General features: G+C 47.5%; 1 gene segment (V, D, J or C); it reads right to left on the reverse strand.

Annotated features, from left to right (window-relative positions):
* Positions 1-6,621: 6,621 nt before the first annotated feature.
* Positions 6,622-31,625, reverse strand: LOC140419581 (Ig heavy chain C region-like). The segment is given in 5 exon segments: positions 6,622-7,071; positions 8,776-9,084; positions 9,911-10,216; positions 10,413-10,709; positions 31,528-31,625. Coding segments are annotated over 5 exon segments (1,347 nt in total).
* Positions 31,626-72,089: the final 40,464 nt, after the last annotated feature.

The raw sequence follows: 72,089 nt of genomic DNA on the forward strand, positions 1-72,089 counted from the left end.
ACAATCTACGTACTGTGTTAGAAAAGCTTCCTGGACACACTGCACAAACACCACCCCATCCAAACTATTTGATCTAAAGAGTTTCCACTCAATGTTTGGGAAGTTGAAGTCACCCATGACTATTACCCTGTGACTTCTGCACCTTTCCAAAATCCGTTTTCCAATCTGTTCCTCCACATCTCTGCTACTATTGGGGGGCCTATAGAAAACTCCCAACAAGGTGACTGCTCCTTTCCTATTTCTGACTTCAACCTATACTGCCTCAGTAGGTAGATACTCCTCGAACTGCCTTTCTGCAGCTGTTATACTATCTCTAATTAACAATGCCACCCCCCACCTCTTTTACCACCCTCCCGCATCTTATTGAAACATCTATAACCAGGGACCTCCAACAACCATTTCTGCCCCTCTTCTATCCAAGTTTCCGTGATGGCCACCACATCGTAGTCCCAAGTACCGATCCATGCCTTAAGTTCACCCACCTTATTCCTGATGCTTCTTGCGTTGAAGTATACACACTTCAACATATCTCCGTGCCTGCAAGTACTCTCCTTTGTCAGTGTTCCCTTCCCCACTGCCTCACTACACGCTTTGGCGTCCTGAATATCGGCTAACTTAGTTGCTGGACTACGAATCCGGTTCCCATTCCCCTGCCAAATTAGTTTAAACCCTCCCGAAGAGTACTAGAAAACCTCCCTCCCAGGATATTGGTGCCCCTCTGGTTCAGATGCAACCCGTCCTGCTTGTACAGGTCCCACCTTCCCCAGAATGCGCTCCAATTATCCAAATACCTGAAGCCCTCCCTCTTAGGCCATTCCTGCAGCCACGTGTTCAACTGCACTCTCTCCCTATTCCTAGCCTCGCTATCACGTGGCACCGGCAACAAACCAGAGATGACAACTCTCTCTGGCCTGGCTTTTAACTTCCAGCCTAACACCCTAAACTTGTTTATTACCTCCACACCCCTTTTCCTACCTACGTCGTTGGTACCAATGTGCACCACGACTTCTGGCTGCTCCCCCTCCCCCTTAAGGATCCTGAAGACACGATCCGAGACATCCCTGGCCCTGGCAACCAGGAGGCAACATACCTTCCGGGAGTCTCGCTCGCGACCACAGAATCTCCTATCTATTCCCCTCACCATTGAATCTCCTATTACTATTGCTTTTCCATTCTCCCCCCCTTCCCTTCTGTGCCCCAGAGTCAGACTCAGTGCCAGAGACCTGGCCGCTAGGGCCTTCCCCCGGTAGGTCATCCCCCCCCCCCCCAACAGCATCCAAAATGGTATACTTGTTTTGAAGGGGAACGGCCACGAGGGATCCCTGCACTGTCTGCCTGTTTGTTTTCTTTCCCCTGACTGTAACCCAGCTACTCTTGTCCTATACCTTGGGCGTGGTTACCTCTCTGTAATTCATCTCTATAACCCCCTCTGCCTCCCGGATGATCCGAAAGTTCATCCAGCTCCAGTTCCCTAACACGGTCTCTAAGGAGCTGGAGTTGGGTGCACTTCCCGCAGGTATAGTCAGCGGGGACACTGGTGGTACCCCTCACCACCCACATCCTACAGGAGTAGCATGCAACTGGCCTAGCCTCCATCCCCTCTTACCTTACAGAATATAGCTGCCCTGTGGACCAACTGGATCTCCGCCCTCTGACTCTGCTCCCAGTCAGTTGCACTCTCTGTAAACTCCTGGCTCTTTTCTCGCTCTTTGCGGAAATGTAGGAAACAAAATGAAAGGAACACCTTACTCCCTCCTCACCCAACTCCCTCAGTCACCAAACTCTCACTATAGCACTCAAATGCACCAAATTCAGCACTCAGTGCAAACAAAGTCTGCACTGTCGGTGGATCACTTTTACACTGTGAATCTAGCCTCTGAAAACTGGCCTAATCCAATTAACTAAAGGTTAGTCCCGGATATGGAGAGATTTTCTGGTTAGAAGAGGTTGAGTTGTTTGGGCCTGTACTCATTGGAGTTGAGACGAATGAGAGGTGACCTTTTTGAGACATAAGCATTCTCAGGGGGGTTGACACGGTAGATGCTGAGAGGATGTTTCCTCTTGTGGGAGAGTCCAGGACCAGAGGGCATAATCTCAAAGTAACGGGTCTCAAATTTAAGACAGACATGAGGCAACATTTCTTCTCTCAGAGCGCAGTGAATCTGTGGAATTCTTTAGCTGTGCAATCATCCTGTCGCTGGAGTTTAACCATAAAAAGGCAAAGGTGAAGGTGTGTTTACCCGGATGGGCCGCTTGGTGGCGCAGTCGCTCTTTCACTGAGGGGCCTTGAGTTCAGACACATCCCAAACAGGACTGGTGAGAAATATATGTCTGGGAAAGGGGAGAAAACTGCGTAATCGGGGAAATGGAGCGGTGCCGATGGGCCTGAGAGAAAGGATTCAGGCAAGACTTATTTTCTTCATTTTTCATTCAATATTTATTAAAATTTCAGAGAAAATATTACACAAAAGTTTATTTTGAAGTTGACGAAAGGAAACATAACGATTGAGGGTCACAGTGAGAACAGAACACATGCCCTCTGAGCTGCCAAATGTATGTACAACTGTAACAGACACCAGAAAGAGAGAACAGGAGCTCAATGTAAAGGGAAGGCCAAAGTTATGAGTAAGGAACGAGATAAGTTACTTTATTTAGACATGATATTGAGGGAAATTATTAGCTACAGTTACATTACAGCCAAAATTATCTCGTACATTTCAAACTGGGAAACAGAAATACTGTCCATGATTGTCTCAGTTACAGATGCAGAATAATAAACTGAGAAGATTTTGCTGTTAGAGTCACCAAGAGGAGATATTGTATTTGTGTCACACAGAGATCATAATAAACAGCTGAGGAAAATCTACAGCGTCCAAAAGTCAACCGATCACTTGATCTGTAAAGGAGAGAGAAAATGATGATGAAGCAGATGTTTATGATCGGGGACATTGATGTGAGAGTTTTGAATCAATCAAACATTTAGAGATTTTTGAAACGGCTTCTGTCAGTTTGAAGTGTGAGTGGATTGAATCTTCTCACCTTCACCAGAGTGACTGCAGCGCTGTAGGAAATGCTCAGGAAGAACAGGGTGATGAATGTGGAAGCGGTTGTCCAGATGTTCCCGTTATCATCCTCATCGTCTTCAGTCCAGGTGTGGTCTGTGGTATCTACGAGGATAGAGCCGAATAAATATAATCAGATTGTTTATTAATCCACGATTTATTTTTAATATTCTCGTTTCATTTTCTCCCGCTGCTAATTCATTCTTTAATATATTTGTCATTGCATATCTACTGTTGCGTTCATGACTCTCAGAAATTGATGTCTTTCGCTTTTTTTTTCTAATTAAGGGGCAATTTAGCATGACCAATCCGCCAACCCTGCACATCTTTGGGTTGTCGGGGTGAGACCCACGGGTCATGGGGAGAATGTGAAAACTCCACTGGGGCAGGGACCCAGGAGCGGGATCAACCCCAGGTCCATGGTGGCGTGAGGCAGCAGCGCTAACCTCTATGCCACCGTGCCGCCATTGCCTGCCGTTTGTGTTTGTTCCTTAGATTTTGTGTCTGTGTCGATGCGAAATTCCGTGTTTTGATTTACTCCTCTGTTGTGTGTCCAGATGTCTGTGTAGGTTCACTGTGTGTTCATTGTGTCAATGAGTATTGGTCTGTGTATTTGTGTGTCAGTGCCTGTGTGTGAACTTTGTTTGTCTTCTGTCAATGTGTATATATGAGTGTTATATTGTATGTGTATGTGTTGAAATCTATGTTTATATATTATTGCCTGTGTTAATAAGTGTTTATATTTTCCTGTCTAGTAATATATGTGTTAATGTGTCTTTTTGCGTTCATCATGCATGCCAGTGTCTTAATGTTTGTGCCTGGATAAATGCGTGTGTGTGTGTGTGTGTGTGTCAATGCGTGTATTTCATCATAGAATCATCATCATATAATCCCTACAGTGGAGAACGAGGCCATTCGGCCTATTGAGTCTGCACCGACCCTCCGAAAGAACACCCTACCGACGTGCACGGTGCACGCCCTGCCCTATCCCCAGAACCTCGTAATACCACCTAACGTTTTGGGCGCGAAGGGGTGATATAGCGTGGCTAATCCACCTAACCTGCACATCTTTGGACTGTGGGAGGAAACTGGAGCACGCGGAGGAAACACGGACACGGGAGAATGTGGAAACTCAACACGGACAATCATCCGAGGCTGGAATTGAACCCGGGTTTATGGCGCTGTGAGGCAGCAGTGCTATTTATGCGTTGATGTTTGTTTATAACTATCTATTGCTGTGTATTGACGCCTCCATGTGTATTCATGTGTGTTTGTATGAGCGTGTGTACGAATCTGTGTGTGCCCATTAGTGTGTTAATGTGGATTATTGTCTCTGTTTTAATGGAAATATTTCTGTCATTGTGAAATTGTGCGATTGTGGGCGGCACGGTAGCACAGTGGTTAGCACTGTTGCTTCACAGCGCCAGAGTCACAGGTTCGATTCCTGACTTGTGCTGAGTTTGCATGTTCTCCCTGTGTCCGTGTGGGTTTCGTCCGGGTGCTCCGGTTTCTTCCCACAAGTCCCGAAAGATGTGCTTGTGAGGTAATTTGGACATTCTGAATTCTCCGTCTGTGTACCCGAACAGGCGCCAAGAGTGTGGCGACTAGGGTTTTTTCACAGTAACTTCTTGCAGTGTTAATATAAGCCAACTTGTGACAATAAACATTATTTTTACTATTATGTATATGTTATTGCTTACAGTTGTGTTTCATATTCTTGGGTCAGTCTGCGTGTATGGTTTTATATGTTTGTGTTTGCATATTTGTGTATCTATGTGGACATGTGGATGTATGTGCATGTTTGTGCATGCCGGCCTGTGTGTGTGGATTTGTGTGTGTGTGTACACGAGTGTCTCTGTGTACATAAACGTGTGCTTGTTTGTGTTTATGTGCATGTTTGTAAATTTTTGTTCGTTTATGTGTATATGTATGCATGTGTTTCTATGTGTACATATATGTGTGTGTTTGTGTCTATGTGTGCTCATGTATATGGTTGTGGGTGTGTGTACGTGTGCCTGTATGTTTAGTGTTTGTGTCTTTATCTGTCTGTGTATTTGTAGCAGCTGCCTGTAGCTTTGCCAGTTGTGGGTATTATTGATACCGATGTAGAATATGTTGAACTTTCTGCTTATAAATGTGTTTTCTGTGAGTTGCAAGCTGACATCATTGACCGAATGCAAAAATGCAAGGAGGTGCCTCAGGAGAGAACACTGAAAACCCAGGGAGAATCCAATCACCATCCGGATTTGGATTTTGGGAAATCAGTTGTTGCATATGGATAAGAGGAACAAGGGTGCTAAAAAAAAAATGTTGCGTGAATAGATAGTTTAAGAACATCTTTAGCATGATGGGCTTTTAAAATCTTCAACCAGTAAGCTACAAGCCGTCTTGTAATGTCAGTAACTGAGTCCTTAGTGTAGAGACACATCCACTCCCAAATTCCCTGCTTGGGGAGTAGGTGGATAGTGATTTAATAGTCTCTCCCTCTCTGGCCAGCTGAACAAATTCTCTTTGGGTTCCCCCTGCTGAGGAGGTGGAGATACAGTGAGTTCACTCATCACCTTCCTCCTCTTTTCGTCGGGAAAGTGGAGGTAAAATGGATTTATATTGCCCATCCTTCTCTGTTGGGGAAGTGGGCGGACAGTGCATTTATTTAGGCCCTCCCCCTTTCTTTGTTGGAAGAGGCTGTACAGTGAATCAACTAATGCCCCAGCTCCTTGGTGGGAAAGTGGGGGTACAGGGTTAATTAATGCTCCTCCCCCACTATTTGTTGGGGCGTGGTGATACACTGGATTAACTACTGCCCCCCATGCTTTGGTGTGGGAGTGAGGGGTATAGTGGGTTCACTAAGTCCCTTCCTCTTTGTTAGGGAGTTGGGGTGCAGGGCATTAGCTAACGTCCATTCCCCACTCTCTGTTGGAGAAGTGGGGATGCAGTGGATTAACTATAACCCCTCCCCCTCTTTGTTTTGGGAAGTGTGGTTGCAGTGGATTAATTTATGCCCCTTCTTCTCTCTTTTGAGGAAGTGGCAGTAGAGTGCATTAACTAATGCCCCTCCTCCTGTCTCTGTGGGGGAGGTGGGGGGACAGTGGATTACCTAGGGGCTCCTACTGATTTTGTAGGAGAGGTGGAGATATAATGGATTAAACATTTCCCTTTCCCCTCTCCGTGATGGGCGATTGTTGGTCCTTGTTTCTGTTTGATTCTCAATTCAGTTCCCAGTGGGTGTGATGCAGCAATTTTAAGCTGACATCAATTTTAAAGGGATGGGCAATGGGAGAAGCAGGAACACCGAGATCTAAATGTGATGTGTTTGTCTGTCTGAAATGGGAAAGTGTCCGATTTCTCCTCAGCGGGAAGAAAGTCAATGAATATATTTTGTGAATCCTGCAATTAACGAATTTTACTCTGTCTCCAACCCAGGGTGTATCTGAGCTGGGAGCTCTGGTTGTATGAGACTTGGGGCTGAGACCTGTAGAAATCCGGGTCTCATTGAACAGATCTAATATCAGCAAAGTGGAAGCTCCATTAATTAAGCGGCTGTACATTTAAATCACAATTGGAGGAAAAAAAACTTTTAATTTTTTTATTTAGTTCGAAATGCAATTGATAGATTCTCATTGACATGAATTAACGGTGTCCATCAGAGCGAGGGAAATGTTCACAAAACTGGGTTTACCGCTGGATTTATCAACCGTTCTGTTGATGATCTTCAAGGGGATGGCTTCATGTCCCACCACACAGGAGTAAGAAGCGCCGCTGGCCCACTCCTCCGCTGCAATGGATAACAGGCTGTACATGAAGAAGGAGCTATTGCCGTTCTCCGCCATCACCTCGGTGTTCTTGTAGTTCCCGGGATTCACCGGCTTGTCATTGACGGTCCACTTGACGAAGATCTCTCGGGGGGAGAAACCTCTCACTAAGCAGCTGAGGGAGACGAATCTCTGAGCGGAGACGTCTTCAGCCGAGGGCAGGAGGACAGAGACGGACGGTTCCCGCGGGTTGGGATCTGCAGAAAATGTACAATAAATGTAAATAAAATGGGGAATTCTGGAGACAATGGAACCGCGGGTTAGATGTGAGAGAAATGTGTTTTGTGTTGGATTTTAAAGGTTTCCATTTTCCACTTTGGGATCTGTCCGGTTTCCGAGCTCGGAGCAGAGGTGGACACAAGCCTTTTCCCTGAGAATTTACATATTGGATTCGAAAGTTTCAGAATGTGGATAGCAGGGGAACGGACCATTCGGCCCAGCTGTTCTGTGCTGGTGTATAAACTCCACACCAGGCTCCTCCCACCTTACCCCAAGAGGATTGGGAAACTGCCAATGTAACACCCTTATTCAAAAGGGAGGGAGACAAAAACAGGTAACTATAGGCCAGTGACCTTACCATCTATCAGTGGGAAACGGTTCGAGTCCATTATAACGGATCCAATCGCTGAGCATTTAGAAATACTCAATATAATCAACAGAGTCAGCGCGGCCTCGTGAAGGGTAAATCATGCCTGACAAATTTGTTGCCCTTATTTGAGGTGATAACGAGAAGGCGAGAGAGAGGGGGGCCAGTAGATGTAATATACATGAATTTCAAAACTGTGTTTAATAAATGAATGTTCTATTCCCACGTTTGCAGATGACAAAAAATAGGTAGAAAGGCAAGTGGTGAGGATTACAGAAAATACACAGAGGGACCGAGAATGTGAGGTTAGACACTTTGGTAGGAGGAAGTACATAACTGAATATTATTCAGATGGAGAAAGACTGGAGAAAGCTGAAGTAACGGGGGAATTGGGGGTCCTCGTGCAAAAATCACACAAAGCAAGTTCTGCAGGTAATATGGAGACAAATTGAATGTTGACATTCATTTCAAAGGGAATATTATATAAACATGGGGAAGTCTGGCTAAAACTATACAAGGCATTGGTTAGACTGCACCTGGTATACTTTGAACAGTCTCGGCGCCCTTATCTAAGGAAGACAGATTGGTTTTGAAGGCAGTCCAGAGGAGGTTCACGAGGTTGATCCCGAGTATGGAGGGATTTCCTTATGAGCTGAGGTTAAGTAGGCTGGGCTGTACTTATTGGAGTTTAGAGGAATGAAGGCCACCTAATTGAGACATGAAAGATTCTCAGGGAGCTCCTTAGGATAGATGCTGAGGGGTTGTTTTCCCGTGTGGGAGCGTCTACGACCAGCGTGCATGATCACAAAGTGAGGGTTCGCCCATTTCAGACAGAGATGAGGTGGAATTTCCTCTCTCAGAGAGTAGGGAAGCTGTGGAATTATTTAACCCGGGGGGCTGTAGATTCTGGGTTGTTCAGTATGTTCAAGGTTGAGGGAGACATACTTTAAATCTGTGAATGCGTCAAGAGATATGGGGATAAGTCGGGAAAGACGAGTTTAAGATTATCACATCAGATCAGTCATGACCTCACTGCAGGCTGGACCGGTGTTGATGGGCCCAATGGCCAACGTCTGTTCCTCAGTCTTGTGGTCTATGGTCTCGCTCCATCTAAACCCAATATCACTGTTGGGTTTCATTGTTCATTCATCTGCATATCAATTTCCCCCTTAAACTCTAAACGCCCAGAGTATTTAGTTAGTGGAATTACCAATCAGAATGGGCCATAAATACACTGAATGCTAAACACTGACCGCTGCACTGACACTAGAAATAGACACAATGACTCACTTATTGCTCCAGTCTCACCGCTCACCTATTTTTTTGTGGATTGAAATTCTTAAAGGAGTCGGCAGGTCCTGGTGGCTCGCCACACAGTCAAACACAGCCCCACTCAGCCAGGCTTGTGTCGAGATGTTTAATTTGCTGACCACGCTCTCAGTATCTGCCCCAGGCTGCTCGGCAATCTCTGATTTCAGCGGCTTCTTCGCTTCACTCCAGGACACGTTGACTCCATAAGGAGCATTCGAAATGACGCAGGTTAAGGTTACAGTCGCCTCCAGTAAGACCTGTTCTATTGGTGGTGGCAGTATTGTTACTGAGGCATCAGTGCAAAGGGAAGGATCTGCGAATGAAAAAAGTGGAAATCAACCCAAGTTTGATCTTCAGAATCAGGACAACAGGATTCAGCCTGAACTCTAAATGGGAATAAATCAACTTCGAAACATCAACCTCTAAAGACCGCCTTTAATCTTCTATACGCAATGGAAAATCAGTTTGGTTTGTGAAAACTATTCTCATTGTGAAATACAGTCAGCCCCGATATTGTTCGAACGAATCAGTATTTCAGCATTCCCAATATAAGTATTCCATTCCTGATCTCAGGAACGAAGTACTGGAGGCTGATCCATAAATAGGTTGGATGAACTTTCCAACACTCTCCCCCGGAGCTGTTATCAGTTAAGTGTTTGAGACACCCACTGACTCTCAAATATAATCAGCCGTCTCAGGATAAAGCTGGTATCAAGTCCACCAGGGGCTGGTTTAGCACGGGGCTAAATCGCTGGCTTTTAAAGCAGACCAAGGCAGGCCACCAGCGCGGGTCCAATTCCCATACCAGCCTCCCCGAACAGGCGCCGGAATGTGGCGACCAAGGGCCTTTCACAGTAACTTCATTTGAAGCCTACTTGTGACAATAAGCGATTTTCAATTCATTCATCCACCTCACTCACTAAATTACTTCAAATTATAGGGATACATTTATTTCTACATTCATAAAATCGTGAATGATAAGCAACCCTCATGCAGCTCTTACATCAGAATGAAACACAAACTACATGGCAGTAAATTAGAAGTTGTTCTGTGCTTTACACTAACTTCAGTAAATTCCTGATTTGGATTAACATCAGAGTGCAGGATGATTTATTGTTTCCTCTGTTTGTGTCTCTTACCAGACGCAGTGATATTTTGACTTTGTGTGACCTCTTGATGAGTGACCTGGCAGGTATAGACCGCTTTGCTGAACCATTCCCCAGCGGAGACTGTCAGCCGACTGCTCGCCGAGAAGTTCCCGTTCACTTCACAGGGGGGCGAGGTGACAAATCCTGAACCTATGGCTTGTCCATTCTTCAGCCACTTCACCGTCATTGACTTTGGATGGAAATCGTTGATTGAACAGACCATGGTTGCAAATTTCTGTCTTGAGATTTCTTCATTGGAACTCACGGTGAGGAGAACATTTGGAGTGTTGACTCCACCTTCAAGAAACACAAGTTAGACATTTCTTGAAGAAGATGTAATCAATAAAATTGCTAATTGTATTTTAACAGTTTCTCTGTGGTCACTATTTCTCGCAGGAATCAGAACTATGCAGAGAACCATAAATGTGTTATGACCAAAGATGTAAATAAAGCAATCAAAGCGTCTGTTTCTCACAGATTCCACAACACTTACATTCCATTCCAATGCTCTTGTCTAAGCCGCTGTGTCGAACCTCACAGCTGATTTCGCTGCATCCCCCCTCTGACTCGGTGATGGTTAACTGACTGCTCAGGGTGTAGGTTCCCTTCTTGTTTCTCACTGACGGGTATTTCTTAACTCCAGTGGTGATCAGCTGCCCATCTTTCTTCCAGGTAAGGCTGGTGATTTCTGGGGAGTAGTCCATCGCCAAACAGCCGAAGGTCACGGAGCCGTCGCTGTTGTGTTGCTGACAGGAGACCAGGCTGTAGAGAGTGGGCGGAGACGGTGTCGCTGGGGGAGAATGGTCCATTCAACAAGTTAGACTCTGTTATTTGTGATTTATAAGTTAACAAGCACTTCAAAATGTGACCATGCATTTATCCGAATATTTTCTCATTAAACGTTACATCCACATTTCAGCGTCTATCATTTGGGGATCACCATCTCTATGGCCCCTCAATAGAAACTCACATCTCTCTCTCCATCTCTATCACATGACAAAAAATAGCATTTTGATGCCACCTGAATGATGTAACTTTCATTGAATTGAATGAGAGGAGCAGAGGTTTTTCCCCATTATTTCAGCCATCATGTAAAATAAAATGTAAATGGCGCCATAATCACAGAGACTGCTCTCCTTTTCAGAGCTGACTTGTGGTGATTTGACCTGAGGGTCAGCACATCTCAGATGAGGGGCAAGTTTGAGAATGGTGGTCTTCATGAGAACCTCAGCCGATACAGCAATTGAACTCGCGCTGTTGGGGTCGCTTTCCATCACGAACCAGCCGCCCAGCTTACTGAGCTGTGTACGTCACAATCCAGCTAACTGAGCTGAGTACGTCACAATCCAGCTCACTGAGCCGTGTATGTCACAATCCAGCTAATTGAGCTGTGTACGTCACAATCCAGCTAACTGAGCTGTGTACGTCACAATCCAGCTAACTGAGCTGTGTACGTCTCAATCCAGCGAACTGAGCTGTGTACGTCACAATCCAGCTAACTGAGCTGTGCACCTCACAATGCAGCTAACTGAGCTGTGTACGTCACAATCCAGCTAACTGAGCTGTGCACCTCACAATCCAGCTAACTGAGCTATGTACTTCACAATCCAGCTCACTGAGCTGCGTACGTCACAATCCAGCTAACTGAGCTGTGTACGTCACAATCCAGCTAACTGAGCTGTGTACGTCACAATCCAGCTCACTGAGCTGTGTACGTCACAATCCAGCGAACTGAGCTGTGTACGTCACAATCCAGCTCACTGAGCTGTGTACGTCACAATCCAGCTAACTGAGCTGTGTACGTCACAATCCAGCTCACTGAGCTGTGTAGGTCACAATCCAGCTAGCTGAGCTGTGTACGTCATCAATCCAGCTAACTGAGCTGTGTACATCACAATCCAGCTAACTGAGCTGTGTACGTCACAATCCAGCTCACTGAGCTGTGTACGTCACAATCCAGCTCACTGAGCTGTGTACCTCACAATTCAGCGAACTGAGATGTGTACGTCACAATCCAGCTAACTGAGCTGTGTACGTCACAATCCAGCTAACTGAGCTGTGTACGTCACAATCCAGCTAACTGAGCTGTGTACATCACAATCCAGCGAACTGAGCTGTGTACGTCACAATCCAGCTAACTGAGCTGTGTACGTCACAATCCAGCTAACTGAGCTGTGTACGTCACAATCCAGCTAACTGAGCTGTGTGCGTCACAATCCAGCTAACTGAGCTGTGTACGTCACAATCCAGCTAACTGAGCTGTGTACATCACTATCCAGCTATCTGAGCTGGGTACGCCACAGTCCAGCTAACTGAGCTGTGTACGTCACAATCCAGCTCACTGAGCTGTGTACCTCACAATCCAGCTAACTGAGCTGTGTACGTCACAATCCAGCTCACTGAGCTGTGTACCTCACAATCCAGCTAACTGATCTGTGAACGTCACAATCCAGCGAACTGAGCTGTGGACATCACAATCCAGCTAACTGATCTGTGTACGTCACAATCCAGCGAACTGAGCTGTGTACGTCACAATCCAGCTAACTGAGCTGTGTACGTCACAATCCAGCTCACTGAGCTGTGTACGTCACAATCCAGCGAACTGAGCTGTGGACATCACAATCCAGCTAACTGATCTGTGGACGTCACAATCCAGCGAACTGAGCTGTGGACATCACAATCCAGCGAACTGAGCTGTGTACGTCACAATCCAGCTCACTGAGCTGTGTATGTCACAATCCAGCTAACTGAGCTGTGTACATCACAATCCAGCTAACTGAGCTGTGTACGTCACAATCCAGCTAACTGAGCTGTGTACGTCACATTCCAGCTAACTGAGCTGTGTACGCCACAATCCAGCTCACTGAGCTGCGTACATCACAATCCAGCTAACTGAGCTGTGTACGTCACAATCCAGCTCACTGAGCTGCGTACGTCACAATCCAGCGAACTGAGCTGTGTACGTCACAATCCAGCTAACTGAGCTGTGTATGTCACAATCCAGCTAACTGAGCTGTGTACATCACAATCCAGCTCACTGAGCTGTGTACGTCACAATCCAGCTAACTGAGCTGTGTACGCCACAATCCAGCTAGCTGAGCTGTGTACGTCACAATCCAGCTAGCTGAGCTGTGTACATCACTATCCAGCTAACTGAGCTGTGTACATCACAATGCAGCTAACTGAGCTGTGTACGTCACAATCCCGCTCACTGAGCTGTGTACGTCACAATCCAGCTCACTGAGCTGTGTACATCACAATCCAGCTAACTGAGCTGTGTACGTCACAATCCAGCTAACTGAGCTGTGTACGTCACATTCCAGCTAACTGAGCTGTGTACGCCACAATCCAGCTCACTGAGCTGCGAACATCACAATCCAGCTAACTGAGCTGTGTACGTCACAATCCAGCTAACTGAGCTGTGTACGTCACAATCCAGCTAACTGAGCTGTGTACGTCACAATCCAGCTCACTGAGCTGTGTACGTCACATTCCAGCTAACTGAGCTGTGTACGTCACAATCCAGCTAACTGAGCTGTGTACGTCACAATCCAGCTCACTGAGCTGTGTACGTCACATTCCAGCTAACTGAGCTGTGTACATCACAATCCAGCTAACTGAGCTGTGTACGTCACAATCCAGCTAACTGAGCTGTGTACGCCACAATCCAGCTCACTGAGCTGTGTACGTCACAATCCAGCTAACTGAGCTGTGTACGTCACATTCCAGCTAACTGAGCTGTGTACGCCACAATCCAGCTCACTGAGCTGTGTACGTCACAATCCAGCTCACTGAGCTGTGTACGTCACAATCCAGCTCACTGAGCTGTGTACATCACAATCCAGCTAACTGAGCTGTGTACGTCACAATCCAGCTAACTGAGCTGTGTACGTCACATTCCAGCTAACTGAGCTGTGTACGCCACAATCCAGCTCACTGAGCTGCGAACATCACAATCCAGCTAACTGAGCTGTGTACGTCACAATCCAGCTCACTGAGCTGCGTACGTCACAATCCAGCTAACTGAGCTGTGTACATCACAATCCAGCTAACTGAGCTGTGTACGCCACAATCCAGCTAACTGAGCTGTGTACATGACAATCCAGCTAACTTAGCTGTGTACGCCACAATCCAGCTCACTGAGCTGCGTACATCAGAATCCAGCTAACTGAGCTGTGTCCGTCACAATCCAGCTCACTGAGCTGCGTACGTCACAATCCAGCTAACTGAGCTGTGTACATCACAATCCAGCTAACTGAGCTGTGTACGCCACAATCCAGCTAGCTGAGCTGTGCACGGCACAATCCAGCTAGCTGGGCTGTGTATGTCACAATCCAGCTAACTGAGCTGTGTACATCACAATCCAGCTAACTGAGCTGTGCACCTCACAATGCAGCTAGCTGAGCTGTGTACGTCACAATCCAGCTCACTGAGCTGTGTACGTCACAATCCAGCTAACTGAGCTGTGTACGTCACAATCCAGCTAACTGAGCTGTGTACGTCACAATCCAGCTAACTGAGCTGTGTACGTCACACTCCAGCTAACTGAGCTGTGTACATCACAATCCAGCTCACTGAGCTGTGTACGTCACAATCCAGCTCACTGAGCTGTGTACGTTACAGTCCAGTGAGGGTGTGTGAGTGAGGGTGTGTGAGTGAGGGTGTGTGAGTGAGGATGTGTGAGTGACTGTGTGTGAGTGAGGGTGAGTGAGTGACGGTGTGTGAGTGAGAGTGTGTGAGTGAGGGTATGTGAGTGAGGGTGTGTGAGTGAGTCTGTGTGAGTGAGTGTGTGTGAGTGAGTTTGTGTGAGTGAGGGTGAGTGAGTGACGGTGTGAGAGTGAGGGTGTGTGAGTGAGGTTGTGTGAGTGAGGGTGTGTGAGTGAGAGTATGTGAGTGAGGGTGTGTGAGTGAGCTGTGTGAGTGAGGGTGTGTGAGTGAGGGTGTGTGAGTGAGGGTGTGTGAGTGAGGGTGTGTGAGTGAGGTTGTGTGAGTGAGGGTGTGTGAGTGAGGGTGTGTGTGAGGGTGTGTGAGTGTGGGTGAGTGAGTGAGGGTGTGTGAGTGAGGTTGTGTGAGTGAGGGTATGTGAGTGAGGGTGTGTGAGTGAGGGTGTGTGTGTGAGGGTGTGTGTGTGAGGGTGTGTGTGTGAGGGTGTGTGAATGAGGGTGTGTGAGTGAGGGTGTGTGAGTGAAGGTGTGTGAGTGAGGGTGTGTGTGAGTGAGTGTGTGAGTGAGTGTGTGTGTGAGGGTGTGTGAGTGAGTGTGTGTGTGAGGGTGTGAGAGTGAGGGTGTGTGAGGGAGGGTGTGTGAGTGAGGGTGTGTGAGTGAGGGTGTGTGAGTGAGGGTGTGTGAGTGAGGGTGTGTGAGTGAGGGTGTGTGAGTGATGGTGTGTGAGTGAGGGTGTGTGAGTGAGGGTGTGTGAGTGAGGGTGGGTGAGTGAGGGTGGGTGAGTGAGGGTGGGTGAGTGAGGGTGAGTGTGTGAGGGTGTGTGAGTGAGGGTGTGTGAGTGAGGGTGTGTGAGTGAGGGTGTGTGAGTGAGGGTGTGTGAGTGAGGGGGTGTGAGTGAGGGTGTATGAGTGAGGCTGAGTGAGTGAGGGTGTGTGAGTGAGGGTGTGTGAGTGAGGGTGTGTGTGTGAGTGAGGGTGTGTGAGTGAGTGAGGGTGTGTGAGTGAGGCTGTGTGAGTGTGGGTGTGTGAGTGAGGGTGTGTGAGTGATGGTGTGTGAGTGAGTGTGTGTGAGTGAGGGTGAGTGAGTGAGGGTGAGTGAGTGAGGCTGTGTGAGTGAGGGTGTGTCAGTGAGAGTGTGTGAGTGAGGGTGTGTGAGTGAGGGTGTGTGGTGAGGGTGAGTGAGTGAGGGTGAGTGAGTGAGGGTGTGTGAGTGACGGTGTGTGAGTGAGGGTGTGTGACTGAGGGTGAGTGAGTCAGGGTGTGTGAGTGAGGGTGTGTGAGTGAGGGTGTGTGAGTGAGAGTGTGTGAGTGAGAGTGTGTGAGTGAGGGTGAGTGAGTGAGGGTATGTGAGTGAGGGTGTGTGAGTGAGGGTGTGTGAGTGAGGGTGTGTGAGTGAGGGTGTGTGAATGAGGGTGTGTGAGTGAGGGTGTGTGAGTGAGGGTGTGTGAGTGAGGGTGTGTGAGTGAGGGTGTGTGAGTGAGGGTATGTGAGTGAGCTGTGTGAGTGAGGGTGTGTGAGTGAGGGTGTGTGAGTGAGGGTGTGTGTGTGAGGGTGTGTGAGTGAGGGTGTGTGAGTGAGGTTGTGTGAGTGAGGGAGTGTGAGTGAGGGTGTGTGTGTGAGGGTGTGTGTGTGAGGGTGGATGATTGAGGGTGTGTGAGTGAGGGTATGTGAGTGAGGTTGTGTGAGTGAGGGTGTGTGAGTGAGGATATGTGAGTGAGGGTGTGTGAGTGAGGGAGTGTGAGTGAGGGAGTGTGAGTGAGAGTGTGTGAGTGAGTGTGTGTGAGAGGGTGTGTGTGTGAGGGTGTGTGAGTGACAGTGTGTGAGTGAGGGTGTGTGAGTGAGGGTGTGTGAGTGAGGGTGTGTGTGTGAGGGTGTGTGTGTGAGGGTGTGTGAGTGAGGGTGTGTGAGTGAGGTTGTGTGAGTGAGGGAGTGTGAGTGAGGGTGTGTGTGTGAGGGTGTGTGTGTGAGGGTGTGTGAGTGAGGGTGTGTGTGTGAGGGTGTGTGAGTGAGGGTATGTGAGTGAGGGTGTGTGAGTGAGGGTGTGTGAGTGAGGGTGTGTGTGTGAGGGTGTGTGAGTGAGGGTGTGTGTGTGAGGGTGTGTGTGTGAGGGTGTGTGAGTGAGGGTGTGTGTGTGAGGGTGTGTGTGTGAGGGTGTGTGTGTGAGGGTGTGTGTGTGAGGGTGTGTGTGTGAGGGTGGATGATTGAGGGTGTGTGCGTGAGGGTGTGTGAGTGAGGTTGTGTGAGTGAGGATATGTGAGTGAGGGTGTGTGAGTGAGGGAGTGTGAGTGAGAGTGTGTGAGTGCGGGTGTGTGAGTGAGGGTGTGTGAGTGAGGGTGTGTGAGTGAGGGTGTGTGTGTGAGGGTGTGTGTGTGAGGGTGTGTGAGTGAGGGTGTGTGAGTGAGGTTGTGTGAGTGAGGGTGTGTGAGTGAGAATATGTGAGTGAGGGTGTGTGAGTGAGGGTGTGTGTGTGAGGGTGTGTGTGTGAGGGTAGATGATTGAGGGTGTGTGCGTGAGGGTGTGTGAGTGAGGTTGTGTGAGTGAGGGTGTGTGAGTGAGGATATGTGAGTGAGGGTGTGTCAGTGAGGGAGTGTGAGTGAGAGTGTGTGAGTGAGGGTGTGTGAGTGTGAGTGTGTGAGTAAGAGTGTGTGAGTGAGGGTGTGTGAGTGTGAGTGTGTGAGTGAGGGTGTGTGAGTGAGGGTGTGTGAGTGAGGGTGTGTGAGTGAGGGTGTGTGAGTGAGGGTGTGTGAGTGAGGGTGTGTGAGTGAGAGTGTGTGAGTGAGGGTGTGTGAGTGAGGGTGTGTGAGTGATGGTGTGTGAGTGAGTGTGTGTGAGTGAGGGTGAGTGAGTGAGGGTGAGTGAGTGAGGGTGTGTGAGTGAGGGTGTGTCAGTGAGAGTGTGTGAGTGAGGGTGTGTGAGTGAGGGTGTGTGGTGAGGGTGAGTGAGTGAGGGTGAGTGAGTGAGGGTGTGTGAGTGACGGTGTGTGAGTGAGGGTGTGTGAGTGAGGGTGAGTGAGTGAGGGTGTGTGAGTGAGGGTGTTTGAGTGAGAGTGTGTGAGTGAGAGTGTGTGAGTGAGGGTGAGTGAGTGAGGGTATGTGAGTGAGGGTGTGTGAGTGAGGGTGTGTGAGTGAGGGTGTGTGAGTGAGGGTGTGTGAATGAGGGTGTGTGAGTGAGGGTTTGTGAGTGAGGGTGTGTGAGTGAGGGTGTGTGAGTGAGGGTGTGTGAGTGAGGGTATGTGAGTGAGCTGTGTGTGTGAGGGTGTGTGAGTGAGGGTGTGTGTGTGAGGGTGTGTGTGTGAGGGTGGATGATTGAGGGTGTGCGAGTGAGGGTGTGTGAGTGAGGTTGTGTGAGTGAGGGTGTGTGAGTGAGGATATGTGAGTGAGGGTGTGTGAGTGAGGGAGTGTGAGTGAGGGAGTGTGAGTGAGAGTGTGTGAGTGAGGGTGTGTGAGAGGGTGTGTGAGTGAGGGTGTGTGAGTGAGGGTGTGTGAGTGAGGGTGTGTGTGTGAGGGTGTGTGTGTGAGGGTGTGTGAGTGAGGGTGTGCGAGTGAGGTTGTGTGAGTGAGGGTGTGTGAGTGAGGGTGTGTGAGTGAGAGTGTGTGAGTGCGGGTGTGTGAGTGAGGGTGTGTGAGTGAGGGTGTGTGAGTGAGGGTGTGTGTGTGAGGGTGTGTGTGTGAGGGTGTGTGAGTGAGGGTGTGTGAGTGAGGTTGTGTGAGTGAGGGTGTGTGAGTGAGAATATGTGAGTGAGGGTGTGTGAGTGAGGGTGTGTGTGTGAGGGTGTGTGTGTGAGGGTGGATGATTGAGGGTGTGTGCGTGAGGGTGTGTGAGTGAGGTTGTGTGAGTGAGGGTGTGTGAGTGAGGATATGTGAGTGAGGGTGTGTGAGTGAGGGAGTGTGAGTGAGAGTGTGTGAGTGAGGGTGTGTGAGTGTGAGTGTGTGAGTGAGAGTGTGTGAGTGAGGGTGTGTGAGTGTGAGTGTGTGAGTGAGGGTGTGTGAGTGAGGGTGTGTGAGTGAGGGTGTGTGAGTGAGGGTGTGTGAGTGAGGGTGTGTGAGTGAGGGTGTGTGAGTGAGAGTGTGTGAGTGAGGGTGTGTGAGTGAGGGTGTGTGAGTGAGGGTGTGTGAGTGTGAGTGTGTGAGTGAGGGTGTGTGAGTGAGGGTGTGTGAGTGAGGGTGTGTGAGTGAGGGTATGTGAGTGAGGGTGTGTGAGTGAGGGTGTGTGAGTGAGGGTGTGTGAGTGAGGGTGTGTGAGTGAGGGTGTGTGAGTGAGGGTGTGTGAGTGAGGGTGTGTGAGTGAGGGTGTGTGAGTGAGGGTGTGTGAGTGAGGGTGTGTGAGTGAGGGTATGTGAGTGAGCAGTGTGAGTGAGGGTGTGTGAGTGAGGGTGTGTGAGTGAGGGTGTGTGAGTGAGGTTGTGTGAGTGAGGGTGTGTGAGTGAGGGTGTGTGAGTGAGGGTGTTTGAGTGAGTGTGTGTGAGTGCGGGTATGTGAGTGAGCTGTGTGAGTGAGGGTGTGTGAGTGAGGGTGTGTGAGTGAGGGTGTGTGAGTGAGGGTGTGTGAGTGAGGGTATGTGAGTGAGGGTATGTGAGTGAGGGTGTGTGAGTGAGGGTGTGTGAGTGAGGGTGTGTGAGTGAGGGTGTGTGAGTGAGGGAGTGTGAGTGCGGGTGTGTGAGTGAGGGTGTGTGAGTGAGGGTGTGTGAGTGAGGGTGTGTGAGTGAGGGTGTGTGAGTGAGGGAGTGTGAGTGAGGGTGTGTTTGTGAGGGTGTGTGTGTGAGGGTGTGTGAGTGAGGGTGTGTGAGTGAGGGTGTGTGAGTGAGGATATGTGAGTGAGGGTGTGTGAGTGAGGGAGTGTGAGTGAGGGAGTGTGAGTGAGAGTGTGTGAGTGAGGGTGTGTGAGAGGGTGTGTGTGTGAGGGTGTGTGAGTGACAGTGTGTGAGTGAGGGTGTGTGAGTGAGGGTGTGTGAGTGAGGGTGTGTGTGTGAGGGTGTGTGTGTGAGGGTGTGTGAGTGAGGGTGTGTGAGTGAGGTTGTGTGAGTGAGGGAGTGTGAGTGAGGGTGTGTGTGTGAGGGTGTGTGTGTGAGGGTGTGTGAGTGAGGGTGTGTGTGTGAGGGTGTGTGAGTGAGGGTATGTGAGTGAGGGTGTGTGAGTGAGGGTGTGTGAGTGAGGGTGTGTGTGTGAGGGTGTGTGAGTGAGGGTGTGTGTGTGAGGGTGTGTGTGTGAGGGTGTGTGAGTGAGGGTGTGTGTGTGAGGGTGTGTGTGTGAGGGTGTGTGTGTGAGGGTGTGTGTGTGAGGGTGTGTGTGTGAGGGTGTGTGTGTGAGGGTGGATGATTGAGGGTGTGTGCGTGAGGGTGTGTGAGTGAGGTTGTGTGAGTGAGGATATGTGAGTGAGGGTGTGTGAGTGAGGGAGTGTGAGTGAGAGTGTGTGAGTGCGGGTGTGTGAGTGAGGGTGTGTGAGTGAGGGTGTGTGAGTGAGGGTGTGTGAGTGAGGTTGTGTGAGTGAGGGTGTGTGAGTGAGAATATGTGAGTGAGGGTGTGTGAGTGAGGGTGTGTGTGTGAGGGTGTGTGTGTGAGGGTGGATGATTGAGGGTGTGTGCGTGAGGGTGTGTGAGTGAGGTTGTGTGAGTGAGGGTGTGTGAGTGAGGATATGTGAGTGAGGGTGTGTGAGTGAGGGAGTGTGAGTGAGAGTGTGTGAGTGAGGGTGTGTGAGTGTGAGTGTGTGAGTAAGAGTGTGTGAGTGAGGGTGTGTGAGTGTGAGTGTGTGAGTGAGGGTGTGTGAGTGAGGGTGTGTGAGTGAGGGTGTGTGAGTGAGGGTGTGTGAGTGAGGGTGTGTGAGTGAGGGTGTGTGAGTGAGAGTGTGTGAGTGAGGGTGTGTGAGTGAGGGTGTGTGAGTGATGGTGTGTGAGTGAGTGTGTGTGAGTGAGGGTGAGTGAGTGAGGGTGAGTGAGTGAGGGTGTGTGAGTGAGGGTGTGTCAGTGAGAGTGTGTGAGTGAGGGTGTGTGAGTGAGGGTGTGTGGTGAGGGTGAGTGAGTGAGGGTGAGTGAGTGAGGGTGTGTGAGTGACGGTGTGTGAGTGAGGGTGTGTGAGTGAGGGTGAGTGAGTGAGGGTGTGTGAGTGAGGGTGTTTGAGTGAGAGTGTGTGAGTGAGAGTGTGTGAGTGAGGGTGAGTGAGTGAGGGTATGTGAGTGAGGGTGTGTGAGTGAGGGTGTGTGAGTGAGGGTGTGTGAGTGAGGGTGTGTGAATGAGGGTGTGTGAGTGAGGGTTTGTGAGTGAGGGTGTGTGAGTGAGGGTGTGTGAGTGAGGGTGTGTGAGTGAGGGTATGTGAGTGAGCTGTGTGTGTGAGGGTGTGTGAGTGAGGGTGTGTGTGTGAGGGTGTGTGTGTGAGGGTGGATGATTGAGGGTGTGCGAGTGAGGGTGTGTGAGTGAGGTTGTGTGAGTGAGGGTGTGTGAGTGAGGATATGTGAGTGAGGGTGTGTGAGTGAGGGAGTGTGAGTGAGGGAGTGTGAGTGAGAGTGTGTGAGTGAGGGTGTGTGAGAGGGTGTGTGAGTGAGGGTGTGTGAGTGAGGGTGTGTGAGTGAGGGTGTGTGTGTGAGGGTGTGTGTGTGAGGGTGTGTGAGTGAGGGTGTGTGAGTGAGGTTGTGTGAGTGAGGGTGTGTGAGTGAGGGTGTGTGAGTGAGAGTGTGTGAGTGCGGGTGTGTGAGTGAGGGTGTGTGAGTGAGGGTGTGTGAGTGAGGGTGTGTGTGTGAGTGTGTGTGTGTGAGGGTGTGTGAGTGAGGGTGTGTGAGTGAGGTTGTGTGAGTGAGGGTGTGTGAGTGAGAATATGTGAGTGAGGGTGTGTGAGTGAGGGTGTGTGTGTGAGGGTGTGTGTGTGAGGGTGGATGATTGAGGGTGTGTGCGTGAGGGTGTGTGAGTGAGGTTGTGTGAGTGAGGGTGTGTGAGTGAGGATATGTGAGTGAGGGTGTGTGAGTGAGGGAGTGTGAGTGAGAGTGTGTGAGTGAGGGTGTGTGAGTGTGAGTGTGTGAGTGAGAGTGTGTGAGTGAGGGTGTGTGAGTGTGAGTGTGTGAGTGAGGGTGTGTGAGTGAGGGTGTGTGAGTGAGGGTGTGTGAGTGAGGGTGTGTGAGTGAGGGTGTGTGAGTGAGAGTGTGTGAGTGAGGGTGTGTGAGTGAGGGTGTGTGAGTGAGGGTGTGTGAGTGTGAGTGTGTGAGTGAGGGTGTGTGAGTGAGGGTGTGTGAGTGAGGGTGTGTGAGTGAGGGTATGTGAGTGAGGGTGTGTGAGTGAGGGTGTGTGAGTGAGGGTGTGTGAGTGAGGGTGTGTGAGTGAGGGTGTGTGAGTGAGGGTGTGTGAGTGAGGGTGTGTGAGTGAGGGTGTGTGAGTGAGGGTGTGTGAGTGAGGGTGTGTGAGTGAGGGTATGTGAGTGAGCAGTGTGAGTGAGGGTGTGTGAGTGAGGGTGTGTGAGTGAGGGTGTGTGAGTGAGGTTGTGTGAGTGAGGGTGTGTGAGTGAGGGTGTGTGAGTGAGGGTGTGTGAGTGAGGGTGTGTGAGTGAGTGTGTGTGAGTGCGGGTATGTGAGTGAGCTGTGTGAGTGAGGGTGTGTGAGTGAGGGTGTGTGAGTGAGGGTGTGTGAGTGAGGGTGTGTGAGTGAGGGTATGTGAGTGAGGGTATGTGAGTGAGGGTGTGTGAGTGAGGGTGTGTGAGTGAGGGTGTGTGAGTGAGGGTGTGTGAGTGAGGGAGTGTGAGTGCGGGTGTGTGAGTGAGGGTGTGTGAGTGAGGGTGTGTGAGTGAGGGTGTGTGAGTGAGGGTGTGTGAGTGAGGGAGTGTGAGTGAGGGTGTGTTTGTGAGGGTGTGTGTGTGAGGGTGTGTGAGTGAGGGTGTGTGAGTGAGGGTGTGTGAGTGAGGGTGTGTGAGTGAGGGAGTATGAGTGAGGGTGTGTGAGTGAGGGTGTGTGAGTGAGGGTGTGTGAGTGAGGGTGTGTGAGTGAGGGTGTGTGAGTGAGAGTGTGTGAGTGAGGGTGTGTGAGTGTGAGTGTGTGAGTGAGGGTGTGAGAGTGAGGGTGTGTGAGTGAGGGTGTGTGTGTGTGAGGGTGTGTGAGTGAGGATGTGTGAGTGAGGGTGTGTGTGTGAGGGTGTGAGTGTGAGGGTGTGTGAGTGAGGGTGTGTGTGAGTGAGGTTGTGTGAGTGAGAGTGTGTGAGTGAGAGTGTGTGAGTGAGAGTGTGTGAGTGAGGGTGTGTGAGTGAGGGTGTGTGAGTGAGAGTGTGTGAGTGAGGGTGTGTGAGTGAGGGTGTGTGAGTGAGGGTGTGTGAGTGAGGGCGTGTGAGTGAGGGTGTGTGAGTGAGGGTGTGAGAGTGAGGGTGTGTGTGTGTGAGGGTGTGTGAGTGAGGGTCTGTGAGTGAGGGTGTGAGTGTGAGGGTGTGTGTGTGAGGGTGTGTGAGTGAGGGTGTGTGAGTGAGAGTGTGTGAGTGAGGGTGTGTGAGTGAGGGTGTGTGAGTGAGGGTATGAGAGTGAGGGTGTGTGAGTGACGGTGTGTGTGAGAGGGTGTGTGAGTGAGGGTGTGTGAGTGAGGGTGTGTGAGTGAGTGTATGTCAGTGTGGGTGTATGAGGGTGTGTGAGTGAGGGTGTGTGTGAGGGTGTGTGAGTGAGGGTGTGTGAGTGAGGGTGTGTGAGTGAGTGTATGTCAGTGTGGGTGTATGAGGGTGTGTGAGTGAGGGTGTGTGTGTGAGGGTGTGTGAGTGAATGTGTGAGAATGAGGGTGTGTGAATGAGGGTGTGTGAGTGAGGTTGTGTGAGTGAGGGTGTGTGAGTGAGGGCGTGTGTTTGAGGGCGTGTGTTTGAGGGTGTGTGAGTGAGGGTGGGTGAGTGAGGGTATGTGAGTGAGGGTGTGTGAATGAGGTTGTGTGTGAGTGAGGGTGTGTGAATGAGGGTGTGTGTGTGAGGGTGTGTGAGTGAGGTTGTTTGAGTGAGGGTGTGTGAGTGAAGGTGTGTGAGTGAAGGTGTGTGAGTGAGGGTGTGTGCGCGAGGGTGTGTGAGTGAGGGCGTGTGAATGAGGGTGTAAGTTTGGCGTGTGAGTGAGGATGAGAGAGTGAGGGTTGTTTGAGTGAGGGTATGAGAGTGACGGTGTGTGAGTGACGGTGTGTGTGAGAGGGTGTGTGAGTGAGTGTGTGTGAGTGAGGGCGTGTGAGTGAGGGTGTGTGAGTGAGGGTATGTGAGTGTGGGTGTATGAGGGTGTGTGGGTGAGGGTGTGTGAGTGAGGGTGTATGAGTGAGGGCGAATGAATGTGGGTGGGTGAGTGAGGGTGTGTGTGGGTGGGAGAGTGGGAGCTGTGAGTGTGTGTGTGTGTGAGAGGGTGTGTAAGAGGGTGTGTGAGAGGGTGTGTGAGAGGGTGTGCTAGAGGGTGTGTGAGTTTGTGTGTGTGAGAGGGTGTGTGAGTGAGGGTGTGTGAGTGAGGGTGTGTGAGTGAGGGTGTGTGAGAGGATGTGTAAGTGAGGGTGTGTGAGAGGGTGTGTGAGTGAGGGTATGAGAGTGAGGGTGTGTGAGTAACGGTGTGTGTGAGTGAGGGTGTGTGAGTGAGGGTGTGTGAGTGAGGGTGTGTGAGAGAGGGTGTGCGAGTGAGGGTGTGTGAGTGAGGGTGTGTGAGTGAGGGTGTGTGAGTGAGGGTATGTGAGTGAGGGTGTATGAGGGTGTGTGAGTGAGGGTGTGTGAGCGAGGGTGTGTGTGTGAGGTTGTGTGAGGGTGTGTGTGTGAGTGAGGTTGTGTGAGTGAGGTTGTGTGAGTGAGGTTGTGTGAGTGAGGTTGTGTGAGTGAGGTTGTGTGAGTGAGGGTGTGTGAGTGAGGGTGTGTGAGTGAGGGTGTGTGAGTGAGGGCGTGTGAATGAGGGTGTAAGTGAGGGCGTGCGAGTGAGGTTGTGTGAGTCTGTGTGTGAGAGGGTGTGTGAGTGAGGTTGTGTGAGAGGGTGTGTGAGTGAGGGTGTGAGACGGTGTGTGTGTGAATGTGTGTGTGAGAGGGTGGGTTAGTGAGGGTGTATGAGGGTGTGTGTGACTGCGGGTGTATGAGTGAGGGTGTGTGAGTGAGGGTGTGTGAGTGAGGGTGTGTGAGTGAGGGTGTGTGAGTGAGGGTGTGTGAGAGTGAGGGTATGAGAGTGAGTGACGGTGTGTGTGAGAGAGGGTGTGTGAGAGGGTGTGCGAGTGAGTGTGTGTGAATGAGGATGTGTGAATGAGGGTGTGTGAGTGAGGGTGTGTGAGTGAGGGTGTGTGAGTGAGGGTGTGTGTGTGTGAGGGTGTGTGTGTGAGGGTGTATGATTGAGGGTGTGTGAGTGAGGGTGTGTGAGTGAGGGTGTATATGCAAGGGTGTGAGAGTGAGGGTGTGTGAGTGAGGGTGTGTGAGTGAGGTTGTGTGAGTGAGGGTGTGTGAGTGAGGGTGTGTGAGTGAGGGTGTGTGAGTGAGGGTGTGTGAGTGAGGGTGTGTGAGTGAGGGTGTGAGAGTGAGGGTGTGAGTGAGGGTGTGTTTGTGAGGGTGTGTGAGTGAGGGTGGGTGAGTGAGGGTGTGTGAGTGAGGGTGTATATGCAAGGGTGTGAGAGTGAGGGCGTGTGAGTGAGGGTGTAAGTGAGGGCGTGTGAGTAAGGTTGTGTGTGAGAGGGTGTGTGTCTGAGGGTGTGAGTGAGTGAGGGTGTGTGAGTGAGGGTGTGTGAATGAGGGTGTGTGTGTGAAAGGGTGAGTGAGCGTGTGTGAGTGAGGGTTGATGTGTTAGAGTGGGCGAATGCACTTTGCTGAAAGAGGATGAGTGAGTGGGGATGTGTGATTTAGGGTTGATGAGTTAGAGTGGGTGAGTGCGTGGTGCTGAAAAAAGTTGAGTGAGAAAACAATTTAGAACTGGGACAATGAACATTCCTGCGACTTAACGGATTTTCATTTTGCAAATGGGATTTTTGTGCCCGTAAAAGTCTTGTCATATTGTGTCAGAGAGAGTGTGTTGTGTTTATTCATTCTTGTGATGTAGGCTCGGCCTGCATTTATCTTCCATCCCTCATTGACTTTGAGAAGATGCTGAGCTTCCTTCTTTAACCATTGCAGTCCATGTGGTGTTTCCCCGAGTCCGATACATGATGTTGAACCAGCGGCAGTGCAGGAACGGAGATATATTACATAGTCATGATGGTGAATGGTGAGGAGGGGACCTTCCAGTTGGTGATGTTCCCATGTGTCTATTGTCCTTGTCCAAATGGCCGCTGTCATCGGTTTGGAAAATGCTGCCTACGGAGACACGATGAGCTTCAGCAGCGGATGTTTAGATAGCAGACAGGCTTCGGGGAGTCAGGAGATGGGTTTTCACCTTTGATCTGTTCTTCTGGCCTCAAAATTTCTATGACTCGCCCAGATCACTTTCTGGTCCATGTTGATCACCAGGAGGTTGTTAGTGGTTTTCAATAATGGTAATGCCAGTCAATGTCAAGGGGCGGTGGTTAGATCTGTTCTTACTGGAGGTGGGCATTGCCTTCAATTGGGTGACTTGACTGTTACTTACCACTTGTCAGCCAGAACCGGATAGAGCCTCCATGTTGCTTTATTTACAGGTTTATTTAGTGACTGCACAGTTGCAAATTGTGCTGAGCATGATGCAATCATCTGCCATCAACCCCTGTTCAGACCTGATGATGGAAAGAAGGCCATTGATGAACAAGCTGAAGATGGTTGGACCTGGGACACTGCCCTGAAGAAGTCTCGCAGTGATGTCCTAGAACTGAGCTGATTGGCCTCCAGCAATGGAATCCATCCACCTTGGTGCTGGTTGTGACTCCAACCAGCGGAGATTCTTCCCCTGATTCCCATCCATTCATTCTTTGTTTGGGCTGCTTGAGGTCTCACGTTTCAATGCTGCCTTGATTTGGCGGCACGGCAGCACAGTGGTTAACCCTGTTGCTTCACAGTACCAGGGACCCGGGTTCGATTCCCACTTGGTCATTGCCTGTGCGGAGTCTGCACGTTCTCCCCGGAGTCTGGGTGGGTTTTCTCCGAGTGATCCGGTTTCCTCCCACAAGTCCCGAAAATCGACCTGTTAGGTGGTTTGGATATTCCGAATTCTCCCTCTGTGTATCCGAACAGGCGCCAGAGTGTGGTGACTGGGGGCTTTTCACAGTAACTTCATTGCAGTGTTAATGTAAGCCTACTTGTGACAATAATAATGATTATTATTATTGATGTTAGTTCAGTCGCTCTCACCTGTGTATCTGAAAGTGTGTGCGTGTCTGAGTGTGTGTGTGTGTGTGTGTGTGTGTGTGAGGGAGAATTTGGGTATGTGAGAGCCCGTGACTGTGTGTATGCATGTGATTGTTTCTGCGAGAGATGGATCAAGAGAGTGGGAGAGAGAGAGTACACATGTGAGTGTGTGTGTGCAAGAGAGTATCTGTGTGTGAGAGAATATCTGTGTGTGAGAGCGCGATTGTGTGTATTTCTGCGAGCGACAGGATATCTGTGTGTGTGAGGGAGCAAAATAGTGTGCACAGGAGAGAGACTGCATGTGCAAAATTGTGTGTGTGAGACAGCATGTGAGTGAAAGAGTGCTTTCACAAGAGAGCATGTGTGTGAGAGAGCATGTATGCACCAAAGCATGTGAGTGAGACAGCATGTATGTGAGAGCATGTGTGCGAGAGATCATGTGTGTGAGAACACATGTGTGTGAGTGTGTAACAGACCATATGTGTGAGAGAGCATGTGTGCAAGAGAGCATATGTGTGAGAGAGCATGTGTGTGAGAGAACGTGTGCATGAGACAGCATGTGTGCAAAAGAACATGTGTGTGAGAGAGCATGACTGTGAGACAGCATGTGTGAGAGAGCATGTGTGCGAGAAATCATGAGTACGAGAGAGACCATGAGGTGTGCCAGAGTGCGTGTGTGCAAGAGAGAATGAGAGAGAGTGTGTGGGTGTGAGCGTGTGTGTCAGAGTGTGTGTGTGTGAGAGCATGAGTGTCGAGAGTGAGTGTATGAGAGAGTGTGTATGTGAGAGAGCAAGTGTATGAGAGAGCATGTGAGTGAGAGGGCATGTGTGTCAGGGAGCGTGTGTGCAAGAGAGCGTGAGTGTGAGAGATATGTGATTGAGAGAGTGTGTGTGAGAAAGCATGTGTGGGAGAGTACATGGGTGTGAGAGCATGTGTGCAACAGAGCAAGTGTGTGAGAAAGCATATGTGTGAGAGAGCATGTGTGTAAACGAGCATGAGTGTGAGTGAGCAAGTGAGTGAATGTGTGAGAGAGTGTGAGTATCAGAGCGCATGTGTATGAGAGAGCATGTATGCAAGAGAGGATATATGTGTGAGAGAGCAGGAGTACAAGAGAGCATGTGTGAGCGAGAGGCTGTGTGTGTGTGAGAGAGCGTGTGTGTGAGAGCATGTGTGTGAGAGAGCATGCCTGCAAGAGACCATGCATGTCAGAGAGAGTGTATGTGTGAGAGAGTGTATGCGTGAGAGAACGGATGTGTGAGAGAGCCTGTATGTGAGAGAGCGTTTTTGTGTTGGAGAGATGTGTGTGACAGGACATGTGTGTGAACGAGCGTGTGTGCAAGAGATAATGTGTGCGAGAGTGCATGTGTGCGAGAGTGTGTGTCTGTGAATGATTGTGTATGTGAGTGAGATTGGTAAAACGTGTAAGAGAGAGTGTGTGTGAGAGTGTGAGAGAGGGAGATTGTCTGAAAGAGAGAGAGGGATAATGTGCCTGTGTCTGTGAGAGAGCGAGTGACAGTCTGTTGGTGTGTGAGGGAGAGTTGGAGAGAGAGAAAGTTGGAGACAGAGAGTATGTAAGAGAATGAGTGTGTGAGGCAATGCGTGTGTGACCAAGTATGTGTGTGAGAGAGACTGTGTGTTTTTGAAGAGCTATCGTGTATGTGAGAGTGTCTGTGAGAGAGAGTGTCTGTGTGTTTGAGGAATAGTCCGGGTTTCTGGGAGAGAGGGAGTGTGTGAGGGAGAAAGAGTGTGCGGATGAGAGTGTACCTAGTGTGTCAAATTTCACTCTGAAACACAGGGGATCGAATCATTCAAACTGCTTGATTCTAATTGATAAATGGTCAACTTACGACAAATGAAATTAATAACCACTGTGAAATTAAACTGATATAAATTTCAAACTCCCTTCGCCTTTCAGCTATTTCTCCTGTCTGAACTGGGCAGAATGTATTTTCACTGAGAATGAACACATTAAATAGAACAGATTGAGGGGAGTTTAATGTCTGTGACAGAGATCCAGTGTTTGATGAGAAATAAACAAACCAGGAAACATTCACATTGGAAACTGATTACCTGATTTGATCCAATGTCTTAATTAAATACAATCAACAAAACAATGGAGGCGGGCCACCTCATCAACCGGAGCAAATAAATGTATTGTTTTCTAAATTATTTTCAGGGCAATTAAACATTCTCCAATAGCTTTGATATAACACGCCAGTATGCTACTCAATTGTAGCGGTTAATTTATGTTGAATTAGTTAGTACTAAAGTCGCATTGCAAGTTATTGCCAATTGTCAATTAGCTGACCTGTCAGCTGATTTGTACTCATAATATAAATAATAAAACATGGTTCTCTGTAATTCAAAACCTGCTCCTGCCTGAAATTTGATAAATATTTGGATTTAATTAAATATTAAACTTCAAATTATCGGATGGAATAATTCAGACATGTGTAATATCTAGAAAATGATGGAGAAATGTTTTTGTTCAATTTACGAGTTAAGAAGAAATAAGCTTGAGGCTCAGATATAATCTATTCTTCGATTGTATAATTTGTTTTATTTCAATAATGTTATATTGTGTACAGCACAGCTCTGCGAGACAGGATGTTATTATTTTTTGCAAAGCTAATATTCTCTTTTTGTAATTAAATTAATCTCTTTGAATTTCAAGCTTTTACTTGTCAAGCTCCAGCACTGTGCAGTCTGGACATTCCTACAATTCAGATAAAATCATAAGAACAATTCCTGCACTGTCAGCGACTTCCACCTCTGAGAAAACTCTTTATGATTAGGTCAGAGACAACTACAAATGACGTTGAAGAGATAATTAATATTCTTGCTGCTGCACATAAATAATACTATAACCGGTTACATAAATTGCCAAACTGCAATATAAAACTCCTATTTAAGTAACTGCAAATGTAATCAGAGAAATAAAAATTAATTCAAATATATCTTGTGTAATTGAACAGTGCTGTAGAATCAGTATGTTATTATTAAAACAGTTTCATAAATAATCACAAAATATTCCCAGCCTACAAACTTTTCCGGTCATGCTGATGGTGTGCAAAGCACAGCAGAATTGTGGAAGGAGATTAATGATTAATGATATTAATATGGAAACATACTTGGATAATATGGTGATAATACCGCATTATAATTGTTTAAGTTATATTAATTTTACTCACGAATTTGAAAACGTTTTAATAAAATAGTTTCAGACTGCAGTAACGAATTGCGTTCTTAATGACGCCATGGTTTAGTTTAATCAGTAATCATTAGGTAAAATTTAAAAATGTCAATCAAATCTTTAATTCCTTTCTTTATTTTCGAAACCGGCCACGTTTACTCCCCACAATTGTGTTTCAAGGAGATTCAAACGCGCAAACCTTTTTACATTTAACCAGAAAACGTGTAACTGTTCAATGTCACCCAGTTTGAACAATGCAGAAACAACGTAGAAACAGAAAACCGCTTCACAAATTGCACTTATTCAAAGTCACCCAGACACACCATCTCCTCAGCAGCAAAACACCAAAACTCATCGTGAGGACTGAACCCGTTTCATTGAGAAGCAGCTCAATTCTACATTCAACAGAATCAAACGTAACATTTCAAAAACATCTGAATATCGAATCCAGCAAATCAGTTCGGCACCAAATGTATGAATTATCAAACTAAATAGAAATACAGAACAACAGTAATATCACTGTGAGCAGGTGGGGTATGTCCAAAATATTTTTGAAACTTTACCATATTTTATTCATGTTGGACCATATTTCAAACGCATTTCAACAGTTGACAGGAGAGATAAAAGCTGCATCCATCAATCCCACCAAGATGGAACATTGAAGAAAAGCCAGGCTGTGATTGCAGGAACAAATTATGTTCGGAAAGAGCATTTAAAACTGTGGCTTAGTTTAATCTGCAATCATCACTTTTAAAAAACTCTAAAATCCTGACCGTTGTCCACCCACAATCGTGTGCCAAGCAATTTCAAACACGTGTCTTATTTTCATTCAATTACAAAACATGGAAACGCTCAATATCACCGAGTTTAAAGAGTATAGACACGCCAGAACCGTTTCACAAACTTTACTCATTCAAAATCACCCAGACACAATCTCCTCAGCAGAAAAACACCAAATCACATCACCGAGGGGCTGAAACTCGTCTCATGGAGAACCAGCTCAATTCTTCAAACACTTTCAACAGAATCAAACAGCATTTCAAGAAAATTTATATCTAGAACCCACCAAATCCGCCTTTCAGCAAGTGAATGAACAATTAAAATAAACAGAAATATGGAAGAATATCATCAGCATTGTCAATAAGCGGGAAGCGTTCAATAAATTGACACAGATACTTCAGCATATTTTGTGAATATTGGGTAGATTTCTAACACTTGTGCAGGAGGCGGTAAAATCTGCAGCCACCAGGTGTCACCGAGATTAAACATTGCAGAAATACCAAACTGTTTAACAGGCGTTAGGTATTTAAAGTAACCCGGCCACAGTATCCTCAGCAAATAAACATCAAATCACAACAACCAGGGACTGAATCCCTCAGCAGCACCTTTTGTCAAGAGACAGAGTAATTCCTTTTCCAGCAGAATCACATAAAACATGACAACAAAATCTCAATACAGAATCCAGCAAACCCGCAATTCTGTGAACGAATGCGTAGTTAAAATAGAAAAATAAATAAAACATAGACTCAAGTAAAACAGTTCAGAAATAATTGAATGATTCTTACCTGCAGTCACCGTCACCATGGTGCCTTGTCCCCAGTAGTCCATAGCGTCACAGTGTCACATTCCCTGAGCAGCTCCGTACAATAACCGGACCTGCACAAAATAGACAGAAATCCACCATTATTTTAAATATTCACAAACCAGAGACAAGGTAAAATCGCGGTACATTTTCATTAAACTAGAATTGTACTTGTGGAGATCGCTTGCTGTTCAGAAACGACCCAAATGTTTTATATTTCAGAGTAACACATGATCATGTTCTTGAAATCACCAACTAACGAGTGAATAATTGTCACAGATTTCCATATTAATTATTGTCATTTTGTCAGTGCTGGACATGAATAATACTTCACTGTAAATAAAGTTGGATTGTAAAAGCGAGCACTGAGCCAGCCTCAGTTAATTAGTGCTGAGGGGCTTTTTGTATTGACAGTAACTGCTGTGATCCAGTTATCACAGTGAGACACAGCGTGTCAAATACTGCGGCAGACTGTTAACTGTAAAACACAGAGATTTAATTTAACTGTTCACTCAAAAAACTAACTCTGTCTCTTCCAAGTGCGAATGGGTGAGTTATTTCAGCTTGTCCTGGTCATTACATTTATAAAGAGGATCGGAACACTTTTAAACCCTCGGGGCACATTTAGCGTGTCGGTCAACAGAGATAAAGTGGAAGATTGTTATACCTTTTCACAAACTAATATTTTGTTTTATTTAAGCCTCATTTAAGTTGACAATCCTGCTGTGGCCCTGAACACCAACTTGAGCAAACTCTTTCTTTGAGGTTTTTGTATGAGGATGTCGCTGTGCACAGCACTGTGACCCACTGTAGTCACAGTGACAGACACCCGCACAAAAACTGCACTCACTCTCTGTTCAGTCCTGCCGCTCAATATTCACTTCAAATAGACGATTACTTCTAATCTAATTTACAATTTCGGCAGAAGTTTATCAAATCCAATGTACACAGTCTTTCTCCCAAGTATCAGAAATAATAAAACGAGGATTATATCAAAGTCTGCATTTGCTGAAACTGTTAACAGTAAACATCAACAGACAAAAGCTAATACTTTCAAATCGATTGGTTTGTTCGGTTTTACTGTTTAATTTTCCCTGTGTCAGTTATGTAAGAAGCAGCTTGTGTTTTGACTCTGATCACTGACATAAATAATTACATTTGAATCAAGTACTGACCTTCAGGTTAAGGTGCAAGTTGCTGAATTCCCTCTCGAGCTATTCTTGTGCGGGTCCAGCCCTGGTTCCTCTCGCTGTGGTATCCTGCACAGTAATAGATGGCGGTGTCTTCTGTCTTCAGGCTCGTCATGGCCAAAGCGAAGATGCTGTTTGAAAGGTCTTTGGAAGCAGTGAATCGATCTTTAATTGCTGGGGCGTAGTTGTTGCTGGATGAAGTATGGTAGTAAACCAGCCACTCCAGCCCCTGTCCGGGAACCTGGCGGACCCAGTTCATGCCATAGCTGCCAAGATCGAAGCCGCTGGTTTTACAGGTCAGTCTCAGGGAGCCTCCGGGACGCCCGGTCTCTGCCTCCGGCTGAGTCAACACAACATCCGACTGGACACCTGTAAAAAAATATCAAAAAGCCCGAGGATTAATGCTGGTGAAATGATTGGTGAGTCTGGAACATTCCAGAGACAGACTAACACTGAGACAGTAACAGTGAGAGGCTTGGACAATAAAAACTACTCACGGGATAAGAAAGTCAGCAACAAACTGAGAGAAATGGCCCACCTCATCCTTCTGGTCATTTGGGGGAAATGGTTGTGTCAGGAACTCAGTGAACAAACCAGCTCCCGGACTGTTGGATTCGGGTCCCAGTGAGCGGTATTTAAATACCCGGCAGAAGGGGCGGGTTTCCAGGCGCCGCCTGTTGATTCCCTGGTGGAGGCGGCGACTGGATCCACGTCCCACCTTCCACCCCCCGCCCCCCCACCCCAACAGAATGGGCCCAGAGATTTACTGGAGGTTATTATTTAATAGACATTTATCTGTATCGGGATATTTGTTTGTCTTAATTGATTCTTTATAATGTCCTCATTGCGAAATTACGTTTGCTCATCTGTTAAGAAAAGAACTATTCCATTGCAAATTCAGTCCCTTTATTTCTCCTCCAATATATTGAGATGATCTTAAAAAGACTAATTATTTTGTCAGGGAATAGGTTGTGTGTCAGTCTGATTTGCAACACTCCGGGTCCCCATTCCATTTGCAAATAAAGTATAATTTATCAGAGGAATTGTTGACGATTTATGTCGGAATGCGGGAATGAACAAGGTGATTCCATTTGCAGTGCGGATGGCTATCACTGAGCATTGCGGGTCTGCAGACAAGGCTCCTAACATTACACAATGACTCTCCTTACATTTCTGGAACTGCCCCTGAGCCTCAGACAGTCCTGTGAACATTAGCGGTAAAAGAAACCCGCTTGCAAACATAAAATTGACATTAACATTTGACAGAATGAATCAGAACGGACAGGGCGATCAGCAAAGTTCTCCTTCAGCATCCAAATCAATGCCGCTAATTTCACTGAGCACCGGCTGTCTAACATTCGCTATGTTGGGAACACAGGATATCAGGATTTTGCGGAATGTTACACAATATCACAAGAATAAATGTTTTATCTTCCACTGAAGCAGGTCATGAACTGGTCATTTCTCCACTCATTGGCAGCAATGAGAGCGACTGTTAAATAATAATGGAAATCAGCACAAATTAAACTGCACAGAACACGGTGCTAATCAGGGATAAGAGACGCCTCCGTTTAAATTAAGTCAACAACTCGGAGAATATTCCAGGAATTCAGGCGGGTTCAAGGCAGTTTTATGATTTTATTTAAGTACCTCGTCTTATTGGGCTTGTGGATTGGGTCCATCAACACCACGCACTCTCACTTCATTAGGTTTTTAACAAACGGACTTCAATAACTACAGTGACCTTTACTCGGAACTAATATAAATTAAATAGCATCTGGTCAGTTTACAATGTTCCGATCGCGTCTAATCTCAGCGTGATCACAGCATTCACTGAATATATTTATTTCGATGGAACACCATTTAAAACGTTTACTTCATGTGCGACTGAAACATTTATTGTTTGAATGGATAAATCCCATTTTGTCCATTCATATTCAGGCTAATCTGCCCCACACAGTATTTGGCAGCAATCCAACCGCTTGCAGCAGGCAGGCTCGAATGTTCAAAGTTGTTTACAGGAAACATCTGGATTTTTCTTCAGAGATCTGTTTCCTCAGTACTGACCGTTTGGCTGCAAGCCAGCTTCAAACTCTTAACATTGTCAATGAGGACTATTTATAAACAAATCTACCCAGCAACAGTACTGGACATCATTTTACGTTTTAAATTGCGAACCTATCTGAACTGTTCCCATCTCAGGAAAGGAGAGTTATCCAGCTTTTCTAGCCTCTCTTAGCAACAACAGCCGGCTGGAGATCTCTCCCACATCTCATAACATTGTGATGATGGATAGAAATACAATTAGACTGTCAGACAGGGGCCCATTTGCAACAGATCAACATGTATATTCTGTATTTTTTCCTACATGCTTCCATGGAATGTGGGACTCACCGGCAAGACCACCATGTGTTCCCTGTCCCTAATTGCTGTTGAACTGAGTGGTTTGCTGGGGCAGCTCAGAAGGAACTGAAGAGTCAGACATGTTGCTGTCTGACTGGAGCCACATGTAGGTGAGACCAGGGAGGGATGTCACATTTCCTTCATTGGTGAAGCAGAGGGAATTCCATGGACACAGTTAGTCTATATTCCAGATTTATTAATTGAACTCAAATTCCCCCACCGGCCATGGTAGGATTTGTTCGCAAGTTCCCACAGAATTAGCCTGAGCCTTTGCATTATTGGTTCAATGACATTAATACTCCCCCACCACCACCCAACCAAAAGATAAAAGGATTACTGCTTTGATGTAGGGATGGATGTTGGTTGGATGCCTAAATATGTTGATTGAGGAATCAGTGAATGGGGTTGATGGATGGATGGCTAGATGGTCCTGAAAGATGCTGTTCTACGTTCTCAGTTTTGCGCTTGATGACTTCACAAATTAAAGCTGGTCCTTTATAAATTGTGTCAGAATGATACAATCGGTGGCTGAAGATTTTCTGTGTGAATTCTATCCCCAGACTATTGGGAACAGACCAGCTGGGCGTTACTAGGAGGAAACTGGAGATACTCCTGTGGTGCTGGTGTTCTTCTCTGCTGATGGTGAATCTTCATCTCAATGACAGAAAGCGGGAACATGATTACGTTGAGGAGGGGCGGTAATATTTGGAACATGTGGTCATTTCATGTACAAGTCACTCAAGATGTCCTCACCCAAATTAATGAAGACACCAGACTAAAAACATATTAATGTGAAAACAGAAATACCCGAAACTCAGTGGACAGCTGCAGACTTTGAATTACTTTCCAAAACAGTGTAATAACAAATCGGGATTTAAAGGTGCAATAACGTCACATTAGGTACAGACATTTTCATTTCTACCACCACCACCTGGAAATTCCGCTCCAAATCACTGACTACCCTGACTTGGAAATATATCGCCGAATCTTCGCTGTCGCTGGTTCAAATGACTAGAACTCCCTCCCTAACAGCATCGTCGGTGTGCCTGCACTGGAGTGACGGCAGAGGTTCAAACACGCAGTTCACCGCCACTTTGTGAAGGGTAATTAGCGATGGGCAATAAATCATGGCGAGCCTGCGACGGCCACACCGTATAACTTAATTTAAAACTGTTGTAATCTTTGTGAAACGATGGTAGTTGGTGAATCTAATTATTTATGTTCATAAATAAATGAAAAACTGTGAATATAATTACTATGTTTCTGAACATTTATGGCCTTCTCCTTCTCTGCTGGAAGATATAAACCATCCCACAGGAGATCCATGATGCAAAATCATAACCAATATGTGAAAGCAAAGTGGACAGAGGAGACTGCAGCAACTATTGACATATCTCACTCATAGCAGCACTGGGAAGGCCTTTGCTAGTTTCACACTTTAAACACTTCATCTGCTTGCAGGCCGAATGTAGCTGGAAGCAAGGTGCGGTATTCATGTCGCAAGATTTACTCTGGACATGATCTGCTCCCTCTGCCACACCCCTTCATCTTACTTTCATCAATCTCAATAAACGTTCGGCACCGTCAGCGGAGCAGGGACTATACGACTTGGAGACATTTGGCTGTCTGCTAAAGCTCCACTGTTTCATTCACTCTTTCCATGGCAAAACACTGTACAGATTGATGATTCCACTTCCGACAGATTCTAAGTGAATAATTGAATGAAAGAGGACCGTGACCCACACCCAACTTTATTGGACAGCATCCTGCTGATCTTCGCCTTCCCTGAAGATATGGATGACGTCCACTTGCACACTAGGCCAGGCTGCAACCTCTACAACCTTCCAGTCATCAAAACGGAGACATAATCACAATACATCCTCCACAGAGAATTCCTCTACGCGGAATCATCCAAACAAAACATCATCTACAGAAACTATGTCTCCGGTGCCTGTAACTTGTTCTTCCTTACTAATGAGTAGTATGAGGAAAACCGTGGTCGTGGGACACGGTGTTGCACTTTCGCCAATGGTCACACAAAATAAGAGCAGGCGATAATTTCTGCTGCCGAGTTTACGCGCTGAGAGGCTGCCTTGAAGTAGAATGTGATGCTGTCATGGAGAAAGCAGATCCGACCTTTGTTTTACTCATTGAATGTCCATGGAATAACATCAAGCTGACCCTTTGGAACAAGCTGATGGTTTATAAGGCCCGAGCTCTCAGAACCTTGTTGTATGGATGTGAAACAACGACTTACAGCTGTCAAGAAAAATAGCTCAGCCAATTTCATCTTTGTTGTCCGCAATGCATTATGGATATTTACTGGCAGGACAAAATCAGAAATGCGGCAGTTCTCTCAAAGACAGAGTTTGCAAGTCTCTTTGAGACAATTAAAAATAGATGGTTTGCACATTTCCAGTATGGTCCCTAAATGTGACATGGTCACACGACCAAGGAATTTCCACTTTGCGAAGTAGCCGGAGCCACGCACCCAGTGGGAAGCCCGATATTCCGCTTCAATGATTCTTCCAAGTGTGACATAATGTCCCTGAACCTAAACATTGATCATCACACTTGGGTGTCACCAGCTGCAAACTGAAAATAACGGTGACACCTCCGGTGGGCTGGTGTGAACCACCAGGACCAGTGGATTTAGCAGCTTTGAAATAGACACAAACCGAGAAAATGACAACCCAGAAGACAATTGGTAGCTTCAGGTGCAACATTTGTGGAACTATTTGCTGTGTATCTATTGGAAATAGAAGGATGCCGTGACCTTTGTGAAATTTAGTTGTACGCAACATGTGTTTCACACAAACACACACACACACAGTCTCTCACACACGCATTCTCTCTGTCTTACACGCACACCCACATTTCACCTTTAAAATTAAAATCCCATGTTAACTTCCTGGGAACCTTCGGAGACAATGGCCCCAACCATTTTCCAGGTGGTATAATGAATCAATAAACTCTCCCCAACACTATGTTTGTTAGATGAATGTTACATTTCCCATAGACTCCAGACAACGCCCAGGTAAACATTTCTCTATTTAACAAAGATGAACAAAAATGCATGACCAGGAATTGAGCCGCTTTGCTCTGGTGCTGATCTCAATGTGGGAGAATCAGTCAGCGACACCTGCAATTAGTTACACTTTAAATGTTGGCACCTCCCGCAGAAGGCGATGTGATATTACATTTGTGGAAATGGATTATGGATACATCAACATCATAGATTATACCTGACAGCGACATTTTCACAGTAACTGCAATTGCAAATTTTGGCCAGCAGATGGAATTTAAATCGAGATGCCTTGCATTACCATTGCCTCAATAATTACTGCTGTCTCTGCTAATTTTAAATTGGACTTCATCTGCATTTTTGTCAGACTAGACTCTGTCTTTGTTTATAATACACAACAGTCTGTTTAAATTAATACTGCACCAGTACTTGTCAATGTTTATATCACACAATCAATGTGATCCTATTTTCAATATACAGGATCTATCTCTGCAGTTTTGCCACATCCAGTCCTGAATATTAATGAATAAATAAACAAAAATCCGGCATAGGAGCCTCAATAAAATCCCCCACTTCAATGATGGGGGACTCCAGCACGTCAGAGCAAAAAACAAGACTGAAAGTTTCTGCCAGAGGTGCCGAGAGGATGATCCATCTCGGCCTCCTCCGGTGGTCTGCATCATCATGGGTGTCAGTCTTCAGGAAATTTGATTCACTCCACACGATATCAAGAAATGGCAGACGGTGCTGCAAATGCATTAGCCCTGGCAACATTCCAGCAACAATGTTGAAGGTTTGTGCTCCAGGACTGGCTGCACCCCAGACAAGTTCCTCCAGTACAGGTACAGCACTGGCATGTACCCAACAATGTGTAACATTGCCAAACATGACCCGTCCACAAAAGGCATGAAAAATCCAACCCGGCTAATTATTTCCCTGTCAGTCCGCATTCGATCATCAGCAACTTCATGAGAAGTGTCAAGGATCACCCTGTCACATATAGTCTCCATAGCATAATGTCCCCGGCCCTAGCTTCTCAATTCATCATAAGGTCAGAAGTGGGATGTTCGCTGATGATTACTAAATGTTCTGCACCATATTCGACTCCTCTAATACTGAAGCAGTCTGTCTTCATATACAGCAAGACTTGGACAACATTCAGGCTTGGGCTGACAAGTGTCAGGCAATGGCCATCCCAAAAAGGGAGATTCTAACCATCTCCCCTGGATTTTAAATGACACTACCGTGATTGAATCCCCCAATATCAGCATCCTCTGGATTATCATTGATTAATAACTGAATTGGAAGACTCTTTTAAATAATATGGCTACAAGAGCAGCTCAGTGGCTGGAAATTCTGCGGTGAGTTTTAACCTCCTGACTTCCTAAACCAGATCCATCATCGTAAGGCAGAAGTCGGGAGTTTAACTGAATGTTCTCCATTTGTCTCACATGTGCCCCTCAAGCAACACGAGAGAATCGCGACGCCATCCAGGACAAAGCAGCCGTCTCGACAACACCCCATCGACCAGCTTAAACATTCACTCCCTGAATCACGGGTGTACAATTCTAGCAGCGTGAACGATATTCAAGAATCTATTGCAGCAACTGCCTCCTTCTATAGCACCTTCCAAACCCACAAACTCAGCCATCTAAAAGGACCAGGCCCCGACCGATGCATTGCAACAGCAGGCCTTGCAAGTTCCCCGCCAAGTCACACACCATCTTGATGGGAACTATGTTTCTGTTCCTTCACTGTCACTGGTCAAAATCCTGGAATCCCTTCCTATCAGCACGGTGAGTGCACTTGCTCAGGATGGGATGCAATGGTTCAATAAGAGGGCTCAACACCACATTCTCAAGGGCAATTAGGAATTGGCATCAAATGTTGACGTTACTGGTGACGCCAAGATCCTATTAAATCATTTTAAACATATCGCTCAGCTTACATTCACCTAGCCCCCGCCTCGGTTTAAAGTACACTCGGCCGTGTCTCTATCACATTGCAACAGGCTCTCTCTCAGTTTTCCTGCACTCGGCTGAATATCAGTTGTTAATATACCAGCCCACACCCTGTTTATATTACAAATCATTAATTATGACGCACTGACCCATGTCTGGGTTAATCTGGCAAGAAATGCGTCACAATCGTTACTGCATCAGAACGTTTATCTGTGCATCGTAAACTGGAACAACATTCTGTTTGCATCACATGTGGTTCTGTCTCAGTTATTACTCTACTAGATAGTTAGATTCTAATAAAGTCAATCCTGCTTTAGTTAATGCTGCACCTGCACATGTCCCTGTTTACACAACAGTAGGCCCTGCCTGTTATTCTTGTATTGTACAATATCCTTCTTATTGCTGCATTGTTTATGTCTCAATTTGTATCAGTCGACACTCCGCTAGACCAGAACTCAGTTTAGATTGCACTAGACCCAGTCTCTGCTTATGGTGCCGGCAGCACGGTGGCACAGAGGTTAGCACTGCTGCCTCATAGCTCCAGGGTTCAATTCTTGACGATCGTGCCGAGATTGCACTTTCTCCCTGTGTCTGAGTGGCTTTCCTCCGGGGTGCTCCGGTTTCCTCCCATAGTCCAAAGATGCGTCGGTTAAGTTTATTGGCCATTCAAAATTGCGCAGGTCATGGTGCAAGGGCGGGGGATGGGGGAGGGTGATCTTTCATAGGTAGGTGCAGATGCTATGGACCGAGTGATCTTCTGCCCTATAGGGATTCTATATTTGATCCTGAATCTGCCTATTTTTTCCGAGAACTGCTCACTTTTATTAATGCACCAGATGATGCCTCTGTTTTTAACTATGGGCGCATTATTCCACATGTCTTTGAGATGGAAATATAATATATTAAGTACATATTTTGGACAAGAAATCAGTATATGGCAACAGCCTGAAACGGGATGTATAGTGTCTACAGTGTGTGCGATGCAACATTTGATATTCATTTTCAGTGCAGTTAGCGGAATTAGATTTCAGTTAGAATTTCTTCTTTTCTAATGCCCAAGACCAATTTCTGCCCCAGAGAGCTGTATGTGTAGGAGGATGCAGAGCATTGTGTTCCCATGAGCTTGCTGCCCTTGTGATTCTCGGAGGTCTCGGGTATGGAAGGTGCTGTTGAAGAATTCTTGGCGAGTTGTTGCAGTGCATCCCGTCGATGTTACACACTGCAGCTACTGTGTGGCCGCTGTGAAGAGAATAAATGTTGCTGTAACATTAAGTACTCAATTATTTATCTAATGGTCCTTTGCTTATGTTGCACAATTACAACTGGTCCATTCCCTTAGTTTATTGCATTAGGCCCAGGCAATAGAAGTTAAGTTGCACAATTTGAAATGGCTGCAAGAAGATCAGGGAGATCTGCGGTTGTATGTACACACAGCTCGGGTGCTGACAAGACAGATGGCGACGTTTATCTGGGCATAGATCAGCATTGCTCGCTGAAGAATTTTACATTATTACTGTTAACTCAGTTTTTCTTTATCTTCACAATTTCCACCGCAGCCACTTTCCACATTATTGTGCATGGTTTACCGCAGCAAATACTGAGGCCGGGCCCAATGTAATATGAACAGAGATATGGCCCAATGCAGAACTGAGGCTGTGTCTAATTTAATACAGAGACAGGTTTAAATTAATAGAAACAGAGTCAGGTTCTAGGTTAATGTAAACAGAGACAAACAGGTTCCATGTGTCCATAAGATATAGGAGCAGAATTAGGCCATTCGACCCATCGAGACTGCTCCGCCATTAAATCCTGGCCGATATGTTCCGAATCCCCATTCTCCTGCCTTCTTCCAATAACCCCTGAACTCCTTATTGGTCAAGGCATGTCCTCTAATTGGTGGCCTAGTTTAATATGAACAATCAGAAACAGATCCTTATTGAATATAAACTGACACGGGTACGAGGTAGTATAACATAAACAGAGGTGGGTTCACGGCCTGGTACAATACAGAGGCAGGGCCTAATGACCCTTCAAACACTCGCAGGACAGTTGCATCATTGGTTGGAGGCAAGATGTCGCCAGGACTTCTTCAAACATACTGTCCCCATCAAACATTCCCAGAGCAGCTGCAGATTGCATGAGGGGCTGGTTTAGCACAGCGGGCTAAATAGCTGGCTTGCAATGCAGACCAATGCCAGCAGTGCGGGTTCGATTACCATACCGGCCTCTCTCAACAGGCGGTGGAATGTGGCGACTTGAGGCTTTTCACAGTAACTTAATTGAAGCCTACTTGTGACAATAAGCGATTATTATTATGTGGAATGAAATTCCCTCTACATAACTCGCTTAGACACATTAAAGGCCTGGAAATCAAGGGTTCTATACCAGGTAAAAGCTCTTCTGCACTCTTCCTTCAGAGTTCCCCAAGGCAGGTTGACAGTAGGGTTAGTTACTTGGTAAAGAAACCTCTGCATTTTTCCATCAAACTCACCCAGGTCAGGTCGAGCAGAGTTCAGATACGGAGTAAATCTCCCTGTTCACATTCATAACAAACACTCACAGGGCAGGTTTAGTGCAGGTTACATGCAAGTAAAGCTTGCTCCACCCTGGGCAAACAAATGCTCCAAGGTCGCGGTAGCTTGGTGATGTACAAGGAAAGATTCTCCGGCCCTGCCACATCAAATCCTCGCCACCAGGTGCAGCCCAGATCAGACATAGAGTAAAATTGTCCTACAGTTCTCATTAAACACTCCAAGATCATTGAATGCTCCAACCACATTTTAGAGTTAAACTCCCTCTACGTATTCCAATTCATTGGATTCAATCCATTTAGTTGGAAACCAATGGGGTGCAATTGGGCTGAGAGAATGTATTCGCCACATGTTGACTCCATGTTGTCGATTAAGCACAATGACCCATCGTGGAGAGTTATGAGAAAGGCACAGAGAGAGATAGGATACAGGAAAACTCTACGAACACATTTTGCAGGTCCTTATATTTAGAGATTAGAGGGAATCTTTCCTCATTCTGAACATGGGTATCATCATGAAATTTTTCTCATATAACTGATGAATAAAAAATGTCGAAAAACAAGCATTACTGAAATCCGTTGATCTATTTGCATCCTTGCCTCTATTTCAGTGTTGTGTTGTTGGGGAAACATTTGTTTTGTTTTTCTCAGTCCACAATCTAAACTGGGACTTCTATTTCTGTGTTTATTTACCTAAACACCTCACTGGTCACAATTAAGTGTGCATTTCAGCAAAACGAGATAAACATATTCACGTATTGATTAGTTTCAACTCCAAATAGTGGTTTATTTTAAGAATATTGACAGTTGGTTAAAGTGAATAGAAACTTCCATTAGAACAGATGTTACTTAATTGAAAGAAAAATAGATTTAAATTAAGTATTCATTCTGAAAGTTATGAAGCCTCAATTAATAAAGCACCTTTAACCAGCTACTTTTCCACTGAATGTTACTTTGACTGAAATATTAACCAGTTTAAAGTATTTAAATTAAAACGTAAGGCAGAGGAATGATCTATTGTCACATTAATCTCAGACCATTCGGCATGTTACAACTTGCAGTTTAAAATGTAAACATTTGGAAAGAGCTTGCTTTTGTAAAACGCTTTACCCGACCTCAGGTCATCCCAACGCCCTTACAACTCACTGGTATATTTTTGCTGAATTTAGTCACTGCTGTAATGTTGGAAACAGAGCAGGGAATTTGTGCACAGCAAGCTCCCACAAACTGAGATGTGATAAGTGACCAGCTAATCTGTGATTTTAGTTGAAGAACGGACATTGGTCTAGCATACTGGGAAAAGCAGCTCTGCTCTTTAGAATTATGTCAATGAGGTAATCCACCTGAAATGTGAATCTGTTCCTCTCTCTGCTGATGCTCACTGACTTGCTGAGCAGCCTTTTTTGTTGTTTTAGTTTTAGATTTCCAGAACCTGCAGCACTTTGAACAGTTTTGGATTCATTTTCGCCATAAGGCCATCAATGACAGTCAGCATTAACTGTCCATCCTGAGAAGCCGGATGTGAACCACCTTTTTGATAAGGTGCACTTCGGGCGGTTTAATTCACATTTGACTTTCTGTAGCATCTTCCCATCAACTGACCTGCTTGCTCGGCAATATCGGAGATAGTTAATAGTCAACCCATCATTGTTGAACTAGAGTTACATATAGGGCAGACAGATTAAGGAGGGAAGCTTTCTTCTCCTGAAGGACATTGGTGAATCTGCTGGACTTGGCGAAATTTCGATAGCTTCATGAGTATTATGAATGACACGATGATTTTTATTTCTGATTTATTAATTCATTCAATTGCTATTTCCCCCAGCTACCATAAAACTATAAGAGGGAGGAGCAGATGTTGGCCATTCAGCTGATGGAATATGATCTGCCATTCAATGAGATCGTGGCTGATCTGATAAAATTCACAACTGCTTCCGGTTGCGGCTATGCGGAGCTAAGCCGCACGATTCGGCAGCTCCCGCTACCACAGACTTTAGGGCTCGCTAGAGGAGCCCCAACGGAACTTTTTTTGACGTCAACCCGTGGGGAAGGGAAGAGAGAGGTCCCCCTCCAACTTCTATGAAAGGGACCAGAAGTGTAACGGCCAAAAAATCGGCACTGGAGCAGCGGGAGAAGCGAGGGAAAGAAAACAAAATGGCGGCGGCCAGAGACAAAGGGGAGCTGCAGGAGTTCATCAAGCGCTGCCTCGAGGAGCAGCGCGAGGAGATGCGCAAGGAGATGCTGGCGCCTATGCTTTCGGCAATTGAAGGACTCGGGATCACCCTGAAGGCCCACGAGGTTAAGATTCAGGAGGTAGAGAAAAGAGTCAGTCAGAACGAGGACGAGCTCTTGGGCCTGGCGGTGAGAGTGGAGCAGCACGAGGCACCACACAAGAGGTGGGCGGGAAGACTCGAAGACCTGGAGAACAGGTCGAGGAGAAAGAATCTGCAGATCCTAGGTCTCCCTGAAGGATTGGAGGGGGCCGATGCCGGGGCACGATGCTCGGGGCGATGATGGGCAAGGAGGCCCCTTTGAGGCCGCTGGAGTTGGATGGGGCACACCGGGTGCTGGCGAAGAAGCCCCAGGCAAATGAGCCGCCAGGGCGATGGTGGTGAGGTTTCACCTGTTCACGGACAGAGAGTGGGTCCTGAAATGGGCCAAGAAGGAACGAAGCAGTAAGTGGGACAATGCAGAGATCCGAATATACCCGGACTGGAGCACGGAGGTTGCAAAGCGGAGAGCGGGTTTCAACTGGGCCAAAGCGGTGCTGCACCGAAAAGGAGTGAAATTCGGAATGCTGACTGTGGGTCACATACAAGGGCTAACACTATTACTTCGAAACGCCTGAAGAGGCGTGGACCTTTATTCAAACCGAAAAGTTGGACTCTAACTGAGGGTTTGTGATGGTGGGGGGGATGTTTGAGGTTTGATGTGTGATGGTTGGTGTATATAGGGGGGTCAACCACGTGCAGGATTGTTACATGGCCTGGGGGAGAGAGACAAGGCCGCGACAGGAGCAGCGCCAGAGGGGGCGGAGCGGGCTGTGGAAAGCGCGGGGCTTTTCCCGCGCACGGGAAGAAAGGCGGGAAGGGGAACGAAGGAACGCAGATAGATTGGGGGACACCCACACGGGGAGGTCAATGGGACGGCGGGGGAAGCCGGGGTCATCAGGTGTCAGCTGACTTACGGGAGTGACATGGGGGGAGCAAAAAAGTTAGACAGGGGTCTAGCGGGGGGAGGGGAGGGGGGAAGGGGGGTTGAAGGATTGCTGCTGCACTGGCCGAAAGGGAATGTGACACAGAAGAGGTGGTCGGGCGGGGGTCCCCCGTCTGGGGGACTGGAGGGTGAGGGAGGCGTGGACACGGGACTGGCCCAGAAAAGGAGATGGCTAGTCAGCGAGGGGGGGCGGGGTGAGAGCCCATCCAATCCGGCTGATAACGTGGAACGTGAGGGGCCTGAATGGGCCGGTGAAGAGGGCTCGAGTGTTCGCGCACTTCAAGGGACTGAAGGCGGACGTGGCCATGCTCCAAGAGACACACCTGAAGGTGGCGGACCTTGTCAGGCTAAGAAAGGGATGGGTAGGACAGGTATTCCACTCGGGACTGGACGCGAAGAATAGAGGGGTGGTAATATTGGTGGGAAAGCGGGTGTCATTTGAGGCCAAGACTATTGTAGTGGACAATGGAGGGTGATATGTAATGGTGAGCGGTAGGCTGCAAGGGACGTGGGTGGTGTTGGTAAACGTATACGCCCGAACTGGGATGATGCAGGATTCATGAAGCGCATGTTGGGGCGCATTCCAGACCTGGAGATAGGAGGCCTGATAATGGGAGGGGACTTCAATACAGTGTTGGATCCAGCACTGGACCGCTCCAAATCAAGGACTGGAAAGAGGCCGGCGGCGGCCAAGGTACTTAGGGGGTTTATGGATCAGATGGGGGGAGTGGACCCATGGCGGTTTGCAAGGCCGCAGGCCAGGGAATTTTCTTTCTCCTCCCATGTACACAAAGCCTACTCACGGATAGATTTTTTTTGTTCTGGGCAGGGCGCTCATCCCGAGGGTGGAGGGGACGGAGTATTCGTCCATAGCCGTTTTGGACCATGCCCCTCACTGGGTGGAACTGGAGCTGGGAGAGGAGAGGGACCAATGCCCGCTGTGGCAGCTGGATGTGGGACTGCAGGCGGACGAGGTGGTGTGTGGGTAGGTGAGGTGGTGTGTGGGAAGGTGAGGGGGTGTATCGAAAGATACTTGGAGGCCAACGACAATGGGGAGGTGAGGTTGGGGGTGGTATGGGAGGCGTTGAAGGCGGTGATCAGGGGAGAGCTAATCTCCATTAGGGCCCATAGGGAGAAGACAGAGGGCATGGAAAGGGAGAGGTTAGTGGGGGAGATTTTGAGAGTGGACAGGAGATACGCAGAGGCCCCGGAGGAAAGATTACTTGGGGAAAGACGACGGCTCCAGACGGAGTTTGACCTGTTGACCACAGGGAAGGCGGAGGCACAGTGGAGGAAAGCGCAGGGGGCGACCTACGAGTATGGGGAAAAGGCTAGTCGGATGCTGGCACACCAGCTCCGTAAGAGGATGGCAGCGAGGGAAATAGGGGGAGTCAGAGATGGAAGGGGTGCCACGGTTCGGAGTGAGACGAAAATAAACGAGGTATTTAAGGCCTTCTATGAAGAGCTGTACAGATCCCAGCCCCCAGCGGGGGAAGAGGGGACGAGATGATTCCTAGACTGGCTGAGATTCCAGAGTGTGGAGGAGCAAGAGGTGGCTGGTTTGGGGGCACCAATTGGGTTGGAGGAGCTGAGCAAGGGTTTGAGGAGGCCGATTTGGGTTGGAGGAGCTGAGCAGGCGGGGAAGGCCCCGGGACCGGACGGGTTCCCGGTGGAGTTCTACAGGAAGTACGTAGACCTGTTGGCCCCGCTATTAGTGAGGACCTTTAATGAGGCAAGAGAGGATGGGACACTGCCTCCGACAATGTCGGAAGCAACAATTTCTTTGATCCTAAAGCGGGACAAGGACCCACAGCAATGTGGATCGTACAGGCCGATCTCGCTCCTTAATGTGGATGCAAAGTTGCTGGCAAAAGTGCTGGCCATGAGGATCGAGGACTGTGTCCCGGGGGTGATCCATGAAGACCAGACGGGATTCGTAAAGGGCAGGCAATTAAATAGAAATGTGCGGCTGCTCTGAAACGTGATGATGATGCCATCGGTGGAGGAAGAGGCGGAGATAGTGGTAGCTATGGACGTGGAGAAGGCCTTTGACCGAGTAGAGTGGGAGTACCTCTGGGAGGTGCTGCGTAGGTTTGGGTTCAGGAGAGGGTTTATCAGTTGGGTTAATCTCCTTTACAGAGCCCCGGTGGCGAGTGTAGTGACGAACCGGCAGAGGTCGGAGTACTTTCGACTGTACCGAGGGACGAGGCAGGGGTGCCCCCTGTCCCCCCTGTTGTTCGCATTTGCGATCAAACCATTTGCCATGTCATTGAGGGAGTCTAATAAATGGAGGGGGGTGGTCCGAGGGGGAGAAGAGCATCAGGTGTCGCTATATGCGGATGACCTGTTGCTGTACGTGGCGGATCCAATGGAGGGGATGGTGGAGGTCATGCAGACTCTAAGGGAGTTTGGGGACTTTTTGGGCTATAAGCTCAATGTAGGGAAGAGTGAGCTCTTTGTATTACAGGCGGGGGACCAAGAAAGAGGGATAGGGGACCTACCGCTGAGGAGGGCGGAGGGGAGCTTTCGGTATCTGGGGATCAAGATAGCCAAGAGTTGGGGGGCCCTACATAAACTGAATCTGACCAGGCTGGTGGAGCAAATGGAGGAGGATTTCAAAAGATGGGACATGTTACCGCTTTCACTGGCGGGTAGGGTGCAGTTGGTCTAAATGGTGGTCCTTCCGAGGTTGCTGTTTGTGTTTCAGTGCCTTCCCATCGTGATCATTAACGCCTTTTTTAAGAGAGTAGGTAGGAGTATTATGGGGTTTGTGTGGGCGAACAAGACCCCGAGGGCAAGGAGAGGGTTCCTGGAACGCAGTCGGGACTGAGGAGGGTTGTCGCTGCCAAACCTGGGGAGCTACGACTGGGCAGCAAATGTGGCGATGATCCGCAAGTGGGTTATGGAGGGTGAAAGGGCGGCATGGAAGAGGATGGAGATGGCGTCCTGTAAAGGAACGAGCCTGGGGGCGTTGGTGACGGCACCGCTGCCGCTCTCGCCATCAAAGTATACCACGAGCCCGGTGGTGGCGGCAACGCTAAGGATCTGGGGCCAGTGGAGACGGCACAGGGGTGCAATGGGAGCATCGGTGTCGTCCGCGATCAGGGGTAACCACCGGTTTGTCCCAGGGAAGATGGACGGGGGGTTCCAGAGCTTGCATCGAGTGGGGATCAGAAGAATGGGGGACCTGTTCATTGACGGGACATTTGTGAGTCTAGGGGCACTGGAGGAGAAGTTCGAGTTACCCCCGGGAGACGCCTCTAGATATATGCAAGTGAGGGCTTTTGTGAGGTGACAGGTGAGGGAGTTCCCGTTGCTCCCGGCACAAGAAATTCAAGACAGGGTGATCTCGGGTGTATGGGTCGGGGAGGGCAAGGTGTCGGAAATACACCAGGAGTTGAAAGAAGAGCGGGAAGCGCTGGTAGAAGAGTTGAAGGGTAAATGGGAGGAGGAGCTGGGGTAAGAGATCGAGGAAGGTTTGTGGGCTGATGCCCTAGGTAGGGTTAATTCCTCCTCCTTGTGTGCCAGGCTCAGCCTGATACAATTTAAGGTGGTTCACAGAGCTCACATGATGGGGGCGACGTTGAGCAGGTTCTTTGGGGTAGAGGACAGGTGTGGAAGGTGCTCGGGGAGCCTGGCGTACCATGTCCATACGTTTTGGTCATGTCCGGCATTGGATTGGTTCTGGAGAGGAGTGGTGGGAGCAATATCACAGGGCGGAAGTCCGGGTCAAGCCAAGCTGGGGGCTACCACTATTTGGAGTAGTGGACGAGCCGGGAGTGCAGGAGGCGAAACAGGCCGGCATTCTGGCCTTTGCATCCCTAGTAGCCCGACGAAGGATCTTGCTAATGTGGAAGGAGGCGAAGCCCCCGAGCGTGGAGGCCTGGATAAATGATGTGGCTGGGTTCATAAAGTTGGAGAGAATTAATTTCGCCTTGAGAGGGTCTGCGCAGGGGTTCTACAGGCGGTGGCAACCGTTCCTAGACTATCTCGCGGAGCGTTAGAGGAAGGTCGGTCAGCAGCAGCAGCAACCTGGAAGGGGGTGCGGGGTGCGGGGGGGGGGGGGGGACACACGCCCTGGGAGGGGGGTAAGGGGGGACTGCCTGGGAGGGTGGACGAGCAAGAGATAACATGAAGGGTTGGGGAAACTGGTACGTACGGGAGAGAGCCAGTGTACAAGCTATGTAAATATATCATCTTGTCATGTATATATCTTGGTCCACGCGATTTCTTGCTCTTTTGTTAGCGGGGTAACGTGCCGGTCATTTCAGACGAGGATGAGGAGGAATTTCTTCTCTCAGAGGGTAGTGATTCTATGGAATGCTTATTGTTATTGTTTGTAAGGGAGAAAAATTGTGTTAAAAAACTTTAATAAATATATATATTTTCAAAAATCCACAACTCCACTTTGCCGCCTCATCCCCATAACCCTTGATTGCCTTACTGATGAAAAATCTGCCTGCCTCAGCCTTGAACGTATTTATTGATCAGGCCAACTCTCTACGGCAAAGCATTCTTTCGAATCACTACCCTCTGAGAGAAGAAATTCCTCCTCATCCTCGTCTGAAATGAGCGACACCTTACTCTGAGATTGTGGCCTATGGCCCTAGACTCACCCACAAGCCGAAACAACCCCGAGCATCTCCACTGTCAAACCCCTTAAGAACACTATATATCTCAGAAAGTTCACCACTCCTTCTTCTAAACTCCAATGCGTGTCGGCCTAACCGACTTAAGCTCTGCCCATGTCAGTCTCTGAAGTGCAATTGGTCAGCGTGTTTGGCTGTTTACCGAAAGGCCTGTGATTGAAGGCCAGATTCTTCTTTTTCTGCTGACAGGTAGAGTAACGATGGGCCGAAAGGCCTCTTTCTGTGCTGTGAAATGCTAACTAGCTTTGAAAATCCCTCCATACTCGGGCTTAACCTGAAGAACCTTCTCTGGACTGCCTCCAAAATATCTATCCTTATATAAGGAGACCAAAACTGTTCACAACATTACAATATGCCCTGGTGGAATTTGTACTCCTGTGTCTGGAGTATTATTCAGACCTCCAGATTACCAGTTTTGTAATAATATTGCGAGACTATCCCAAAGACTGTAATATCATCACATCTAAAAGGTGGAACAATTGAACATTAAACACTGGATCACAGGTCTGGATCCTGTGCTCAGGTAGCTGTTGTGTGAGGTGATATTGATTCTACTGAGACAAGACTGTTAACCTATCATGGTTTGTTTTTTGACATTCTGAAATATTGCTCGAGGAATCTAAAGTTCAAACTCAGGGTCCAGTCTTACATGGGTCAATTTAATTTTCAGAGGCTGGTCTTTTATTAGTCTTGGGTCTTATGCTGACACGATGCTAATGGTGAATCGGATTCCATTGGCTCCATATAAAATATCAGTTATTCCAAAAATAGAGCAAGGCAGAAACATAAGTACAATTTGATCTTCCCACTGCATGAGCTGCACGATCAGAGCGGTTGGAAGCTGGGATTGTTTTCCTTTAACCGAGCAGGTTATGGCAAGGCCTGGTAAAAATGTTCAAAATTAAGAATTGTTTTGGTTGATTAATTAGGACGAAACTTGATTCACTGGCAGGTGGGTCAGAAAAAGAGGACACTGATTAATTAGATATTAATTAATCCCCCCCCCCTAATTATAAACCGATCAAATTGCAACAGGACCAGACAGGGCGGATACAGAAAGGATGGTCCCGATGGTGGGGGAAGCTAGAACGAGGGGTCACCATCTAAGAATACGAGGTAAACCATTTGGGATTGAGATGAGGAACAATATCGTCACCCTGGGAGCCGTGAATCTGTGGAATTCTCTACCACAGAACGAAGTTGAGTCGAAAGTATTGCATGTTTTAAAGAAACAGTTAGACATAGCTCTTGGGGATCAAAGCTCTAAAGGGACCAAATGAAACGGGGAAAAGCGGAGCAGGCTCGAAGGGCAGAATGGTCTACTCCTGCTCTATTTTTTATGTCACTGTATTACATCAAATCCGTTCTCAAGCCGAATGAGACCCTGTCTTTATTTAAATTAAAGTAAACCTTGTCCCTGTCTATGCTACACTGTTCTGTTTCTGTTATACGCAATTAATACTACATTAGGCCATGCATAGCATTATATTACATTAAGTTCCGCCTCTTTTATGTTCCACAGGAATTTGTCTCTTTACATCACACTCGGGCCTAACTCTATTGATATTTTACCGGGCCATGTTCCTGTTGCCTGTCTCGATATAACGAATGATTGTATATATTTGCATGTTTGTACGAGTACAATCATTGTTGATTTGGAGATTATATTCATTTTTGTTAATACCTATAAGTAGTTCTATGAAATTTGTATTTGCTCTGCTATCATGTGGGTAATATTGAGTTTAATATTTTACCAACGTCCCGGTAATGAACTGGGCTTGAGGGACAGGTCTACATATGAACACCGGTGCACAGCACTTTCCAAAAGTTAATGGAAATCTCTGTTTTGTTCAAAATGTTGAATTTACTCTTGTGTTACACTCTACCATTGGAAAGTTGTTTTATGGCGAGGATAATTTTCCTGCCTCGTTTTATATTCACCAATCATCTGATACACTGGCAATGTTAGACAGATCAGTGGTCTCACAGAATCCCCAGATTGGCACCCACAGGATAAATGTCCACCCAATCATAGAACTCTCATCTGGCTAAGAAGAGCAAGTGAATTCTTTGCAACAAGGTATTGACCGTTCGTGTAGGTGTTTATATAAAATATTGTTCTTAAGTTTTGCAACTGTAATCGATCATGGCGTAATGTTATATTCAGAATTAATTGTTTCACTTTGCGATGTCTTCATGCATCTCGGCCCTAATCTCTGGTATGCATTCCGTACTCCTCCTTACCTCAATTCCTTTAATAAAATCATCCCATATAACCTGCCTCATCGACCAAGTTTTTAATCATCTGACCTAATAAGTCTTTACACGTATATTAATCCAGACCCTACAGCAGGAATGACTGCAATTGACCCTACCTCAGTTTATAATATTCCAGACCCTGAATCAATAATCACTGCTCGATATCCTATATCATTTAAGGGTAATCAACCTTTGTATCAGTGATTTCTGCACCAGAACCTGTCTCGGTTTATGCTAGTCTAGACCTTGCATCAGTAATCACTGCAATAGATCCAATCTCAGTCGCACTGTTGCTTCACAGCGCCAGAGTCCCAACTGTGCACGTTCTCCCCGTGTCTGCGTGGGATTCCATCAGGTGCCCCGGTTTCCCCCCCACAAGTCCCGAAAGATGTGCTGTTCGGTAATTTGGACATTCTGAATTCGCCGTCTGTGTGCCCAAACAGGCGCCGGAATGTGGCGACTAGGATTTCTTCACAGTAACTTCATTGCAGTGTTAATGTCACCTTACTTGTGACAAAAATATTATTGGATTAGTTTAGGTTAATCTCCACCCTATATGAGTGATAATCGTTTCAGACCTTGTCATAGAGTCATGGAGAATTAGCGGTTTACAATACAGAAGGATGCCCTTCACCCACCATATCTGTGATGGCAATCAAGCACCTATCTATTCTAAGATCGTCCAGAGATGGTCTTCCTACCATAAAACCATAAGACACAGGAGCAGAATTCGACGACTAGACCACTCGAGTGTGCTGCGCATTTAATCACGACTGTTATGTTTCTCATAGCCTATTTACTGCCTTCTCGCCATAACCCGTGATCCCCTTATTCATCAAAAATCTATCTATCTCTGTCAGACTGGTTAGATAAAGGGAAAGATCCTTCGGCACTGCCACATCAAATGCTCACCACTCTGTGCAGCTCAGGTTAGATACAGGGTAATTTTTTTCTCTACAGTTCTCATTAAACCCTACAAAGTAATTGAATATTCCAACCACATTTTAGAGTAAAACTCCCTCTATATATTCCAATTAATTGGATTCGATCCATTTAGTTGGAAGCCAATGGGGTGAGATTGGGCTGAGAGAATATATTGGGCACATGTTGACTTCAAGTTGTCGATTAAAGGAAATGGCCCATCGTGGAGAGACATGAGACAGAAACAGTTAGGAGAAAGACACAGATATCAGATACAGGAAAACTCTACAAACACATTTCGCATGTCATTATATTTCGAGATTAGAAGGACACTTTCCTAATTGTGAACATGGATGTCATCATGAATTTTTTCTCATATAACTGATAAAGAAGCAAATGTCCAAAAACAATCACTACTGGAATCCGTTGATCTATTTGCATCTTTGCCTCTATTTCTGTGCTGTGTCGGTGGGGAAAAAGTTGTTATGTTTTTGTCAGTCTATAATCTAATCTGGGACTTCTATTTCTGTGTTTATTTACATAAACACCTCACTGGTCACAATTAAATGTTCATGTCAGCAAAACGAGATAAACACAGTCACATTGATTAGTTTCAACTCAAAATAGTAGTTTATTTTAAGAATATTGACAGTTGGTTAAAATGTATAGAAACATCCATTAGAACAGATGTTACTTAATTGAAATAAAAAATACATTTAAATTAAGTATTCATTCTGAAAGTTCTGATGCCTCAATTAATGAAGCATCTTTAACCAGGCTGTTATTCCACTGAATATTAATTTGATTGAAATAGTAACCGATTTAAACTAGATAAATTAAAACATCAGGCAGAGGAGTGACCGATAGTCACATTAATCTCAGATCCTTCAACATATTACAACTTGCATTTTAAAATGTTAACATTTGGGAAGAGCTTGCTTTTGTAAAACTCTTTACCCAACCTCAGGTCATCCCAACGCCCTTAAACCCCACTGATATATTTTGATGAATTTAGTCACTGCTGTAATGTTGTAAACGGAGCAGGGAATGTGTGCACAGCAAGCTCCCACATACTGAGATATGATAAGTGACCAGCTAATCTGTGATTTATGGTCAAGGACGGACATTGGACTAGGATACTGGGAAAATCAGCTCTACTCTTTAGAATTATGTCAATGAGGTAATCCACCTGAAATGTGAATCTGTTTCTCTCTCTGCTGATGCTCACTGACCTGCTGAGCAGCCTTTTTTGTTGTTTTTGTTTTAGATTTCCGGAATCTGCAGCACTTTGCCCAGTTTTTAACATCCATTCTCGGCCTATGACTGTCACTGGTAAAGTCAGCATTAACTGTCCATCCTGAGAAGCCGGATGTGAACCACCTTTTAGATAAGGGGCACATTGGACGGTTGAATTCACATTTGACTTTATGTAGCAGCTTCTCTTCGGCTGACTTGCTTGTTCGGCAATACCAGAGGTAGATAAGCGTCAACCACATCACTGCTGAACTAGTCAGATATAGGCCAGACAGGGTAAGGAGGGAAGATTTCTTCTCCTGAAGGATGTTGGTGAACCTGCTGAGCTTTGGGAAATTTCGATAACTTCATGAGCATTATGAATGACACGACGATTTTTATTTCTGATTTATTAATTCATTTAATTGAAAGTTCCCCCAGGTGCCATAAAACCATAAGAGGGAGGAGCAGCAGTTGGGACATCACGGTAGCACACGTGGATAGCATTGTGGCTTGACAGCGCCAGGGTCCCAGGTCTGATTCCCCTCTGGGTCACTGTCTGTGCGGAGTTTGCACATCCTCCCCGTGTGTGCGTGGGTTTACTCCGGGTGCTCCGGTTTCCTCCTACAGTCCAAAGACGTGCAGGTTAGGTGGATTGGCCATGCTAAATTGTCCATAGTGTCCAAAAAAGGTTAGGAGGGGTTATTGGGTTACGGGGATAGGGTGGAAGTGAGGTCTTAATATGGGTCGGTGCAGACTCGATGGGCCGAATGGTCTCCTTCTGCACTGGATGTTATATGTTCAGTTGGCCTTTCGGCCCATGGAATCTGATCTGGCATTTAATGAGATCGTGGCTGATCTGATAAAATCCTCAACTCCACGTTTCCGCCTTATCCGCATAACCCTTGATTACCTTACTGATGAAAAATCTGACTGTCTCAGCCTTGAACATATTTATTGACCCGGCCTCTCCAATTCTCTGTGGAAAATTCCCATAGAATCACTCCCCTCTGAGAGAATAAATTCCTCTTCATCCTCTTCTGAAATGAGTGACACCTTCCTCTGAGATTGTGCCCTATGGCCCTAGACTCTCCCACAAGCAGAAACAACCTCTAGCATCCACACTGTCAAGTGCGCTGAGAATACCAAATATCTCAGTAAGTTCGCCTCTCATTCTTCTAAACTCCAATGCGTGTAGGCCTAACCTACGTAACCTCTCCTCCTGTCAGTCTCTTTGGTGCAATTGGTCAACGTGTTTGGCTGTAAACCGAAAGGTCTGTGTTCAAGACCATCTAGGGCCGGATTCTTCTCCGTTTGATGACAGGCGCAGTAACGATGGGCCGAAGGACCCCTTTCTGTGCTGTGAAATTCCAGCTGCATATGAAAATCCATCCGTACTCGAGATTAACCGAATGAACCTTCCCTGGACTGCCTCCAAAATATCTATCCTTAGGTAAGGAGTCCAAAACTGCTCAAATCATTGCAGTATACCCTGGTGGAATTTGTACTCCTGCCTCTGGAGTAATAGCTCAGGTCTCCAGATTACCAGTCTAGTAATAATATTGCGAAGCATCCCTAAGATTGTAATATCATCACATCCATAAGATGGAGCAACTGAACATAAAACGCCTCTTCTGCTTTGGACCAGAGGTCTGGATCATGGGCTCAAGTACCTGTTGTGAGAGGTGATATTGATTCTACTAAAAGAACACTGTTAACCTATCATGGTTTGCATTTTGACATTACATTCTGAAATATTGCTTAGTGTATCTAAAGTTCAAACTCTTTAATTTAATTTTCAGAGGCTGGTCTTTAATTAGTCTTGTGTATTATCCTGACACGATGGTAATGGTGAATGGGAATTCCACTGGCTCCATATAAAATGTCAATAATTCCAAAAATAGCATCTAAAAACAAGCAAGGCAGAAAAATATATACAACTTGATCTTCCCACTGCATGAGCTGCACGGTCAGAGCGGTTGGAAGCTGGGATTGTTTTCTTAAGAACCGAGGAGTTTCTGGGCAGGCGTGGTAAAGACGTACAAAATTCTGAAGGATTTTGTTTGATTAATTAGGAAGAAGCGTCGTTCACAGGCAGGAGGGTCAGAAATCAGCAGATACTATTTTCTGAAATATTAATTTCCCCCTCTGATTACAAAGCTATCAAATTGTAACAGGATTAGACAGGGCGGATGCAAAAAGGATGTTCCCGATTGGGGGGGGGGGGGGGGGGGAGCTAGAACCAGGGGTCATAGTCTCAGGATACGGGGTAAACCATTTAGGACTGAGATGAGGAGCAATATCTTCACCCTGGGAGTCGTGAATCTGTGGTATCCTCTACCAGAGAACGAAGTTATGTCCAAAGTATTGTATGTTTTCAAGAGGGAGTTCGATAAAGCTCTCGGGGATCAAAATTCTGAAGGGACCAAATGATATGGGGGAAAGTGGGAACAGGTTACTGAGATGGATGATCAGCCCTGATCAGAATGAAGAGCGGAGCAGGTTCGAAGGGCCGAATGGTCCACTCCTGCTCTATTTTCTATGCACTATATTACATCAAATCTGTTTATTCTCGTGTTGAATGAGACCCTGTCTTTATTTATATTTAAGTAAACCCTGTCCTTGTCTATGCTACACTGTTCTGTTTGTGCTACACTCAATTAATACAACGCTAAAACCATACATTGGATGATATTACATTAAGTTCGGCCTCTTTTATATTCCACAGGAATTTGTCTCTTTCCATCACAGCAGGACCTGTCTCTGTTCATATTACACCAGACCATGTTCCTGTTGTCTGTCTCGATATTAAAATTATTGTATATATTTGCTTGTTTGTACAATAGAATCATTGTTGATTTGGAGATTATGTTAATTCTTGTTAATTAGTTGTATGACATTGGTATTTGCTCTGCTATCATGTGGGCAATATTGAGTTGAATATTTTACCAACGTCCCAGTAATGAACTGGGCTTGAGGGACATGTCTACATGGGAACACTGGTGCACTGCAATTTCCAAACGTTAACCGTGGGCAGCACGGTAGCATTGTGGATAGTACAATTACTTCACAGTTCCAGGGTCCCAGGTTCGATTCCGGCCTGGGTCACTGTCTGCGTGGAGTCTGCACATCCTCCCCATGTCTGCATGGGTTTCCTCCGGGTGCTCCGGTTTCCTCCCACAGTCCAAAGATGTGCAGGTTAGGTGGATTTGCCATGATAAATTGCCCTTAGTGTCCAAAATTGCCCTTAGTGTTGGGTGGGGTTACTGGGTTATGGGGATAGGGTGGAGGTGTTGACCTTGGGTCGGGTGCTCTTTCCAAGTGCCAGTGCAGACTCGATGGGCCGGATGGCCTCCTTCTGCACTGTAAATTCTGTGATATTAATGGAAATCTCTGTTTTGTTCAGAATTACAAATTTACTCTTGTGTTCAGGTGAGGAAGGAGCAGCGCTCCAAAAGCTAGTGACATCGAAACAAACCTGTTGGACTTTAACCTGGTGTTGTAAAACTTCTTACTATCCTTCCTTAGATACGGGGACCAAAACTGCTCACAACATTCCAAATGGGATGTGTCCCGAGCCTTATACATCAGATGTGCATCCCTGCCCTTGTTTTCTAGCCCACTCAACATGAATGCTAACATGCATTTTCCTTTAAAACTGCCAATTGAAGCTCCATGTTAACCGTAAGAATTTAAAAGTAAATTACTGCGGAGACTGGAATCTGAAACGAAAGAGAAAATGCTGGAAAATCTCAGCAGGTCTGGCAGCATCTGTAGGGAGAGAAAACAGCTAAGGTTTCGAGTCCAATGACTCTTTGGCAAACCATAGAGAATCCTGACCTAGAACTCCTAAGTCCCTTTGTGCTTCTGATTTGCTGAGTCTTTTCCCAATAGAAAAATAGTCTATGTCCCTATTTTTCCAACCAAAGTGCACAACCTCAATCTCACACTTTTCTACGTTGCATTCCATCTGCCAATTCTTTGCACACTTTCTTAGCCCGTCCAGGTCCTTCTGCAGCCTCCCTGCTTCCTCAACACAACCTGCCCCTCTACATACCTTTGTATCATCTGAAAACTTAGCAACAGTGCCCTCAGTTCAATAAAAATAAAAATCTTTATTAGTGTCACAAGTAGGCTCACATTAACACATGAAGTTATGGTGAAAATCTTCTAGTCGCCTTCTACAGCACCTGTTCAGGTACACTGAGGGATAATTCAGAATATCCAATTCACCTAACAGGACATCTTTCGGAACTTGCGAGTGGAAACCGGAGCACCCGGAGGAAACCCACGCAGACATGCGGGGAATGTGCAGACTCCGCACAGACAGTGACCCAAGCCGGGAATTGAAACCGGTTCCCTGGCGCTGTGAAGCAACAGTGCTAACCACTGTGCTGCCATGTCGCCCTGTTCATTTATCTAGATCATTAATGCATACTATGAATAGCTGTGGTTCTAACACTGACCCTCATTGAAAAATACCCCTGTATCCACACTCTCTACCTTCTGTCGTCATCCAATTCTCTCTCTATGCCAGTATCTTTCCCATAACACCATGGGCTCTTATCTTTTTTAACAGCCTCCGGTATCATATTGTCAAAGGCCCTTTGGAAATCCCAATTGATCACGTCCACTGGTTCTCCTTTGTCGAACTTCCTTGTTACCTCCTCAAATAATTCTAATTGATTTGTGAGGCATGATCTCCCATTGGAGAATCCATGCTGACTCAATCCTATTTTATTATGCATTTCTCAATACTCCGAAATCTCATCCCTAATTTTTAATAATAATAAATGTAGAGTATCAATTCTTTCTTTCCAATTGAGCGGCAATTTAGCTTGGCCAATTCACCGACCCTGCACATCTCTTTGGTTTATAGGGGTGAGACCCATACAGAAATGGGGAGAATGAGCAAACTCCACACGGACTGTTACCCGGGGCCAGGATCGAACACGGGTCCTTGGTGCCGTGAGACAGCAGTGCTAACCACTGCGCCACAGTGGTTCCCTCACTCTCATCCTTAATAATATACTCTAAAATCTTACCAACAACCGAACTCAAGCTAACCAGCCTATAATATCCTGTCTCCTGCCTCCCTCCCTCCTTAAACAGGGGTGTTACATTAACCATTTTCCAATCCTCTGGGACCGTCCCTATCGCCAGTTAATCCTGAAAGTTTGCCACCAATGCCTCCACAATGTCCTCAGCGATCTATTTTAGAACCCTGGACAGTAGTCCATTCGGTGGGTGTGAATTATCCACTTTCAGACCTTTCAGTTCCCCCAGCACCTTCTCTTTAGTGATGGCCCCTTCATTTTCCCCTGTCCCCTGACTGCTGAAGATCTGGTATCCCACTGGTGTCTTCCACTGTAAAGAAAAATGCAAAGTACCTATTCAGTTCCCCTGACATTTCTTTGTTCCCTATTACTACATCTGCAGCCTCAGTGGTCCATTCTTGCCTCGCTTCTACCTTTTATGTATCGGAAAAAATCTCTCAGCAATATTATTATATGTTATTAGCCAGCTTACACTCTTATTTAATCTCCGCACCCCCTTATTGATTTTTAGTTGTCCTCTGCTTGCTTTGAAAAGCTTCCCAATCCTCTGGCTTCCCAATAATCTTTGCCACATTGCATGCTTTTTCGTTTGCTTTCATGCTGTCATTGAATTCCTTCGTCAGCCATGTTTCCTCCGCTTTAGGATTAATTTATGTTGTCCTTGCTAATAATCCCCCCAAACTCCTCTCATTGCTGTTCAACTGTCTTCCCTGCTTGGCTCATTTTCCAATCAACTCTGGTCAGCTCCTCCCTCATAACTTCGTAGTTACCTTTAATCATCTGATTCCAACTTCTCCCTCTCAAACCGGAGGGTAGATTCTATCATATTCTGGGCACTGTCCCGAAAGGTTCCTTCACCTTAAGTTCCCTAATAAAATCCGCCTCATTACATAATGCCAAATCCAGAATTCCTTGTTCCCTAGTAGGTTCTGTCTCAAGCTACTCCAAAAAACCATCTATTTCACATTGCAAAATTCCTTTCCTTGGGATCCGCTACCAACCTGATTTTCCCCAATCCAACTGCATATTGAAGTCCCCCATGATTATTGTAATATTGCCTTTCTTACATGCATTTTCTGTCTCCTGATTTATTTTCTGCCCCACATTCTGATTCCTGCTCGGGGACCTGAACAAAACACCCAACAGGGTATTTTTTCCTTTGCGATTCCTCAACGCCACCCACAGAGATTCTATACCTTCTGACCCTATATTGCTTCTTGCTACTGAGTTAATTTCATTCCATACTAACAATGTAACCTGATCCTTCTGCCCGTCTCCCTATCCTTTCGTTTGGACACCTATCCTTGTATATTTAGATCCCAGCTCTGATCCCCTTGTAGCCACGTCTCTGTGATGTCCACAACACCGGAGCAGCTAATTTCAATGTGCGCAGTGAGTTCATTTACCTTATTCCATATGATGCACACATTTAGGTACAACGCCCTCTGTCCTGCGTTGACCACCCCCTTCTCACCTTGTCCTCTTTTCTGCTGTGCCCGAAGTTGGATACCTGCCACTTTTGTACATATTCTTCCACAGCCCATTTAATCGCATGAACATCAATTTTGCTCACTTTTCAAATATGACACGGACATTAAGACAATGGTCCCAGACCTCTCCATTTCCTGCGCCCATCAAAATTCCAAGGGCAGATTTAGTAACGCTCTTCTTGTCTAAAATATCGCGTCAAATTCTCGCAAGTCGGGTACAGCACGCGGTTGTGTACAGAGAAAAGCTTCCTGCACACTGACCCAGCAAACACTCTCAGGCCAGATACATTACAGGATTCGATCAAAAATAACGCTTCCTGAAACTTGTCCCATTATACACTCCCAGGGCACCAACAGTAAAGATTTAGTTACCGAGCAAACTGCCATTGACAATCTCCCCTCGAACACGCGGACAGGTACAGTACAGAGGAAAGCACTCTTCGCAACATCCGCTATCTAACATGTGAAGGACAGGTAAAGCACATGTAAGGAACATAGTAAAGCTTCCTCTTTGCCGCACCATCAGATACTTGCAGGGCAGGAAAATCGCGGGGTTATGTAGAGAGTTCAGTTCCCCATACTCCGTCCCATTAATTGGTGTATAAAACACAGGAATTATTTGTGTGTTTGTACAGGATTTTGGTGTGAAAATGTCCACACACACACAAACACACAGAAAAAGACAACATATGTCTTCATATATATAATCTCAACCCTGTAAGGGTGAGCATAACACTCAGCCCTATATTGATCAACATTAATCTTGGGCCGACCCTTCAATCGACCATATCTCGTATTGTGCGAATCTATACCGGGAATCAGTAATCACTGCATTAGACCGTATCTCGGATTTCGGTAATCTAGACCCTGTAGCATTAATTACCACATAGAATATGACTCACTTTGTATCAATCTCGACCCTGCATTAGCAAATAGTGCATTAGACCCCTGTCTAAATTTACATTAATCTAGACCCCCCGCGCACCCCCCCCCCCCCCCCCCCGCACCCCCGCTCCCCGCCATCAGTAATGACTGAACCCGGTTCTGACTCAGTTTATATTAATCTAGACCCTGTATCAGCAATTAGTGCATTAAACCCCTGTCTAAATCTACCTTAATGTAGACCCCTTCCCCCACCAGTAATCACTGACCTCGGCCCTGTCTCAGTTCAAATTAATGTCGACCCTGTATGATTAATTACTGCACTAGTCCCTGTTTCAGTTTAGATAGATTTTAGGATTTGTGGCATTACATAGAAACATAGAGACATAATCAATAGGTGCGGGAGTAGGCCATTCGGCCTCCTCTTCTATTCATTATGATCACATGGCTGATCATCCAACTAAACATACTGTTCTCGCTTTCCCTCCATATCCTATGATCCATATAGCTACAAGAGCTATATATAATTCCTTCTTGTAACGATACACTGCTTTGGCCTCAACTGCTTCCTGTGATCGAGATTTTCTCCCCATCTCAGTCCTAAATGGTATGCCCGATATCCTTAGACTGTGCCCCTTATTCTGGACTTCCCTCCATTAATCATTGCTGCACACCCTATCTCAGTTATTATGAATATACACCCTGCAATCGTAACCACTGCATTAGCACACTTTCCCAGTTATAATGAATCCCGGTCTGTCGGTATACACTGCACTACACCGTCTCCAATTGTATTAATCAACCCCCAGTTTTAGTAATTCCTGTACACCTCCGGCTCTGTTTATTTAATGCCAGTTCTGTGCCTGTAAATGTTGCGCCACAGATTGTTTTAGTTACTACTGTGCGAGACAATGCCATTATTAAGAGTGCAATGGGTTGCATTTCATTTATTACCGCGCTCCCCCATAGCTCGGTTTGAAATAAAATAGGTCCTTTCTCACTTCTCTCTAAATTATACCCTCTCAGAGTTTATGTCTTTTGATATTATAACAGTTATTAAGGCACTAGATCATGTGCCCCCTGTAATTTACTCTCCTTGAGTTTTTAGTGTAGTTAAACTACGTCTTTAGTTATATTTTATGACACATTGAGTTCCGCAGTATTACAGTGAGCCCTGCTTCAATTATCATTGTACTTAACCGTGTAACATCATTTGTTACCCTAGGTCTTGTCTTTGTAATGATTGTACTGGCCATATTTCGTTTTACCTTTGTATCTGTGTATGTAATGCTATCTGCAGTTAAACCTTTGAATAAGAAGGACCATGTTTCTATACAAACTACAAGGGCAGCACGGTAGCATTGTGGATAGCACAATTGCTTCGCAGCTCCAGGGTCCCAGGTTCGATTCCGGCTTTGGTCACTGTCTGTGCGGAGTCTGCACATCCTCCCCGTGTGTGCGTGGGTTTTCTCCAGGTGCTCCGGTTTCCTCCCACAGTCCAAAGATGTGCAGGTTAGGTGGATTGGCCATGATAAATTGCCCTTAGTGTCCAAAATTGCCCTTAGTGTTGGGTGGGGTTACTGGGTTATGGGGATAGGGTGGAGGTGTTGACCTTGGGTAGGGTGCTCTTTCCAAGAGCCGGTGCAGACTCGATGGGCCGAATGGCCTCCTTCTACACTGTACATTCTATGATAATCTATGATCCTTTCTCAGTTATGACTGCAAGAGATTGTGTTTACTACTTTTTAAAATAAATTTAGAGTACCAATTATTATTATTTTTTCAATTAAGGGGCAAGTTAGTGTGGCCAATCCACATACCCTGCACATCTTTGGATTGTGGGGATGAAACCCACTCAGACATGGGGAGAATGTGCAAATTCCACATGGACAGTGACCCAGGGCCAGGATTCGAACCCGAGTCCTCAGTGCCGTAGGCAGCAGTGCTAACCACTGTGCCACATGCCGCCTGTGTTTTCTACTTTATCCAATAGGTGCAGTCACGTTCAGAAATGTACTGAGCGACTTCCGCTTGTGGCTATGCCGAGGTAGGTCGCACGTTCGGCAGCTCCCGCCAGGAACGGACTTTCGGGCTCTTTCGAGGGGCCCCAACGGCAATTGTTCGACGGCTCCCAGTGTGGGACGGTGACAGTAAGGTTCCCCCGGCACTGTATGGATTGGACCAGGAGTGGAGCGGTTAAGAAAGTGATTTTGGTGCAGCAGAAACTGCGAGGGAGGAGAAGCAAGATGGCGGCGGATGGAGACCAAGCAGCGTGGGCGCAGTGGTCGCAGGAACAGCAGGAGTTCCTCAAATGCTGCTTTGTGGAGCTGAAGGCAGAAATGCTGGCGCCAATGAAGGCGTTGATTGAGAAGCTGGTGGAGACGCAGAAGGCCCAAGGGGCGGCAATCCGGGACGTGCGGCAAAAAGCCTTGGAGAACGAGGACGAGATCTTGGGCCTGGCGGTGAAGGTGGAGGCGCACGAGGCACTGCACAAGAGATGGGCGGAAAGATTTGAGGACCTGGAGAATAGGTCGAGGAGGAAGAATCTTCGGATCCTGGGTCTCACTGAAGGAGTGGAGGGGTCGGATGCCGGGGCATATCTGGTCATGATGATCAATTTACTTATGGGTGTGGGAGTTTTCCTGAGGCCCCTGGAGATGGATGGGGCTCATCGGGTCCTGGCAAGGAGACCCAAAGCCAACGAGCCGCCAAGGGCTGTAGTGGTGAGGTTCCACCGCTTTATGGACAGAGAGTGCGTCCTGAGATGGGCCAAAAATGAACGGAGCAGCAGTTGGGAGAACACGGAGATCCGAATCTACCAGGACTGGAGTGCGGAGGTGGTTAAGAAGAGGGCTGGTTTCAACCGGGCTAAGGCAGTTCTCCATTGGAAGGGGGTGAAGTTCAGGATGCTGCAGCCAGCGCGATTGTGGCTCACGTTCCAAGATCGGCACCACTACTGTGAGATGCCTGATGAGGCGTGGAATTTTATCCAGTCTGAAAAGTTGGACTCAAACTGAGGGTTTGTCACGGGGGTGGGGGGGGGGTGGGTGGTTTACGGTGTTTACTGCGTTTTGGAAATGTTCTTTTTGTTTTGGTGCTGGATGGGGATGGATGAATGGATTTGATGTGGGGGCTGTGTGAGAGTGTGGGCGTTGGTGTTGGAGGGGCAGGGCCCCGCAGTGGAAGAGGGGAGGTGGAGGCCCGGGGTTGGGGAGATGGGGTAAGGCCGCAAAAATGAGCTGCGCCAAAGGGGGCGGGGCCAGCTCAGACGGGAAGCGCGGGCTTTTTCCGCGCTAGGGAAGGAAGGGGGCGGGGCCGGGGGGAAGGGCGGTGCTGGAGAGGAGCACACACTGATTGCCAAGGGGAGGTGGGGGGATTCTCACCCTGGGGACCCGATGGATTGGCTGGAGAGGCCGGGGTCAGCAGGAGTCAGCTGACTTACGGGAGAGTCATGGGGGGAGCAAAATGGCTATATGAGGATCTAGCGGGGGGGGGGGGGGGTGAACTGGTTGTTGCTATATTGGCCAAAGGGCAAGCTGGAGGGAGGAGAGGTAGTCGGGGCGGGGGTCCGCCGCCTGGGAGACTGGAGGGTGCGGGAGGCGGGGGCACCTGGCTGGCCTAAAAAAGGAGATGGCTAGTCGGCAGGGGGAGGGGGGTGCGAGTAGCCCCCTGATCCGGCTGATAACTTGGAATGTGAGGGGCCTGAATGGGCCGGTCAAGAGGGCCCGGGTGTTCACGCACTTAAAGGGACTGAAGGCAGACGTGGTTCTGGTCCAGGAGACACATCTGAAGGTGGCAGATCAGGTTAGGCTGAGAAAGGGATGGGTACGGCAGGTCTTTCATTCAGGGCTGGATGCGAAGAACAGAGGGGTTGCAATACTGGTGGGGAAGCGGGTGTCGTTCGAGGCACTGAATTTTGTGGTGGATAATGAAAGTCGATATGTGATGGTGAGTTGTACGTTGCAGGTGATGCAGGTGGTACTGGTGAATGTATATGCCCCGAATTAGGATGATGCCGGATTTATGAAACGCATGCTGGGTCGGATTCCGGATCTGGAAGTAGGAAGCTTGTTAATGGGGGTGGGGGGGTGGGGGGGGGGGGACTTCAACACAGTGCTGGACCCAGCACTGGACCGTTCTAGGTCCAGGACTTGTAAGAGGCTGGCTGCGGCCAAGGTGCTCAGGGGGTTTATGGACCAGATGGGGGGAGTGGATCCATGGAGGTTTGCCAGGGAAGTTTCCTTTTTTTCCCACGTCCATAAAGCCTACTCCCGGATAGATTTCTTCATCTTCAGTAGGGCGCTAATCCCGAAAGTGGTGGGAATGGAATATTCAGCCATAGCCATCTTGGATCACGCCCCGCATTGGGTGGAACTGGAGTTGGGAGAGGAGAGGGACCAGCGCCCATTGTGGCGCCTCGATGTGGGAATGTTGGCGGATGAGGGGGGGGGGGGGTGCGGGGGGGTTCGGGGGTGTATTGAAAGACACTTGGAGGCCAACGACAATGGGGAGGTGCAGGTGGGGGTAGTCTGGAAGGCGTTGAAGGTGGTGGTCAGGGGAGAGCTAATCTCCATTAGGGCCCACAGGGAGAAGAGAGAGAGGAGGGAGAGGGAGAGGTTGGTGGGGGAGACTTTCGGGGGGGGACAGGAGCTTTGCAGAGGCCCCCGAGGAGGGGCTACTTAGGGAGTGACAGAACCTCCAGACGGAATTCGACCTGATGACTACGGGGAAAGCAGAGGCACAGTGGAGGAAAGCGCAAGGGGCGGCGTATGAGTATGGGGAGAAGGCGAGTCGGATGCTGGCACATCAGCTTCGTAAGAGTGTGGCAGCGAGTGAGATTAGTGGACTTCGGGATAGAGGGGGGAATACGGTGCGGAGTGCGGTGAGAATAAACAAGGTATTTAGTGACTTCTATGGGGATCTGTACAGATCTGAGCCCCCGGCGGGGGAGGAGGGGATTCGATGGTTCCTAGATCAGTTGAGGTTCCCGAGGGTAGAGGAGGAGCAGGTGGTCAGGCTGGGGCCACCGATTGGGCTGGAGTAGCTGGTTAAATAATTGGGGAGCATACAGGCGGGGAAGGCCCCAGGGCCGGATGGGTTCCCGGTTGCATTCGACAGGAAATACGTGGACCTGCTGGACCCGTTGCTAGTGAAAACTTTTAATGAGGTGAGGGAGGAGGGGACCCTGCCCCCGACAATGTCCAGGGTGCTGATTTCTTTGATTTTGAAGTGGGACAAGGATCCATTGCAATGTGGGTCGACCGACCTCGCTCCTCAATGTTGATGCTAAGTTGCTGGCGAATGTTCTGGCTACGAGAATTGAGGACTGTGTCCCGGGGGTGATTCATGAGGACCAGACGGGATTTGTGAAGGGTAGGTAGCTGAATACTAATATGCGGAGGCTCCTCAATGTGATTATGATGCCCTCGGTGGAGGGGGAAGCAGAGGTAGTGGCTGCTATGGACGCGGAGAAGGCCTTTGATCGGGTGGAGTGGGAGCATGTTTGGGAAGTGTTGCAGAGGTTTGGTTTCGGGAGGGGTCCATAAGTTGGGTCAGGCTACTATATAGAGCCCCTGTGGCGAGTGTGGCTATGAACCGGCGGAGGTCGGATGAATTTCGACTGTAGCGGGGACGCGGCAGGGGTGTCCCATATCCCCCTTGTTGTTTGAACTGGCAATTGAGCCACTGGCCATGGCACTGACGGAATCCAGGAAATGGAGGGGATTGGTTCCGGGGGAGAGGAACACCGGGTGTTGTTGTATGCTGATGACCTGTTGTTGTATGTTGCGGACCCAGTGGAGGGGATGGCGGAGGTCACGCGGATCCTTAGGGAGTTTGGTGACTTTTCGGGGTATAAACTCAACGTAAGGAAGAGTGAGCTCTTTGTGGTGCATCCAGGGGACCAGGAAGGGGGATAGACGAGCTACCACTGAAGAGGGCGGAAAGGAGCTTTCGGTACCTGGGGATCCAGGTAGCTAGGAGTTGGGGGGCCCTGCACAAGCTCAATTTGACGCGGTTCGTGGAGCAGATGGAGGAGGATTTAAAAAGATGGGATATGCTGCCACTGTCACTAGCGGGTAGGGTGCAGTCAATCAAAATGACGTTCCTTCCGAGGTTTCACTTTGTGCTCCACTGACTTCCCATTTTGATCCCCAAGGCCTTTTTCAAATGGGTAAGCAGGAGCTTCATGGGATTCGTGTGGGCGAATAAGACCCCGAGGGTGAAGAGAGTGTTTCTGGAGCGTAGCAGGGACAGGGGGGTCTGGCGCTGCCGAATCTATGTGGCTATTATTGGGCAGCCAATGTGGCGATGATCTGTAAGTGGGTAATGGAGGGAGAGGGTGCAGCGTGGAAAAGTCTAGAGATGGCGTCCTGTGTGGGCACGAGCCTGAGGACGCTGGTGATGGCACCGCTGTCACTCCCGCCAACAAGGTACACCACGAGTCCAGTGGTGGCGGCGACGCTGATGATCTGGGGGCAGTGAAGGCGGCACCGGGGCGAGGTGGGAGCCTCGGGTTGGTCCCCGATTCGGGAGAATCGTTGGTTCATCCCGGGAAGGATGGATGGGGGGTTTCGGAACTGGCATCGGTCAGGGATTAAAAGAATGGGGTACCTGTTCATCGATGGGACGTTTGCGAGCCTGTGGGCCGCTGGAGGAGAAATTTGGGCTACCCCCGGAGAACGCTTTCAGGTAAATGCAAGTTTGTGAGGTGGCAGGTGAGGGAATTCCCGCTGCTTCCAACACGTAGGATTCAGGACAGGGTGATTTCGGGTGTATGGGTTGGAGAAGGCAAGGTTTTGGTAATTTACCAAGAGCTGCAGGAGGAGTTAAAGGGCAAGTGGGAGGAGGAGCTTGGGGAGGAGATAGATGAGGGTCTGTGGGCTGATGCCCTGAGTAGGGTTAATTCTTCCTCCAAGGTTGAGTAGGTTCTTTGGGGTGGAGGACAGATGAGTGAGGTGCTCCGGTAGCCCAGCAAATCACGCCCATATGTTCTGGGCATGCCTGGCGCTGGATGGGTTTTGGAGGGGTTTTGCGAGGACTATGTCGAAGCTGGTGAATACCCGGGTCAAGCCGAGCTGGGGGTTAGCAGTATTTGGGGTATTGAACAAGCCGAGACTGCAGGAGGCGAAAGAGGCCGGCATTCTGGCCTTTGAATCCCTGATAGCCCGGTGGAGGATTTTGTTACTGTGGAAAGATGCGAAGCTTGCCTTGCAAGGGTCTGTGCAAGGGCTTTTCAGGCGGTGGCAACCGTTCCTAGACTATCTCGCTGAGCGTTAGGAGGAGGTCAGCAGCAGCAACCCGGGCGAGGGGGGGGGGGGGGTGGACGGGGGGAGGGGAGATTTCTTTTGGGGTGGCCAGATGGTGGGGGATGAATGTAATGCGACATGAATCCCAGGTCCCGGTTATAGATGGATAATCATCCCCCACCATCTGGCCTGCGAAATCCTACCAACTGTCCTGGCTTGACACAATTCACACCTCTTTAACCTGGGGTTACCCAATGTCTGGATCTGTAAAGATTTAATCACCTCGTATTCCAAGCATTGTCTGGCACCTTTGAATCTGTCTTTGTATATGTTTCTGGAACATACCTCTTCATTCACCTGAGGAAGGAGCAACGCTCCGAAAGCTAAGTGACATCGAAACAAACCTGTTGGACTTTAACCTGGTGTTGTAAGACTGTGCTCACCCCAGTCCAACGCCGGCATCTCCACATCATGATATTATTGTGTCAGATTCTGTTTCATTCACAGCTGAAGTCTTCTGTGTCTCATTTTATATTACAAACGGTCCTACCTCACAGCATAATGTACCTGATGTTTTTTCATTGGTTACCGCACAATCAAAATCCTGGGAGTTATCATTTGTTTTTTTAAATTTAGAGTACCCAATTCATTTTTTCCAATTAAGGGGCAATTTATTGAGGCCAATCCACCTAGCCTGGACATCTTTGGGTTGTGGGGGCGAAACCCACGCATACACGGGGAGAATGTGCAAACTCCACACCGACAGTGACCCAGAGCCGGGATCGAACCTGAGAGCTTGGCGCCATGAGGCAGCTGTGCTGCCCTCTGGGAGTTATCATTGACCGGAAACTGGATGAGTCAGACAAATGACGTGGTTGCCAGAGCAGTCCAACGTTTAGGAATCCTGGAGCGAGTAACTGACTTCCTGATTGCCCAAAGCCTGTCCATCGTCTGCAAAGCAAAATTCAGGAGTGTAATGGAATATTCTCCACGTGTCTAGAGTGCAGCTTCAACAAACCTCAAGAAGCTTTACACCATCCAGGACAAAGCAGTCCGCTTGACTGGTGCCATCCACAGAATGTACTGTAGGAACAAATCAAAGTTCCATAGTCAGCACCTACCATACCCCACGGTAACAAGCATCAACAAGGACAAGAGCAGCAGATATCTTGGAACACCTGGAGGTTCCTCTCCAAGTCATTCACCATCTTGACTCGGAAGTATATCATCATTCCTTCACTGTGGCTGGGTAAAAATACTGAAATTCTCTCGCTGATAGCAGTACGGGTGTAACTGCATGTCAGGGACTGCAGCGAGTCAAGAAGGCAGCTCACCACCACCTTCTGAATGGCAACTAGGAATGGGCCATAATTCCTGACCCAACCAGCGATGCCATATCGCGCAAATGGATGAAAGAAATAACGGTTGTCTAATAGATAGATAGATAGATAGATAGATAGATAGATAGATGGACAGATAGAAAGATAGATAGATGGATGGATAGATAGATAGATAGTTGGTAGGTAGGTAGATAGTTAGATAGATAGGTATCTAGATAGATAGATAGGTGGATAGATTGATGGATTGATAGATGGATGGATAGTTAGTAGGTAGGTAGATAGATAGATAGATAGGTAGGTAGGTAAATAGATAGATAGATAGATAGAAAGATAAATAGATTTTTAAAAAATTATTAAACGTTTTCATAAAATATCAATAACAAAATGAGAAAAAGAAGAACCCAACAGGGTTAAGTACAAAACACAGTCCAGAGAAGCAACCCTCCATACCCCCCTCCCCCCTGTACATAAATAATAAATTAACATTAACACCCCAACTTACACAACTGGTATATACAACACCTCAGACCCTTCGGTGTAAATAACAAAACAGTAATCAAGTAACCCCCCCCCCCCCCCCACTCTCCGAGCTGCTGCTGCCATTGACCAATGTCTATCGTTCTGCCAGAAAGTCTACGAACGGTTGCCACCGCCTAAAGAACCCTTGTAGCGACCCTCTGAAGGCGAATTTCACACGCTCCAATTTAATGAACGCCGCCATATCGCTGATCCAGGATTCCACGCTTGGGGGCCTCACATCCTTCCACTGAAGAAGAATCCTTTGCCGGGCTACCAGGGATACAAAGGCCTGAATACCGGCCTCGTTCGCCTCCTGCACTCCCGGCACCTCTGCCACCCCAAATATTGCGAGCCCCCAGCCCGGTTTGACCCTGGATCCTACTCCCCTCGACACCGTCCTCGCTACGCCCTTCCAAAATTCCTCCAGCGCTGGGCATGCCCAGAACATATGGGTGTGATTTGCTGGGCTCCCTGAGCACCTGACATACCTATTCTCACCCCCAAAAAACCGGCTCATCCTTGTCCCGGTCATGTGTGCCCTGTGCAGCACCTTAAACTGTATGAGGCTGAGCCTCACGCATGATGAGGAAGAGTTCACCCTCCCCAGGGCATCTGCCCATGTC

The sequence above is a fragment of the Scyliorhinus torazame genome, chromosome 5, assembly GCF_047496885.1.
Source record: "Scyliorhinus torazame isolate Kashiwa2021f chromosome 5, sScyTor2.1, whole genome shotgun sequence".
Taxonomy (NCBI): Eukaryota; Metazoa; Chordata; class Chondrichthyes; order Carcharhiniformes; family Scyliorhinidae; genus Scyliorhinus; species Scyliorhinus torazame.